At 38.9% G+C, this 58071-nt stretch overlaps 1 protein-coding gene across 1 annotated transcript; it reads left to right on the plus strand.

Annotated features, from left to right (window-relative positions):
• Positions 1–9054: 9054 nt before the first annotated feature.
• Positions 9055–54911, plus strand: ND-B14.7 (NADH dehydrogenase (ubiquinone) B14.7 subunit). Its single transcript, XM_090388701.1, has 4 exons — positions 9055–9276; positions 32676–32771; positions 40486–40605; positions 54588–54911. Exons 1-4 carry the CDS (start codon positions 9180–9182, stop codon positions 54776–54778), a joined length of 504 nt encoding a protein of 167 aa, XP_090244827.1. The 5' UTR covers positions 9055–9179; the 3' UTR covers positions 54779–54911.
• The last annotated feature ends 3160 nt before the right edge of the window (positions 54912–58071 follow it).

Below are 58071 nucleotides of genomic sequence, written 5' to 3' on the forward strand. Positions count from 1 at the left end.
TTCTGTTAGGGCCTTCTTCCACTTTTCTTCTATTCCAAACAGCATGACCTCATCTCTTCCCACTTCAGCTACTCTGGGTATGTTTTCTTCTTGCTCTTCCTCCTCTGGTACTGTATTTTACTGAAAAAATCAAACATTGCCTGCTTGATTTTTTCCAAGATTGCAGGAGCTGTCAGGTCTTCGTGATGACGATCCCTCTCTCTAGTCTGTTATCCGCTGTTAAATTGTGTTAGATGTCTGACGGCAGCAGGGGTTCCCCCCCATCTCCGCGTTGTATACTCTATTTGTGCATCACAGTACTCTGTGGAGTACAGAGATCTAAAAGTGTGTGGAGAGTGGAATGTCGAGTAGTGTTGTTCTTCTGGCCATTTAGCTGTTAGGTCCCTAATGGGACCCACCGTTGCCCACACTTTGTCACGAGCAGGCAGGTCAAGCACCCAGTAGATTTTTAATTACTCTGGCAGACCCTGCCACCTAGTTTCCGAAGATTTCCGTGGCAAAGACCTATAGAAAGAAAAAAAAAGGGGGGGGCTTTGCGGTGAATTTTCAGCCGAATTGGGGTATAGGTTTAAGTGATAGGGGTTAAATTAAGTTACTTTATGGGCATACTCCGTAAGTTAAGTTTGAGTAGGGGGAGACACTGAAGGCAGGGTGGAGCAAATAGAGATAAGGGGACAATAGGGAAGGCATCCCCTTGAAGATCAGTGGGGGCCAGACCCTATCAGGAGAAGAGTGGGGAGGCAAGGGAGTGGAGGAGATGGGAACTAACCACTCCCTCCTGCCAGGGGATGGGGATTTAAAGAAACCAGGTTAGGGCACTCGGTTTAGATCGCAGCCATATGGGGTCAGTGCCACTTGCTCCATTGTTTTCTGTCTTCCTCCAGAGGCTATCTCCGACTTTTCGAAACGAACTCTCTGCCTGAGGCTTGAACGCGAGTGATTTTATCCTGCGCCACACTCGACATAGTATGGTTATATTACTCTTCGACTTCATCCATCCATGGAGGTGGGCCCGTTCAGCTTCGGTTTGCATCCAGTGGTAGCATTAGATCTTGTGAGTGACACAAGATGGGGTAACTATATGCCTCTCGCGACTTCTACCTTGGGGAATTCGACTGAGTCGAATTTCGCGATGTTTTATTATTATTATTATTATTATTATTATTATTATTATTATTATTCTAATTTATTACTATTATCATCATTATTATACTGGTCTACCAGCATGGTTTCCGCCAAAACATGACTCGAACCCGAATCCATCAGGCTGGTAGTCCAGTGTTGTAATCAATGGGTCATCACACTCCTTCAATTGTTATTATTGCTCTTATATTATTTCTCCCTGATTGGCGGTTACACCTCGTGACGGGTATTGCTACCAAGTACACAGGGTGGTTGTTGTTATGTCTGGTGTTACTGTTGGTCGAGGAACTCTCTGATAAGCCTAATGTCCCCAAACCAGTATGGCTTTAGACCGGGAACGTCGACTACAGATGCCCCGAAGATCGTCCTTGCAGGGCAGCTGCCACAGAAAACAAATATTTCCTGGCTATCTCTATCGACTTTGCTGGGGCGTTCGACACCCTTTGGTGGCCGAGCGTCCTGGCCCGGCTCCGGGGTAGTGGGATGCCAGGCAACCTCTATCGAGTAATCCAAAGCTACCTCTCCAGTAGACTCATCATGGTGAATGCTCCATATAAAATACTCACCAGAAAAATCAACAGAGGCTGTCCACAAGGCTCCGTTTTAGGACCTACGTTATTGAACATCGTTTTGGATGAATTCCTAAATACCGATATTGGAGAGGCGTCTTCAGAAGCCTTTGCAGACAACCTCATCCTGATGATAGAGGGAAACAGCAGAATCCAGCTGGAAAGAAAGGCAAATCATGCCCTTAAAATCCTACAAGAGTGGACCAATATCCACTTCCTTAGGATCTCTGCAACCAAAACGGACTCCATTCTCCTCAAGGGTGCCCTAGATTACAGGAGACCCCCCACAGATTAAGATTGATGCTATCACATTACGACTGTCCAAGGAACTTAGATACCTGGGAGTAATACTGGACCCCACTCTCTGCTTCCAGGCACACTTGAAATACATCCGTAAGAAGATACGGGGCTATACAGCCCTTGTTACCAGAGTCGCAAAAAGGGATTGGGGATTGAAAAAGAAGACCCTCAAGCTGTTTTACAAAGCCGCCTTCCTGCCGATAGCTACCTATGCTTCCGGAGCTTGGTACCCCAAAGTCACCATGGCTGTAAATCGCAGAATCCTCGACTCTATCCATAGAGCCATGCTTCTCGCTATAACCCGGGCCTGCAGACCAGTTAGCACCCACGCGCTGCAGGTGTAAGGTGTAAGGTGTAAGGTGTAAGGTATATTGTTGTCATGCGGCCCCAGGGGTTTCCCCCATCTCCGCGTTACTTTCTTTGTGGGTGTACCAGTTTCCTGGGAATGCCAGAGGTTTAAAAGTGTGTGGGTATTGTACCTGTGTAATGTCGTGTACCGTTGTTCATCTGGTCATTTAGCCACTGGACCCCTGCTGGAGCCCAGCGTTGCCCCACCTTCGCCCCGTGGAGGCAGACCAGGAAACACCAGTAGACTAAGATTTACTCTGGCAGGTCCTGCCGCTTAATTTCCTGAGATTTCGGCAGCTAGGACCTAAAAAAAAAAAAAAAAACTTATGTACACATACACATATATGCACATATGCACAACAGTGATACATAATATATACGCATCCATGCAATCGTAATTACTTTGGATGTTTGCATACAGCACGTGTGCATGCATTCATATGGCAGGGGTAGGGCATTGCGTAGGATAATTAGGCCGAGACTGGGCGAAGATTATTTTTCGGCAGCGCTGGCGGGAACCCTACCTTTAGACCTCGAAGTAGCTAAATGTGGAATATTATATGAACTCTCCAAGGGAAGAGCCTGCACCTTCGCCGGCTTCGACGCAGATCCTACCACAAATCGTTTGACTGAGAAAAAGAGACTTGCAAATCATCTCATGCAAACCTGGCAAACCAGATGGGTGAATTCCCCAAAGGGAGAAGTCACCAAACGATTCTTCCCCAACGTTGGAAAACTCTATCCAATGGCTCCAGCATGGTTCACGCCGGACTCCACGCGACCTTCCTGCTAACAGGACATGGTGCCTTTAAGGCTAAACTTACAGCCCTGGGCATTACAGATGACCCTACTTGCTGCTGTGGAGAGCTGGAGAGCTGGCACCACCTCATGCATGAATGCCAGCTTTATGATGACCTCCGCTGCCAACTCATCACTCGGATCACTTTTTTGCCCAGAGATAGAGAACAACACCTCCTGGACGGGAGACAGGAATATATTGCCTTCTCAAAGTTCGCTGAAGCCCTGTACAGAAGAAGACGGGACCTGAATGCACATTAGCCACATAATGGCTAGAAGCCAAAATGTGCATAACACCAAAGATGGACTACTAAGCAACCATGAAGATAGACAAAAAATCTGAATGAAGGACGAATAGCAGCTGTTCTGGCGGCCTGAGCCAAGCACTAGCCTGGCTCTCCTTTAATACCCCTTCCTGGCAGGAGGACGAGATGACCAGTCGCCTCGCCCCCCTGCTACCCCACCTTTCCTTCTGGTGAGGCATGGGCATGCCTCACTGACCACCTGGGGGAATCTCTTCTGTGTCCCCCATACTTCTGCCTTTTCCCCCCAACCTTCTTCCTCCCCCTCCCCCACTCTACCTATACACAACGCAAGGGCCCTACAAACTAAATTTAATCTAGCCGAAAAATAATCTCCGCTCAGTCTCGGCCTAATTATCCTACGCAATGCCCTACTCCTGCCATATGAATGCATGCACACGTGCTGTATGCAAACATCCAAAGTAATTACGATTGCATGGATGCGTATATCTTATGTATCACTGTTGTGTATATGTGCATATATGTGTATGTGTACATAAGTTTTTTTTTTTTTTTTTTAGGTCCTAGCTGCCGAAATCTCAGGAAATTAAGCGGCAGGACCTGCCAGAGTAAATCTTAGTCTACTGGTGTTTCCTGGTCTGCCTCCACGGGGCGAAGGTGGGGCAACGCTGGGCTCCAGCAGGGGTCCAGCGGCTAAATGACCAGATGAACAACGGTACACGACATTACACAGGTACAATACCCACACACTTTTAAACCTCTGGCATTCCCAGGAAACTGGTACACCCACAAAGAAAGCAACGCGGAGATGGGGGAAACCCCTGGGGCCGCATGACAACAATATAACTTACACCTTACACCTGACTACCCTACATGTGTTCAAGATTGCGACTTTCTGGAGTTCCTTGTAGGTGTTCGCTGGGAGACCTATCGCTACTGGGTTCTTATGTAGGGGCTTTGGCTGACACATGGCTTACCTATGGTTGACACAATGATTGGGATGGTCGTTACTTTTTGCATATGCCACATCTCTTTGATCTCCTGTCTTAAGTTCGTGTACTTCCTGATTTTTCCCCATGGGGTTTCTGCAGGTCCCAATGTTGGGTACCGCTATGTCAATCAGATAGGTAGTCTTTTCCTTCTTATCCACAATGGTTATGTCCGGTCCGTTGTGCGGGATTGTCCCATCCGCTATTATGGCACGGTCCCAGTACAGCTTGTGGGTTCGGGTCTCTAGTACTGCCTGGGGTTCGTACTTGTAGTACGGTACACTTTCTTCAATCAAATGGTATTTCCTTGCTAGCTTCTGATGTATTATACTGGCTACCTGGTCGTGTCTCTGAGTGTACTCGGTCTGGGTGATCACCTTGCATTCTGCGGTGATGTGTTGCATCGTTTCTGAGGCCAGGTGGAATCGTGAACATGTGTCATCGGGCACTCCCAGCTCCTTGGTGATGTGTTTTCTATGGTTTCTGGTGTTGATTACCTGGTCTTGGATGGCCAGCATGAATCCTTCAGTCTCGGAGAAGAGCGTCTCGCTTGTGAGCCATTCATTGGAATCAATGGTGTCGATGTGACCTTGATGGAGGTCATTGTAGTATCTGCCATGGAGTGTCTTCTTTGCACATCTTTCTCACTTCATTTCTTTTACTGTCTGGGCGGGAGAGATATCCTCGCTTAGCTTCAGTGGGGTGTACCACTTATCTATTATCCTTATGGCCTGGTGGAGTGGTGCTGTGTTGTTCTCCAAGTAATCTTTCAGGTTAACTATTGCTGTTTTCTGTTGTTCTATCAGGTCTATCCGGCCCCTTCCTCCCTCTTTCCGAGGTATTGTTATTCTCTACTCTGCTCACTTCGGGTGGTGTTGGCATCTGTTGGTCATCATTGTCCTTGTCTTTCACATGATATCTTCTACTTCGGTTTTAGTCCAATCTATGATCCCGAATGTGTATGTTAATACTGGAGCTGCATAGGTGTTTATGGCTTTAACTCTGTTTCCTCCGTTCAATTTTGCTTTCAGCAGGCTTCTGAGTCTCTGATGATATTTTTCAGTCAGGCACTTATTGATTTCCTTGTGCTCTAACTGCTCAGCCTGCATCATCCCTATGTATTTGTAGGTCTCTCCTTCTGTCATAGCTTCGATCTCTTTACCAGTCAGCAGCTGGAAGTTTCGGCGAACTAATTTTCCCTGGTACATTGTGTGGGTCTTACATTTTTATAGATCAAATTCCATCCTGATGTCCTTGCTGAATTCTTCGGTGATCCGGAGTAGTTGCTGGAGTTGCTTCACGGTTGCCGCGTAGAGCTTGATGTCATCCATGTACATCAGGTGGGTGAGGGTGTACAGGTCCTTTCTTCCTTCTTTGAGGTTATGTCCATACTTGCTGCCGTTGTGCATGGTGGATAGCGGGTTGAGTGCTAGACAGAACCATAGTGGGCAGAGCCTCTCCCTGAAAGATTCCTCTTCTAATGGGGATTGGCTTGGTCGTGATGTTCTCGACCATAATGGTGGTACTCCGTTTCGCCATTGTTGATCCTAGGAAGTTTGTTACTATCGGATTGAGTTGGTAGATCTTTAGGGTCTCTATTAGCCAGCAATGTGGAATGGAGTTGAAGGCTTGCAGTAATCGATGTGTACTTGTTGCGTCGCTTCTTGTAGGCTTGCTCTATAACCGTGGCATCTATGGTTAATTGCTCCTTGCATCCTTTGCTCAGCCGCTTGCATACTTTTTTCTGTTTGGCCATTATGTTCTGGCTCTTCAAGTGGCCTGGTTATGCAGCTGATCAGGATTTTGTACGTTGTTGGGAGGCAGGTGATTGGCCTATATTTCGCCGGGTTTCTTGTATCTTCGTCTTTGGGCTTCAGATATGTGATCCCTTGAGTGAGAAACTTCGGGACTTTCTCTGGGTGCCTCAGGTTAGATTAGGTTAGGTTAGTTGCTCCTTGGCTGCAGAGTTTGGTATCGCCCATAGCATTGTCTTCTGTACGTCGTCGGCCTTCAATGACAGGTACAGCTATTCGAAGGACCAGTGGTGGTCGTCCACGAAAAACAACTCCCAATGATGACCGCTATATACTCCTACAGGCCAAGAGCTGGATCCATTGCAAACCAGCTGCACAGGACGCAGGAGGCAATATATCGCGGTTTGTTCTGGCCAGATGATTCCACAAAGGTTGGCTGTTTGCCCGACGGCCAGTACGCTGTGTCCCTTTAACACCTGCCCATCGGAGACACCGTTTACAGTGTCCATCGAACACAAGGACTGAGAGTAGCACAATGGGGTAAGGTACTGTTTACTAATGAGAGTAAATTCAGTCTCAGCAGCGATTCTGGATGTCATCTAATCCGGGGAGAGGTTGGCATACAGTATCACCCCGCAGACATCACTGAAAGGGATCAATATGGCGGTCGAGGTGTTCTTGTCTTGGGGAGGCGTTATCATGGATGGACATACACAACTCCAGATAGTGGAAGGCGGAAAATACTGTAACCGGTGCACGCTACTGTACTGAGATAATCCTTCCCCATGTGTATCTGTTCCGCGGTGCCATTGGCCCCGAGTTCGTATTTATGGATGACAACGCCACACCCCATCGCACTCCAGCTGTTAATATGCTTTTAGAAAGTGAGGACATTGTTCGTATGGATTGGCCTGCCCGTTCCACCCATCGAATACATATGGGACGCTCTGGGGGAGATGGCTAACGGCACGTCCACACCCACCAGAAAATGTTCACCAGCTGAAGATGGTTCTGACAGAGGAATGGACGGTGTTACCGCAAGAACTTATCAACAATATTGTTCTAAGTATGGACAGGAGGTGCAAAGCCTGCATCTACATTAGGGGTGGCCATATCTCCTGCTGAGGACCGCCCTTTCCCTTTGTTCCATTTTTGGCAGTGATGCATCTGTATTATGGCAGCCAGTGCTTTGTTGCCATTTTTGAATAAAGTTCCTCTGTACCATTTTGTTTTGTTGATGTTGCTTCCTTCATCATTTCTGTACCTCACGAGGTTCCTTTGGTATGCTTTTCCCATATCCAGGCCACTCCTATGAGAAGCTACAGGTGAAAACCTGACTGGCCCTTAAGTTTTGCACACCAGTGTATACATTCACACAGTCAATTTACGAACGCCTCAAGATTTTGTTGCCTTTGCCCAAATTAATTTAATCACTGTTATAATCACTCCACTCCAAGGAGACTCTGAAGGATAGCAGAATGGTTATAATCATGGTCCTTCTACATCGGATGAATGAAGTCTTAGTTCGAATCTCGCGTCAAGTAATCGAGTTATTTTTATGGGCCTTTTGTCACAATGTGGTCAGGTTATTCGGTCTGAGGTGAAAGTTGCATTGTCCGGAATATTTCAATTGCCAATTCCTAGCCCATCTGTCTAGAAAAATTAGCATATAGGCGAGAAAATGGCAATTGAAATTTAACAATTAAAAATGAAAGGATACCAATGGATACCAATTGTGTGGTACTTCACTCAGGCTAGGGGATAATGAAAAAGATCTGTGGTAATCGTGTACTCAGACATAAAATTTTCTGTGCAGTACAGCAGCTTGCCAGGAGCTCATGGCGTTCTATCAGTGAAATACGGGTAAGGAGGTGATTATCCCATTGTATAAGTATATAAACCGGTCGTATCTTGAGTACTGCATATAAGTCTGCAGACCTGGTTTTAGAAAAGATATAGAGCTAATGGCCCTCGTGGGTAGGCCCATAAAAATTGCTTAGATCGATGTCGTGAGGAATTTTTATTTGTCTTTTTCACATCGTGTCTGAGTTAGTCGGTCTCTGAAGAGGTAGCATGATGTTTACTCCGGAAACTCGAGTTCTTCGTCCAGAAAACAGAAATTCGACCTCTGAACACATGGAATTTACAAACAATATTTACGGAGCAATATAGACTTAGTCGCTGATGGTCCTAAAACTCTATTACAACAACAACAACAGTACAATAGAGCCGCTGGAACGTGGGCAAAGAAGGACAACAAGATTGGTGAGGAAAACAAAAGCGTAGTCTTGCCAAGAAAGGCTGCAGTCCTGTAAATTGCAACGTCTGAGACTAGGCACAACTCGTAGGAGTTGATCTCATTGAGATGTTTAGGGCTTTGATTGGAGTGAGCAAACTGAATGCTAATGGAATTATTTCACTTGCTCACACTATAAACATGAGGGGGGGGGGCATAAATTCAAATCGAGGAAGAATGTTTGCAGAATAGATGGGCGGAAGTTTGCGTTCAGCCTGCGGGTGGTTGATTGTTCGACCAAACTTCCAACTTTTGTTGCAGAAGTTGATAGTTTGAATAAGTACAGGGAAGAACTAGTCTAATTATTGGATGAGAAGGAAAGATTACGTGGGAAGTTCTTTTTTGTTGATACTGTATTAGCTTGCTATCTTGAAACATTTGCCATTACATTGGAGTTAATACATTGGAGTTTTCATCGAACAAATTGCCAACCCACCGGAGAATACCCTCAGCTATAGACACAATATATTGACACCTCATAGCCTTATATTGCTTTGGTGCTTAGCTCTCACTTAACTCTCGCTCACTTTAACTAACCCCGAAAGTAATAATTTTTTACGTGAAAAATTATATTAAAACTTTAATATATATTTTCTCTTTAGTTTCAGGTGTCGCTCCAGTAGATGTGGAATTGTATCGATGGCTAGGAAAGTTGTTGGGCTCGTGTGAGTCCTTATTACTTCTAGTTTAATGCTTAAATACTTTTGACTTCATTTTTAATGAAAATGTGGGGTTCATATAAATACTATGATACCCCTGATGGGGAAGACTGTTTCAAAAAGTTGTTCTATGCAGTTAAATATAGTACTGCTTACGGTACGTAATGCAACTCTCTCATTATAGTTTATCCTGTGTTGTGTTTATTTATGATCCTTGCTGAATCTATGATGCATTGCCATTGCAGAACGTTGCAAGGAATTAGGCTTGTACAGCATCAGCCAAAAAATTAATAAAATAAATCCAATGCAATGTTGCGTCAGTGTGGTGTGACATAAGGACTGGGAAAGGGAAAATGAGAGTAGGTGTGTGTTGTAGGTTCAGTGACCATATTTTCTTGGAGAAAATAAAGGACAAACCCAAGAAAATGAAGGACAAGCCTGAAAAAATAAAGGGCAAATAAACCTGAAATAGGTTCATTAGGATAATTTTTTTAATAGTTTATTTTTATTACTTTGTTTTGGAAAGGAAAGTTCAAGAGAAAAACTTTACAAAAATACGCTATACTTCAGAACATGGTGCACCTTCAGCCTGCCATGGTCTTGGGGTGTTTATTCCCCTCCCCCTTCCAGCTGTTTTAAAATAGGAAAACGAGTTTCCGATTTTAAAACAGCGGTAAGGGTGGGATAAACACCCTAACTAACACTAACCATAGCATTTTAACCACGTCATTTTCAAAGGGGCACTGTGTTCTGGAGTTTTACCCAAAAATATTTAACAAAATGCATATTCTAATAGAAATATCTAACATCAAATAACATATGTAAATTTATTTAAAAAAGACAACTCAATTTTCATATTTTTTACATGAATGTACTTTTTTTAAAATATCACGCCCATCTTATAAAAAGTCATAAAACTGTGTACAACTCATCAAAATTGCATTTAGTATAAATGCAAGCTTCCACTGTTTCAACTTTTAGTTGTGTTTTTTCGCTGGTCCACATGTTGATAATTACTGAAAATATTTTCTCAGTAACCATTTGATCCCAGGAGACATAGCCAAAATTCTACAATTTTTTAAAAGATATTTGTTTATCAGTAAAATATCTAAATATTATAACCCATTTATGATGGCAGGTCATTTCCTCATTTTGTTGCCACTCATCGAGTTTTTCCTTAGCAACATAATTTTTAACACAACAAACTTCATCGAATAACTTGCCATAGTCAGTATTCAGTTTCCTCTTATTTGAAATAAAAGAAACGCTCTCCTCAACCTTCCACAATGGAATCTCTCGCAAAAGGATCCATTCAAATTCTTCCATTTCCAGGAAGGTGCTGTCCCATTGATTCAGATAGTCAGTGCAGCTTTGGTAAAATGATTGAACTCATCCCTTAAATAATTTTACATCAACGTTGTTTTGATTTTCTTCTAATTCTGAAATGATTTTCTTAATATTAATTGATAAAATTTCTTGATATTCTCTTTCACTCAACATTAATTTCAATTCATTTAAATTGACAAAAGTTTCGCACATAGAAATATCTTGAGATTCAATTTTTAGAATATGTTTATGAAAAGTTGAAGCTTGACTGTGAACGAAAAATAGTCATGATTCAGCTAACAGATTGTTAAAAAAATTTTTGAGAATTATGGGACATCTTTCTTGTTCCAAAAATACAATTTTAGTGGTTTAAACGTTTCAAAATCCTTTCTAAAGCCAGTAGAAGAATCAACCATCTAGTTTTGCTGTAACCTTCTCTGTACTCTGTTGGAACGAGTACAAAGAAGGGCAATGAAATTGGTGAGGGGAACAAAGGGTTGGTGTTACCAAGAAAAACCTTAAGTTCTGAAAATTGCATCTTCTGGAGACTACAATTTCTGGAGGCACCTGCAAGGTGATCTAATTGAGGTGTATAAGGCCTTGAATGGATTGTGCAAGCTCAATGCTAATGCGATTCTTCTTCTTGCTTAGATTATTCACCTGAGGGAGCATAAATTCCAATTGAGGAAAGAATTGTAGAATCGATGTGTGGAAATTTGCCTTAGCCAGTGGGTGGTTGATAGTTGGAACAAACTTCCATCTGTTGTAGTGGAGGTCAGCAACTTAAGTTCAAGGCAGAACTAGACAAACAGTTGGAGTGAATGAATGGGTGAAATGGGAAGGGTGGTTTTTTTTTTTTGTTTGATACTATATAAGCTTGCATTTTTGCAACATATGCCCTAATGCCAATGCTAAAAATAACTATATTAAAATAATTAATATAATTTCAATACAATAAAAATAATAAAAAAAAAATCCTTTATTTGCTCATATCTTCTGATAATTTGCCCAATCCTTGAAGCATAAAAATAAGAATCATCTCCCTGTATTCTGGCAGTCAGATAGGAAGAAATGGGTAGCTTTTGCTTTATTTTTATACTCGTTCCATAAATGGTTTGCCCTGTGAAGTGGAAAATGGTACCGCTTCTTCACCGCTGAAGAAGAAGGCTGGAGCCTTTGAAAGCTATGGTTTTTTATCGCTTTTAACTTAGTATATTTTAATGCATTTTATTGTTCATAATGTAGCAGATTTTATTATTTTATATGTATAGTTTATCGTAAAGTTAAATTTATTGTAAATACAGGTTATTATAATTTATTATAAACACAGTTATTAAAAGTCCAGTTTCCTTTGCGTTTTTATTTCTACGCAAGGTTGGTGCAAAACACTAAAATCCACAGTATGAATATACCCAACCTCAGAGGCCTGTTTGAAGAATTATTTCGATGTTATGGCCGTCCAATTGTGCAGTACGTCAGAGAATTTCAGAGACATAGTGTTAGGGAGGCTAAACATGAACATTTGAAAAAAAAAAAAAAAAAAGAAAAAGACCGCTGAAGAAGAAGGCTGGAGCCTTTGAAAGCTATGGTTTTTTATTGCTTTTAACTTAGTATATTTTAATGCATTTTATTGTTCATAATGTAGCAGATTTTATTATTTTATATGTATAGTTTATCGTAAAGTTAAATTTATTGTAAATACAGGTTATTATAATTTATTATAAACACAGTTATTAAAAGTCCAGTTTCCTTTGCATTTTTATTTCTACGCAAGGTTGGTGCAAAACACTAAAATCCACAGTATGAATATACCCAACCTCAGAGGCCTGTTTGAAGAATAGACTTCTCTATTAGTGAAGTGTTGCTTATTCGTGGTAGTGCAATACATGTAACTCGTTGTGAAGGATGATCACAATATGAGATACAGATGAAGTGATGCCTTTAACACTACTTTCATAATTTTTTCTTTAAGAGCTATCTATGTTCATATGTCCGTTCCGATATTCCCTGTCAGAGACTTGGTAATTTACACTGATATTAAATAGATAATTTCAAGCTCTTATGATATTTAGTGCATTTAGTTTTTGATTATAAAGTGATTGTAGAAATCTATCCCTGCAGAAACTTTGTTACAATCCATTATGACATTCATGACTTCAACCAGTATAATTTAACTGTGAATGGCCCTGTTATAGCATAAGCATTAGTAGAGGCATATGATGCAAGAAAGCAAGCTTATGCAGCATGAGCCAAAAAAAAAAAAAAAAACTCCCATTTCACCCCTCCGTTCGTTTAAAATATCTGTCCAGCTGAGCCTTAAATTTATTTAGGCTATCAACTTCCACAACAAGGAATGGAAGTCTGTTCCACCAACCAACTACCCGCTGGCTAAAGGCAAATTTCCACACATCTATCCTATATCTGTCTTTCCTCAATTTGAATTTATGCCCTCTCAGGTGATTATTCTGAGCAAGAGGAGGTATCCTATTGGTATTGAGCATGCTCAAACCATTCAAGACGTTATACACCTCTATCAGATCACCTCGCCGGTGCCTAGTCTCCAGAAACTGTAATTTGCAAAATTTAAGCCTTTCTTCGTAAGAGCAACATTTTGTTCCATTCACTAATCTTGTTGCCCTTCTCTATACTTGTTCCAGCAGCTCTACATCCTTCTTGAAATGAGGCCTCCAGACCTGTATACAGTACTCAACGTGTGGCCTGACCATTGCCTTATACAAGGGAATAATCACCTCCATATCCCTGCAAGAAAAATTCCTGTATATCATTGACAAGACACCATGAGCTACTCTTGCAGCCGGTCTGCACTGCTCAGAGAACTTCATATCTGCCTGCACAATTACCCCCAGGTCCTTTTCATTCTCTACTACTGTCAGTATAGTACCACACAGTTGATATGTTGCTCTGGGGTTGCTGTTTCCCATGTGTAGTACTTTACATTTGTCAATGTTAAACTTCATTTGCCACCTCTCAGCCCATCTGCTCAACCTTTCCAGATCCTGTTGCAACAGCATGGCATCAGTAGTGTCCTTAACAACAATGCCAACCTTTGTATCATCTGCAAACTTGGACATTAAGCTTGATATACCATCATCAATATCATTTATAAATACAGAAAACAATGGACCCAACACTGAACCCTGAGGGATTCCACTAATAACATTAGTTAACTATGAGCAGTGTCCATTGATTACCACTCTCTGTCTTCTCCCCCTCAACCATCCCTTTATCCATAGCAGCAATTTGCCTCCAATGTCACACTGCTCCAATTTGTGTAGCAGTCTTCCATGTGCAACAGTATCAAAAGCCTTTCTAAGATCCAAATATATAATATCAAAGTTAGTCCCTGCATCCAGTTCTTTTGTGACTGCATCATAGTATCCAATCAAATTGGTCAGGCAAGACTTTCCCTTAACAAAACCATGCTGTGTCTGAGCTGTAACTGACATCTTGTATAGATGCAATGCTTCTTTAACCAGTGCCTCCATTAATTTTCCTGGAACAGAAGTTTAACTCACAGGTCTATAAATACTTGTGTCAGCCTTTGATCCTCCTTTGTGAATTGGGGTCACATTTGCACATCTCCAGTCTAGGGGTACCTCTCCTAAGTCCAAAGAAGCTCTCATAATTATGGCTATGGGTTTGCTTACTTCCTTTGCTGCATCCTTTAATATAACTGGATAGATCCCATCCACCCTGGGTGCCTTTTTTATGTTTATCCTCAACAATCTGTCCTCCACTTTCCTCTCAATTATTACAAAATCATATAGCTCACTGCCTGAGTTAACTTCACCTCTGGCATTCCCCTTCCTGAATAACTCCTCATGTGGGAATTTAGATGCAAAATACTCGTTTAGTTTGTTAGCCACTTGAGCAGGATCATCAACTGTTGAACCATCAATATCCAGTGTACCAATCTGATTCATCCCTTTCCTTCTAGAGTTTACATAGGTAAAGAACTCTTTTTCTGTTTTTCTTTGCATCCTTTGCCAAGGATTTCTCATAATCTGCCTTTGCCTGCCTAATCTCCTTTGTGACTTGGTTACAGATCAACTTATATCTATCATAGGCTTCTGTGTCACGTGTTAATTTAGATGTATCCCTTGCATTTTTCTTCTCTGCCATTTGTCTCATTAGTTCACCTGACATCCATTTAGGCCTAAACCTTGAACAATATTTCTTAGTTGGTATGTAAAGCCTAGTAGCTTCCAAGATAAGTTGTTTGAATGCTTCCCATTTTGAATTTGCTGTTGGTAACATCAATTGGTCCCACTGTATTGAATTTAAATACTGTCTCAGACCATCGTAGTCACCTTTACGAAAGCAAAAACCCTTCCCTTTACCCCTGTTGGTAGTTACCTCTTTGAGTAAATCCCACTTCAGCACACTGTGATCACTGCCACCTAGTTGTTCATTTATCTGCAGATTCTTAATGCGTGAAGAATCACTACTGATAATCAGATCAAGAGTATTACACCCTCTAGTTGCTTCCCAAACATGCTTATGTAGAAAACAATCATCCAATAAATCCACAAAAGCCTTGCTAATGTGTGAGTGACCAACCCACAAATTCCAGTCAATATTTGGGAAATTAAAATCCTCCATTATAAGACTCTCTGATTTACTGGCCCACTCTATTTCCGTGTACAGTTTCTTATTATACTCATCAGAGTCATTAGGCCTATAGCACACTCTTACTCTCAATTTTGATCTTCTAATGCTTATGTCACACCAAACTGACTCGACACTGCACTGTCCAGCGATGTCGACTGGCTTCACCTCCTTGGATTTTGTGTTTCTTAACTAATAGCATAACCCCTCCTCCCTTCCTATCCTTTCTGTGCACATTGTACTCCCCAAATTCCAGTTCTGCATTCCTTATATCTGTGTGACACCACGTTTCTGATATTCCAACAATATCTGCCTTTGATGTTTTGAGCAATACCTGAAATTCATCAAATTTATTTACCAAACTCCTAGCATTAGTGTGCATGCAAGTATACATGCACCTGCCCTTATTCTTAGTTACTCTAACACAACCCATGGGTTTACTTGTACCGCAGTGACTACCTGCAGTCTCTGAAATATCCTGCATCTTGTTTTCCAGGTTACTGCTCATTCCAATAGAAGCAGTGCAAGAATCACTTTCACCTCTGCCAGTGGCTACTGTCAATCTATTGGACCTTGTATCCCCCCAAGCTAGCAGTTTTCAGACCCACTTAACACTTCCTCGATAGCATCAGCAAATATTCTTGCACCCTTTCTATTTAAATGTATCCCATCCCTGTAGAAGCAGTCTCTCCTGTTAACAAGTACGGACCAGGCTGAAAAAAATTCTACCCCTTGAGCCTTGCACAATCTTTCCAGGGCCGAATTGATTGACAAGGCTCTCATCATATACTCCCTCCTATCGTGTCTGGGCAGAATTTCAGACACTTTCAAATTCAACCCTAATTCACGGCTTGTTTTCAACAGTTACCTGTACTTGTTAAGTAATTCCGCCGGTCTCCTACTCTTAATATCATTAGTGCCAATGTGTAAAACTATATCACCTTTTGAAAAAAGTGGTGCCTCCATAGCCAGGTGGGAAGGAGCAGTGCGTAACACACGTTTCTTGATTAGACCGGGGTTCGAGACCGTCACCACCAAATACGGAGGATGCGGAAAGGTCAGGGAATGACCACCGTATATCCTGGAGCAATATGGCCTTAGTTGCTAATGCTCCTAAAAACTAAAAAACAACATCAACAACAACCTTTTGAAAAAAAGGGGAAATTTTTAAAATTTGTTAAAATGATACATCATTAAAAAGAAGTTTTGTTATATAATAAACATATTTACTGACATTAATAACATTTTCATTAAAGTTTGTGTACAACTGACTGGCATTTCCAAAGATTAGTATACAGTGCACTACTTATTGTGATAATGGATAATGTTAAATTAGATATATACTAATACATAGAAAAAACAGCTCTGTGGTTTATTTATGTTATTATTTATTTATTTATTTATTTTTGCCTTATCAAGGTTTACACATGTACAAAATAAATAATTACGAAATGTCCCAATTTGTTCTTGAAATCCAGAATGTTGCATGACTAGTTACTGCTATTGCTCTGTATAGTTCATGTGGTTGTTGATGTCATTATTCCGTGAAAGAAAGTGCTTCATTTGTACTCTTACCTGGCTGTTTTACAATAGTGCATTAACCTTTTCTAATTCTTGATTTTAATATTTTCTTTATTTGTTTTTAATGGTTTATGTGGATTTAGAAACGCTGGTATTTTTATGACTTTCTCAAAGAAATAGGGGTAATTTTGAAGATGGTCCTTGCTCGACCATCTTCAATTTTGTTGAAACTTGGTGTAGATGTTTAAACAGGTTTCCAAAGAAGCTGTGCAAAAATTCAGTTCAAAATATAGTCTGCTTGAGGCACCAGCGCCTTTATTGTGGAGGTCACTTGTGTTATGCAGAGAAAATCACAACAAAATTTCAAAGTTTTAAGTGTTACTTAGCATTAGCAAAGGCACTTGATGCAAGAAAGCCTGCTTATATAGCATCGCCCAAAAAAAAAAAAAAAACTTTGCACAACATTGAGAGGTAGTGTTCTGAAACTTGGTATACCTAATTAACTTTTGGCAGAGAATGCAAAACTTTTGGTGTCCAGGCTCAAAAACCTTCATATTTTTTACAATACTGGCACCAAAAATTTGTTGCAACAAATTTAAGCAAGACTTTTGAAAGTCATATCTTTGAAATAAAAACATTTGGTACCTTCTTCTTTGGGCATTCCATTTAACATCTGCATGAATTCAGCCTAACTAAATATGAGCTTTTATACTTGTTTGCTGGCTGAGATATTTTTCTTCAAATATAGACTCAAAATTTTACCTATCTTTAGGGGCAAATAACTTCCTAGTTCATTTCACAAATATATGTGGTCTCAATTCTAATCTCAACGATGTCCATTTCCACTTGCAGTCTGCCAAATCCCATGTACTTTTTCTGACAGAATCTCAGTTATTGATTGATTCAACTACTGATCTCAGTTGCCCAAATTATTCGCTGTATGATTCCTTTCGCCTAAAAGATGGTACTTGTGCATATGTCTGTTGATATTCCCTGTCAGAGACTTGGTAATTTTGAATCTCCTCTCTTTGATCTTCTCTGGCTAAAATCTCTCCATCTCATTATGTCAAATTCATCTGTTGTCTCTACCGTTCTCTCAACTCCTATAATAACTTGGAGCTCTTTGACTTCCTCTCTTTGCAACTTGACTTTCTCCAGTCCAACTTTCCTAACAGTGAGGTAATTTTCCTTGGTGATTTTAATGTTGACAACTCCAGCTGGCTTCCGTTTTCTAGTTGCACTGACCCAGCTGGTTGAGATGCTGAGGTATTTTGCAATTACTAATGACCTTGCACAGACTGTTCATTTACCTACAAGAATACCAGACAGTCCTAATCATACAGCCAATACGCTTGATCTTTTTCTCACAAACAATCCTTCTAAGTACACGGTCAAAGTGAGAGGTCCTTTGGCACTTCAGATCACAACTTGGTGATTGTCTCTTCTCCAATGGAACCTTTATCTCATGGCTATTCCGAACCTCGTGTTGTTTTGTTTGGCATTACAAGAATGCAAAATGGGGTGACCTGTGAGACTTCTTTTCTTCTTTTCCTTGGTCGGATTACTGTTTCAAAACTTCTGATGTCAACGTTTGCTCAGATCATGTCAGTGAAATTATTCTTGTAGGAATGGAATCCTTTATTCCACACTCCACTTTAAAATCTCGTCCTTTATCTGAACCTTGGTATTCCAATGAATGTGCTATGGCTGTTCAAGAGGAGGACATTGCATATCGTAATTGGCTTGTTTCCAATTCTTCAGTTTCATTTTCTGCCTACACCAAAGCTTGCAACAATTGTAAAGCAGTTATTAATCAGTCCAAACTAGATTTTGAACAGGCTAAGAGTAGAAAACTTGCTTCTTGCCCTAATGGTAACCAAGCATTCTGCTCTCTTGCCAAAGCAATTGGCCGGAACTTTTGCCCATCTCTGCTCCCACCTCTGTCAAAACCAGATGGTTCTGTTGTCACTTCAGCCAAGGATAAAGCTGACCTGCTGGCATCCCATTTTTCTTCCAACTCATGTCTTAATGATCTTGGTAAAACACTTCCCACCATTCCCAACACACTCCATTTAATGCCTCCTGTAACCTTCCGTCAAAAGAATCTTAGAAGGATTTTGACGAATCTTGATGCTAAGAAAGCTCCATGTTCTGATGGTATTTCTCCACTTGTTCTCAAAACCTGTACTCCTGAACTTACTCCTGTTCTTTGCTGCCTTTTTTCACCTTCTTATTCCAAAGGTGTTTTTTCTTTTGCTTGGAAATTTGCTCATATCAAGCCAGTTCCTAAAAAGGGTGACAAATCCCTCCCATCCAGTTATCGTCCCATTGCAATTACTTCTACTCTTTTTAAAGTAATGGAGAAATCATTTAACCGCCAACTCTTAAACTACCTAGAAAGCTTCTGTCTGATCAACGATCACCAGTATGAATTCCGTCAGTGTCGATCTACTGGTGATATTCTGGCTTATGTTACCCATTCATGGGCAAATTCAATGGAAAAGTTCGGTGAAACACAAGCAGTTGCTCTTGACATCTCAAAGGCTTTCGATCATGTTTGGCATAAAGGTCTTCTAAACAAGCTTCCATTTTATGGTTTGCCAACTGTTTTTTATAATTGGTTATCCAGTTTTCTCTCTGATTGTTCACTGAGGGTGATGGTTCTCTGTCTTCTAACTTCTCCACTAATGCTCGTGTTCCCTAAGGTTCAGTTCTTTCCCTCACTATTTTCTTCTTGTATATTAATGACCTTCTTCCATTGACTGGAAATCCTATCAATAGTTTTGCCGATGATTGCACATTGCATTCCACTTTCCATTTTGAGAAACCTTGCCTTGCTCAATCAGCTTCAACTTCCCAAATATCCACTACCAATTCCTTAAATACCGATCTCCAGGTAATTCTCCAGTGGGGCCAAGATAACTTAGTTGATTTCAATCCTTCTAAAACTCAGTCTTATCTTATATCTCGCAAAAAGGTTCTTCTGCTCCTATGCTTATCTTTGGTGACACTCCGATTTCTAGGCAAAATGATATATCTCTTTTGGAGATTACCCTGATTTGTAATCTCTCTTGGCACAAGCACATTACAAATATTGTTTCATCTGCATCTAAAAAACTTGGTTTTCTCTTTCGCTTTCAGCGTTACTTTTCTTCCAAACAGCTGTTCACTCTGTAAAAATCTCAAATCCACCCTACCATGGAATATTGTTCCCACATCTGGGGCGGTGCCCCCAAAATCTCTCAGGCTTCTAGATTTCAGAGTCTCTCCACCCTATGTCTTATAGACGTACTGTTTCTGCTGCATGCCTTTTCTACAGATACTTCCCTGGGCACTGCTCTTCTGAATTGGCTTCTATAATTCCCCCTCTCTCTCTCTTTCAAAACAGTCCGAACACATGCTGCCAACATCCATTTACTGTCCAACTTCAGACTCACAAAACCAACTTTTCATCTTCCTCATTTATTCATTCAACTGCTGTTTTCTGGAACAACCTTCCGTCATACGTATTTCCTGAAAATTGCAGTCTACAGAAGTTCGAGTCATGTCAACAAATATCTTCTTTCGTCTTCTCAACCTCTAACCCAAGCATGTTCTAATTACTATAGGTGAGGGGTGGCCAACGAGTCGATCACGGCTTTAATTTTGGTCAGTCACAACTAATTTTAAATATACAGTCATCCCTCGATTTGCGGGTCTGGTATGCTACCAAACTTTTATATTGCGCAGAGGGTTTTGCTACCTGCTTTTTTTTTTTTTTTTTTAATTATTATTTTTTTCTAACAAATCTTCAAAAATAAGAATGAAGTTCAGATTTTGAAAAAAATTATTATTATTTTTTTTTCTTGCATTATTGAAGATTTCATTGAAGGAGAAACACATTTCACCATAATAACGTAAAATGCCACAGAATTCCAGCTGTCGGTATTATTGAAAATGCAATAAAAGATTTAGTTTACTACCCGTTTATACCTGCGTGTTATTTATTTTTTTTATTATTTTTTTACGAAGCTTCAAAAATAGGAATGAAGATCAGATTTTGAAAATTTATTTTTGTTTTTTTTTGGATGATTGAAGATTTCATTGAAGGAGAAACACATTTTACCATAATAACATAAAATACCACAGAATTCCAGCTGTATTATTGGAAATGCAATAAAAGATTGAGTTTACTATCCGTTTATAATTAGATCGCACTAACAGAAAAGTGCAAATTGTTTTTATTATTTGATGGTCTGACCTCCAGAAATAGCTTTAGAGAAATATCACAAAGGCATTCAAAACTGATTCTTATAGGGATATAACCAAACAGAGCAATAAACAGTGGTGTGTTTGTCTGGTTATTTTGGAAACAACTTTCTCATTCGGGAATCCTCTTCATCAATTATCCTACGTTAGCTGTTCAGAGAGAATATTTTTCCGGTTCGTGCAACTTAGTGTTTTAATCGGTAAGCATTGCTTTTGCTGATTTAATAACTGGACAGTACTTATATGTTAATTTAATACCTTTTGATTTAAAATGAATACTACGAAAAAGAGTAAAACGTATCATTTTCATCAAGAGTGGAAACTGGAATACTTTTTTTTTTGTAATGGTGAAAGAAAAATGTTGCTGTTTGATTCGCAAATGCTTCTGTGGCTATACCCAAAAAAGGACAATTAGAAAGGCACTTCAGCGCACTCCATGGTAAATACCAATTGGATTTTCCGCCGAATAGTGACCTAACGAAACAGGCCTACGCGCTCTAGATTCATTAGGAAATTTATTATAGTTACACACAGAGCGTACAAATAAAGAAGAAATATATAAGCTTTCGGCTATATGGTAGCCTTCATCAGAATTAAAAATACATGAATGGCAGTTGGAATGGAGATGTGCACTGCCAGGTGCGTGAGACGCGAGGTTTAATTGTTTGTTGACGTTTGTGGCTGTGACGCATGATGACGTGGCCAGCGTTTGTCCAATGATAGAACTACTGACTCTGTGATCGGGTTGACTTGGCAACCACTGTTCCTGTTCAAGGATTTATCCGAAGACTTTATATTTAACGATTCCAACCAGGTACGCTTTAGGTAATGGTGGGATCTGTCTACCACCACGACATCGCGGTGTGGGTCGATGTCGTGGTGGGTTGTCCAGACATGCTCGGCGATAGCTGAGTGTTCTACATCCGCTAAACGGATCGCTCTTTTGTGCTCCGAGAGACGTTTCTCGAGTCGACGTCCAGTCTCTCCAAAGTAGCAGCTAGTGCAGTCACGGCAAGAGATGCGGTAGACCAAACTGCTCTGCAGAAGGGTGGGGACAGGTGTTTTCACGTTGGAAATGAAAGAACGCAGTTTCTTGCCTGGGAGTTGGATGCACTTTATCCCGTGTGTTCTTAGGATTCTACCGATCTGTTGTGACAGGTTGGGGTAGTATGGGATAAATGCCCTCGTGGATGGCTCGTCACTGTTGGTGTTGTAGCTGGTCGTCACGATGTCACGTGTCTGTAGATCACACCTGTCGAGGATGTCAATGGGGTAGCCACACCTCGTAAGGTCTACTTTGACCCTGGTGATCTCTTTGCGTCTTTCATCAGCGGAGCTGGAGTGTGTCCAGGCGCGAGTAAGCAAGGTTCGGGCAGTGGAGAGGAGGTGGCCTCGCGCGTGTGCTGACCGGAAGTTGGTAAACTGGCCAGCACACATGGGCTTTCGATAAACTGTAGTCCTCAGGTATGTGTCTTCACGTCGGACAAGTGTATCTAGGTATGGTAAAGAGTTGTTCGACTCCAGCTCAATCGTGAATTTTATGAAGGGCAATAGTGAGTTGAGGTATGATAGAAGTCGCTGACCTGAGTCTCTAGGGATGACCACGAACACATCGTCAACATAGCGACACCAAAAGGCGATGTGATCTGGTGCGTGTGTAAACGCACGTCCCTCTAACTCCTCCATCACGATGTTTGCTGTGACTGAGCTGACAGGGGAACCCATGGCCGTGCCATGTATCTGCTGGTAGACTGAGTCATTAAATATGATCGCACCCCCTGTTAAGCACAGTCTGAGGGCGGCGGAAATGTCATCGGGTGTGAGACCAGTTCTTTCGTTGAGGGTTCTATCATTGTCCAAGAGTTGTTTTGCACAAGAAATGGCAAGTTCCACAGGGATGGAGGTAAAGAGTGATATGACGTCGAACGATGCCATAACTTGATCCTGCGAGATGGATACAGTGCGAATCCTTTTTATGAATTCAACACTGCTGGAGACGGTGTGGGTGGTCTTGCCAACTAGAGGAGAAAGAAGTCTCGAGACAAATTTAGACAGCTCGTAAGTCGGTGATCCACAGCAGGATACAATTGGTCTCAGTGGTGTGCCTTCTTTGTGCACCACTTTCGGTAGGCCGTAAAACCGTGGGATCTGACATCCGGAGGCACGGAGGTGATTACGGGTTGACTGTGTGATCTTCCCTTGTTTCAGCCAATTGTTGATGAGGATATTCACCTCTGATTCCCATCGTTCTAAAACTCTGTTGGGGTTGATGGTTAGGGGTTTGTATACGGTAGTATCTCGTAAAAGTAGTAGCGCTTTCGCCATGTAATCAGTGTGGTCCATTACAACCGTACGGCGGCCTTTGTCTGCCGGTAGAATGACGATGGACGAATCCTGTTTCAATGCCTTGAGGGCAGAAAACTGTGTACAGTTGAGGTTTGAAGAGACGGGGCGAGCACGGTGTAGAACTGCTGCAGTCTTCAAGCGGATTGTGTTGGCTACATCTTCTGGGAGGCGTGATAAGCTGGCTTCCACACCTAAGGCGATGTCGGTGATCGGCGGGTGCTTAGGAAGAACGGAAAATGTCATGCCAAGAGTCAATAAGTTTATTTGGTCTGCAGATAACTGTTTGCTGCTTAGGTTCAATACGAAGTCCGTGGAATTTGTGAGAGGGGTATTACGTTGGCTGCGAAATTGACGGGATTCATTAATCAAATTATTGAACTTACGTTTCTGTCGGGCACAATAAAGATCTGATTCTCTGACGGCCTGGTGACATAAAGTGTTGACCACATCGGTGTAAACGGGATCGGGAATCAGAGTCTTAAGGTCGGCTAGTAGGGTTGCCTTGCTCGCTGAAGCACGTTGTATGTCATGATGGAGGCAGCCGATCCATATGCGCAGAGTTTTGAGGCCGAAGTTCCGACAGGCACGTCTCATGCACTCATTAGAAAACGGTTGTTTGTAGCGAAACCCTTTCGGTATAATCTCGTTAGCTTTGCACCTATGCGCAAACCTCAGGTGTTGTCTGCTACGGGCTATAAAGATAAAATCTTTCTGTAGTCTCACGACCATGTCGTATGCTGGTTGGCCAAGAATAGTACGAACATAACGAAACAGGCCTACGCGCTCTGGATTCATTAGGAAATTTATTATAGTTACACACAGAGCGTACAAATAAAGAAGAAATATATAAGCTTTCGGCTATATGGTAGCCTTCATCAGAATTAAAAATACATGAATGGCAGTTGGAATGGAGATGTGCACTGCCAGGTGCGTGAGACGCGAGGTTTAATTGTTTGTTGACGTTTGTGGCTGTGACGCATGATGACGTGGCCAGCGTTTGTCAAATGATAGAACTACTGACTCTGTGATCGGGTTGACTTGGCAACCACTGTTCCTGTTCAAGGATTTATCCGAAGACTTTAAACTTCTTTTAAAACTTCTTTCTCGTAAAAGTAGTAGCGCTTTCGCCATGTAATCACACCCGATGACATTTCCGCCGCCCTCAGACTGTGCTTAACAGGGGGTGCGATCATATTTAATGACTCAGTCTACCAGCAGATACATGGCACGGCCATGGGTTCCCCTGTCAGCTCAGTCACAGCAAACATCGTGATGGAGGAGTTAGAGGGACGTGCGTTTACACACGCACCAGATCACATCGCCTTTTGGTGTCGCTATGTTGACGATGTGTTCGTGGTCATCCCTAGAGACTCAGGTCAGCGACTTCTATCATACCTCAACTCACTATCGCCCTTCATAAAATTCACGATTGAGCTGGAGTCGAACAACTCTTTACCATACCTAGATACACTTGTCCGACGTGAAGACACATACCTGAGGACTACAGTTTATCGAAAGCCCATGTGTGCTGGCCAGTTTACCAACTTCCGGTCAGCACACGCGCGAGGCCACCTCCTCTCCACTGCCCGAACCTTGCTTACTCGCGCCTGGACACACTCCAGCTCCGCTGATGAAAGACGCAAAGAGATCACCAGGGTCAAAGTAGACCTTACGAGGTGTGGCTACCCCATTGACGTCCTCGACAGGTGTGATCTACAGACACGTGACATCGTGACGACCAGCTACAACACCAACAGTGACGAGCCATCCACGAGGGCATTTATCCCATACTACCCCAACCTGTCACAACAGATCGGTAGAATCCTAAGAACACACGGGATAAAGTGCATCCAACTCCCAGGCAAGAAACTGCGTTCTTTCATTTCCAACGTGAAAACACCTGTCCCCACCCTTCTGCAGAGCGGTTTGGTCTACCGCATCTCTTGCCGTGACTGCACTAGCTGCTACTTTGGAGAGACTGGACGTCGACTCGAGAAACGTCTCTCGGAGCACAAAAGAGCGAACCGTTTAGCGGATGTAGAACACTCAGCTATCGCCGAGCATGTCTGGACAACCCACCACGACATCGACCCACACCGCGATGTCGTGGTGGTAGACAGATCCCACCATTACCTAAAGCGTACCTGGTTGGAATCGTTAAATATAAAGTCTTCGGATAAATCCTTGAACAGGAACAGTGGTTGCCAAGTCAACCCGATCACAGAGTCAGTAGTTCTATCATTGGACAAACGCTGGCCACGTCATCATGCGTCACAGCCACAAACGTCAACAAACAATTAAACCTCGCGTCTCACGCACCTGGCAGTGCACATCTCCATTCCAACTGCCATTCATGTATTTTTAATTCTGATGAAGGCTACCATATAGCCGAAAGCTTATATATTTCTTCTTTATTTGTACGCTCTGTGTGTAACTATAATAAATTTCCGAATAGTGACCTTAAAAAAAATAAATTAGAAGAACTTAAATCCAGATTATTCATGAAACAAAATTTCTTCATGACACCTAATTTACAATATAAAGCAGTAACTGTAGCATCATTTAGAGTGAGTCATCTTCTTGCAGAAAAATGCAAAACATTTTCTGATGGTCAATTCATCAAAGACACATTTTTAGAAATAACAGATTCTCTTTTTGAAAATTTTAAGAACAAAAATGAAATTAAAAGTGCCCTTCAAGATCTGCAATTATCTCGAAATACTGTGATGCGACTCAGCGAAAAAATGAGTAAAAATGTGAGCGAACAATTGTGTGCTCATATTGCTAATTGTCTCCTTTTCTTTACAACTGGATGAATTTACAGATGTCAGTGATACAGCTTAATTGCTCGTTTTTGTTGGTATGTTTTTCGATGATTCTGCCACTAGAGAAGAACTGCTGGATATGGTTTCGTTAAAAGAAAGAACTAGAAGGCTTGATATCTTTAACTCATTGAAACATTTTATTGAAAAAATTAAATTAAATTACTACTATTTAAGCTCGTATCAGTAACAACAGATGGAGCTAAAGCTATGACGGGGCACCTTAACAATTCATCGCATTGTGCCAATAGGATGATGAATTCTCAGATTTTTTGAGTTACCACTGTATCATCCACCAACAAGTGTTGGCCAGCAAAAGATTAAATACTAAGTGTTATGGACATCGCTTTTGAAATCGTGAATTCCATCAGAGAACAGTCTCTTCAAAGGAGACTTTTCGAAATACAACTCGATGAAAAAGAACCAGATCCGATGTTACACACAAATGTGAGGTGGCTGAGTCGGAGTAAGTTTCTACAGAGATTTCGAAATTTGCTGAATGAAATTAAAAAATTTGTTGATCAAGGGGAGATGATTATCAGCACCTACAAGATATGGAGTGGTGTGATCTGGCTTTTTTGGCAGATTTTACCAGTAATTAAGTGATCTGAACTTGTAATTACAAGGAAAAAATAAAAATGTGGGTGACATGATTAGTAGAATTTCTGCATATAATTATCAATTTTTGGCAATGGCTAAGGATCTCAAAGAAAAAAAATTCGACCATTTTGCAAATATGCAAGATCATTTGCAAAAATATCCTATTTTTGAATTTAATAGTGAGAAATATGTTTCTGAAATTGAGAAAGTTGTGGATGATTTGGAAATCAGATTCGGTGATTTTAAAACAATTGAAGACATTATTCAATGTATTTCTTATCCATTTAATGTCGACTTAGATATGAAACAAATCGCAGAAAAAATCGTTGCGATTTTTCATATGGAGAAAATATTACTTGAAAATGAAATTATTACATTGCGAAACGATATCTTCCTAAAAGCCAGATCATCAGAAAAAGACATTTGGAAATATGTTTGCCAAGAAAAGTACCCAAATGTAAAAAAATGCAGCGAACTTTTAAATTCCTGTTTTGGTTCCACATATCTGTGTGAATTGGCCTTTTCGTATTTGAAACAAACAAAGATGAAGAATCGTATTACGGACTTGCATACAGAAGATTCTTGACGGTTGGCCTTACCACAGTATATCCACGATTTTGAAAGCTTGGCAGATGACATGAAGATACAAACTTTGCATAAATTAAAATTTTAAATACGTATGAATTTAAAATAAGAATTCTGAATTGTATCGAATTTTAAAATTTATAAACAATGTTTTTCAATATATGTTGATTAACTTTTTTTAACCTTGTGCAATGAAATTTTAGAGATGGTAGATTGCATCACAAATTAAGTTGGCCACCCTTGCTATAGGTTCTCATACCTCTCGTGTTTGGAGTTTTCATAAAAAAAAAAAAAAAAAATTCAGTTGTCTCTTTTTTGCCACCATTGGAAAGAGCAGGTTTTAAGCATCATGGTTTTTCAGTTTTGTGTCTTGCTACTTAAGGCCTAAAAAATGGCCTTGAACATTTTATTTTCCACATAATACAGTCCATTCCTTTATTTGGGACACATCGGGACTAGTGCATTTTGGCCCGATTAAGCGGCTGCCACAATTATCTGAAGTTTCACGTCAATATTTAAAAATACAAGTACCCCCCCTTTACAATTGGTTCACTGTACAATCAAATCACGTTAGGACGAACTCAACATAGAAAAGTACTGTTCACTATACGATGTGCAGTAAGCGCCGGTTATTGCGATCACGTTTGTGAATTGACTTAATTCTATTAAACAGCGATTATAATTAGCGAAAATAGGAGGAATATTATCCACAGGCTATAAAAGTAAAAATATATTAAGCACAAATTTACCCTTTATTACCTTACCAATTAAAAAATTAAATGATATGTGAAAATCGGAAGAATATACGTGATAATCGGAATAATTAATACATACTGTAATATGTACATACAAACTAGTGTACATTTCTGTTCACTGACATTTGTGGGTGGGGGTTAAAATTTAAAACAGTAAAAAAATAAGCAATCAATAACAAAGAACACGCAAACAAAAATTGCAAGTAACACAATACACGGAACACGTAAGAACGGAGTAACGAGTTACAAAGCTTTAAAAATAGGAATGAAGAGAACATATGAAAATTAATTTTTTTATGATTGAAGATTTCATGGAAGTGTAAACACATTTCACCATAATAACCCACAGAATTCCAGCTGTCGGTATTATCGCAAAATAGTAATCTCCAGTGCTGCGGTCTCCTGCCCCGATTAAATGGCATGCTGTTCCAATTAAGCGAAGTAAACCCTGGCTATTTATTGCATTTACAAGAGTGAAATTTTCTGCAATTACTCTACCGTTTGGTTTAAGGAGAAAGGATATATTGCCAATGCACAAAAAGATCTGTATTTTTTACAATGGAGGTGCAAATGGCAAGAAAAGAAATTGTATGGGTTTCTTTAGTGCAAGTTCCCAAGCCTGAAAAGTGGTCTTTATTCAGGATTCCAAGCATAAAGATGATGTTCTATTGGTATCTAAGCTTGAAAGAAATTAATTGCAACAAAATTTATTTAAAACACAATACAATTTGAAACAAACAAGTGAGTGTTAAGATATTGAATCACTGCTTTGTAATGGACTGGAATTTTTCATTGATGGTTGATATTACTACTTCAGGCAAGCTATATTGTTGTCCCATTGTTGTTGTTTTTGGAGCTGGAAGATTGGCAATAATTTGCTGTTCAGGAATCCAGCAGACACGTTGTCTAGCAGGTCAGTGTAACGAGTGAGCTGCTCCATGAGGATGCTTGAAATTTACCAATACATCATGTTCTTCAAATGAAATTTCACAAATACAGTCGATTCCGGTTATTTGGGACACATCGGGACTAGTGCATTTTGGCCCGATTAAGCGGCTGCCCCAATTATGCGAAGTTTCACGTAAATAGTTAAAAATACAGTGGATCCCCTCTTTACAATTGGTTCACTGTACAATCAGATCACATTACGATGGACTGACCATAGTAAATTACCGTTCACTATACGATGTGTAGTAAGCGCCAGTCATTGTGATCACGTTTGTGAATTGAATTTTAATTCTATTAAACAGCGATTCTAATTAGTGAAAAATTGGATGAATATTATCCACAGGCTATAAAAGTAAAGATATATTAAGCACAATTTACCCTTTATTACCTTACCAGTCAAAAAATTAAATGATACATGATAATCGGAATAATTAATACATACTGTAATATGTACATACTAACTAGTTGACATTTCTGTTCACTGACATTTGTGGATGGGGGTTAAAATTTAAAACAGTAAAAAGATAAGCAATCAATAACAAAGAACATGGCATAAACAAATTGCAAGTAATACGATATGCGCAAGTAAGAATGGAGTAACAAGTTACGAAGCTTTAAAAATAGCAATGAAGAGAAGATTCTGAAAATTAAATTTTTTATATAATTGAAGATTCCATGGAAGTGTAAACACATTTCACCATAATAACCCACAGAATTCCAGCTGTCGGTATTATCGCAAATTCAATAAGATTGAGTTTACTATCTGTTTATGATAGATAGATTGCACTAACAAAAAAGCCCAATCAGCAGGTGACTGCTAATTGTTTTATGGTTGTGAACTCCAGAAATCCAAACGAACCATGAGGTACGGTCAGAGACAATCGTAGGGTAATCTCCAGTGCCACGGTCTCCTGCCCCGATTAAATGGCATGTTGTTTAACCCAATTAAGCGAAGTAAGCCCTGGCTATTTTCTCGATTGAGTTCTGTTTTTTAAAATTTGTCCAAAATAAATTGCTGCCCCGATTAACCGGTGGTCCAAATAACCAGAATCCACTGTATTTCCATTCTACCAATTATTGTCATAAATACAGGCAATGTATTTGGCCAGGTTGTAAATTAACAATTGGCAAATATTGAATATTGGTTTCACTAGTCTGATCTACATGAGCTACAAATGATGATTGTTTTTTTTTTTACTTACTTTAGTTGCTCTTTTGCTTTACTTGCTCAGAAAGCTTTTTTCCTTGCTTTTTTCCACATATGGTCATGATTCCTTCTTCTGCTCTAAGTTTTATAGCTTTCTGGACCATTCTTTCTGAGACTCTAAATTCTTCCATTGTTTTCTTTATGGACCAACTAACTGGAGCTAGTGTTAATATTTGAAGTTTTTCTGAATGACTTGATACCATCAACTTTTCTTTCAATTCTTTCAGCAACTCATTGTAATCTAAGTAATTTCCACACTGATGACTTGCACTTGGCTCCATATTGTCATTTGGATCCAAGCCACCAATAGATACAATTTTACTGGCAATTACATCTTGTACTTGACTTGCTTTCCTTTTGGCATAGCCTTGGGAGTCTCTCTTAGCCATTTGCTGAAATTTCAGAGAAATACCAATAGCCATCAAACTTGTGTTCAAGCTTTCAGTCACATCATTTTTTTCATCATGGTGTGATCCAAATGAAGTTTATGTTCCTGTTGCTGCTTTTTGGCTGTTAGACTCTTCGGCATGATGGATACAGACTCTGGCCTGGTTTTATGTCTACCTTTGTTATGTCTTTCAGGTAGTCTGCCATTGACAAAGCAATTGTTTGTAAACTTTTTTCACACCATATGATTTTTCTTCTGGAAAGGATCGCAACATGAATGCCTAAAAAATTCAAATTTTGTCAAAAGCAAAGCTTCATGATGTAGACAAATTGTGTCTTCTTCACCTAGTTTTAATCCACAACATCGACCCACCAGCTGTTGTTCTTCAAATTCAAATTCTTTAAATAATTTTAACCCAGTTTTGCATGTATAGGATAGTACATGACATTTGGAATTATCCATATGACTGATGGTGCATGAGTCAAGCTTATCTCCAGCAAAATCTTCTGATTCCATGGCTTTCATGCTGACTAATAATTGGACGTTTCTGCAAGCAATGAAAACTTAATTAACTTTATAACAGTCAAACAATAAAAAATAGAGGAACAGAAACAAACTGTTCATCATGTAGGTAAAACGTATTAATAACAGCATGGTTATTAATATCATATATCAGCTATCTATACTTTTTTTTGTATGATTCTAGAATGTTCATCAGTTTTTTTGGAATTCAAGAATATTCTGTCGTTGTTGTTATTTGGTTTTTAGGAGCATTAGCAACTAAGGCCATATTGCTCCGGGGATATGCGGTGGTCATTCCCTGACCTTTCCGCATCCTCTGTATTTGGTGGTCACAGGCTTGAACCCCGGTCTAATCAAGAAGCGTGTGCTACGCACTGTTGCTCCTGCCCACCTGGCTACTGAGGTGCCCAAGAATATTCTAGAATATTATATAATTCTTGGTTATTCTTCTAGAATATTCCAGAATTCTAGAAGATACTCTATTTCTAGATTATTCTAAACATTAGGCAAGATTAAGGAAATGTTCTGCAACAAAAAGATCTCACAAAATAACAATATGGCACATAAAACTACTTGATGTTTAGGCTTAATTTTAAGGCCTTAAGTGCAAAGACACAAAAAACAGATAAACCATGATCCTTGTAGCTGAAACTCTGCTCTTTCCAGTGGTGGCAAAAATGAGAGCATTGAAGGTCTCCCACATTAAGATATTTGCCCCTTAAGATTAGGTAAAATTTGACTTTCAAATTTTGAGTCAATCTTTGAAGGAAAATATCTTAGCCGAAAAACAAGTATAAGAGCTGATATTTAGTTAGGCTGAATTCCTGCAGTTGGTAAGTGGAATGTCCAAAGAAGAAGATACCAAAGGTTTTTATTTCAAAGTTATGACTTTCAAAAGTCATGCTTAAATTTGTTGCAACAAATTTTTGGTGCCAGTTTTAGACCGCATTGTAAAAAATGTGAAGGTTTTTGAAGCCTGAACACCAAAAGTTTTGCATCCTCTGCCAAAAGTTAACTAGATATACCAAGTTGCAGAGCACCACCTCTCACCGTTGTGCAACAGTAACACTTCAAACTTTGAAGGTTTTTTTGTGATTTATTCTGCATAACACAAGTGACCTCCACAAAAAAGGTGCTGGTGCTTCAGGAATACTGTGTTTTGAACTAAAATTTTGCACAGCTTCATTTGAAACCTGTTTAAACATGCACACCATGTTTCAACAAAATTGAAGATAGTCGAGCAAGGACCACTAGGCCACTTGACATGGAATGACCCATAGTGGACAGCCAAATTAGAGTATTTGTTTTGCTTGATTTTCATGTTTTCTTTCTGTCCACTTCCACTTTTTTATGTACATGTTTCTGCTCTATATGAATAAACAGTGCTGAATAGCTGCATTCTTTTTTCTTTGATTATTGTTATCAATTGAGCTGAGTCTCAAACTAATCACAATAAGCAGCATCCAGCAGTAGCGTATTTAAGAATCTTTAAGTATTATATTAAGATTTTAACCAATGTTACTATTTTCAAGTTTATAAGTGTAGATTTATTTTCAAGATATGCAAGCTTTCATGAATGATTGCTTATTTTTTAAGTTTTTAGTTTGTGAATATCCATGCTTAATATACAGTTTGAAAATATTGCACATGCTGTTGCAGGAATTGGTGTTGGAGCCACTGATATCATTGCGTATAGCCATTCTCAGACCTTAATACATGGTCTTTCAAGAATTGCCCTCTGGACTACACCCTTTGGTAAGTAACATTTTTAAAAATATTACACCTAGAGAGTTTTAGAAATTTTTCCTGTTTGACATGAATAGCATTTCAAATTAAAACCTTGTCATTTTAATCTTAATTTGAACAATGTGATGGTGAAACTAGGGATACATGTTTAAACTAAGAGGCTAATTAAACTTAAAACTTAATTAGCTATTGGTTAATTAGCTATTGAAACAACCATACCTAATCTTTTGGAAATAGACCATGTAAATTTAAAATAAAAGATGTTAGGAGTTTAGTAAACAAATTTGATGAATTTGAGGTGTCGGTCAAACATCAAAGGAAGATATTGTTCGGATATCAGAGATGTGGTATCACACATATATGGAATGCAGAATTGGAATTTGAGGAGTACAATCTGTACAGGAAGGGAGGAGGAGTTATGCTGTTAGTTAAGAAACATAAAATCTAAGGGAATGCATCCAGTTAGCATGGGTGCACAGTGCAATGTTGGGTCCATTTGTTGTAACATAAGCATTGGGAAAGCAAAATTGAGAGTAGGAATCTGTTATAGGCCTAATGATTCTGATGAGTATAATGAACAACTGTACAGAGAAATAGTGGGCCAGTAAATTAGATTGTCTTATAATAGGGAATTTTAACTTCCCAGATATTGACTGGAACTTGTGGGTTGGTCACATGCACACTAGCAAGGCTTTTGTGGATTTATTGGATGACTTTTTCTACAGCAGCATGTTTGAGAAGCAACCAGAGGGAGTAATATTCTTGAATAGATTATCAGTAGTGATTCTTTATGCATTAAGAATCTGCAGAAACCACTAGCTGGCAGTGATCACAGTGTGTTGATGTGGGATTTACTCAAACATGTATCTACCGTCAGGGGTGAAGAGAAGGGTTTTTGCTTTCGTAAAGGTGACTCCGGTGGTCTGAGACAGTTTTTAAATTCTCTACAGTGGGAACAACTGATGATGTTACCAACAGCAAATTCTAAATGGGAAGCATTCCCATTTAGAAGTAATCTTGGAAGCTACTAGGATTTTCATATCAAGGCCTAAATTTAGGCCCAAATGGATGTCTGATGAACTTATGAGACTTGTGGTAGAAAAAAAAAATGCATGGAATGCATATAAATTATCAAGTGAGACAAAATCCTATGATAGATATACGCTGATCTATAATCAAGTCAAAAGGAGTATAGGCAGGCGAAGGCAGATTACGAGAAATCTTTGGCAAAGGATGCGAAGAAAAACAGCAAAGAATTCTTTACTTATGTAAACTCTAAAAGGAAGGGGATGAATCAGATTGGTCTCCTTGATATTGATGGTTCGACTGTTGAGGATCCTACTCAGGTAGCTGAAAAACTGAATGTGTATTTTGCATCTACATTCATGCATGAGGAGTTAATCAGGGAGGGGAATGCCAGAAGTTTATCAATCACTGGCAGGGAGCTAAATGATTTTGTAATAACTGAGAGCAAAGTGGATGAGAAAGTTAAACATAAAGGCTCCTGGGGTGGATGAGAACTATCCAGTTATATTAATGGAGGCAGTAAAGGAAATAAACAAACCCTTAGCCATAATTAGGAGAGCTTCCTTGGACTCGGGGAAGATCCACATGGACTGGAGATCTGCAAATGTGGCCCCAATTCACAAAGGGGGGGGATCGAAGGGTGACACGAGTAATTACAGACCTCTTAGTTTAACTTCTTTTCCAGGGAAATTAATTTGGAGGCACTTGTTAAAGAAACACTGAAGGATCATCTAGACAAGACTGCAGTTATAGTTCAGACACAGCATGGGTTTGTTAAGGGGATGTCTTATCTGACCAATTTGATTGGATACTATGATGTGGTCACAAAGGAACTGGATGCAAAAAATACTTTTGATTATCATATACTTGGATTTTAGGAAAGCTTTTGGTACTGTTGCACATGGAAGACTACTGTACAAATTAGAGCAGTATGATATTAAGAACAAATTGCTGCTATAGATAAAGGGATAGTTGAGTGGAAGAAGACAGAGAATGGTAATCAATGGACACTGCTCTTCCTGGATTAATGTTATTAGTGGTGTCCCCCAGGGTTCAGTGTTGGGTAAATCATTGTTTTCTGTTTTTATTAATGATATTGATGAAGGTATATCAGGCTTAATGTCCAAGTTTGCAGACAATACGAAGGTTGGCAAGATTGTTAATGACAGTACACTACTGCAACAGGATCTAGAAAAATTGAGCAGATGGGCTGAGAGTGTTAACTGAATTTTAACATTGATAAATGCAAAGAAAGTGCAGACATTTTGCAAGAGTAGCTCATGGTGTCTTGTCAATGATATACAGTAATTTTTCTAGCAGGAATAAGGAGGTGATTATCCCCTTGTATAAGGCAATGGTCAGGCCACGCCTTTAGTACTGTATAAATGTTTGGAAGCCTCATTTTAGGAAGGATGTAGGGCTGCTGGAATGAGTACAGAGAAGGGCAACGGGATTGGTGAATGGAACAAAGGGTTGCTCTTACAAAGACAGGCTTAAGTTCTGCAAATTGCAGTGTCTGAAGACTAGGCACCTGCAAGCTGATCTGATTGAGGTGTATAAGTCCTTGAATGGTATGAACAAGCTCAATGCTGATGGCATTCTTCCTATTACCAAGATTAGTTGCCTGAGGGGACATAAATTCAAATTGAGGTAAGACAGTTGTAGAATAGATGTGCAGAAATTTGCCTTTAGCCAGCAGGTAATTAATTGCTGGAACAAACTTCCATCTGTCATTTTAAAGTTGACAGCTTAAATAAATTCAAAGCTGAACTAGACAAACATTTAGAATGAATGGATGGGTGAAATGGGAAGGGTGTTTTTTTTTTTTACTTTTTTGCTGATGATGTATAAGCTTGCTTTCCTGCATCATATGCCTCTACTAATGCTAAGCTAATGTTTAGACAAATATGTATCTCTTGTTTGTTTCACTATCAGAGAAATATAAGAAATAAAATAAAAATGGTCAGTGATATATACAGTGTGATTATAATCAATGTGCCTAAAGTGCATCGTTTCGGCTGGCGTAGATGGAAAGCTGTTAAATGGCAACAAGATTAAATATGGAATCGACACTATTGAATGCATATTGAAATGGAAAGCGCAAAAAAAGTTCCCAAACTACTATCAAGGGCAGTTGCCACTGTGTGCAACTGTTAGAGTATTATTTGGAAGAACTTTGCTTTAATACTAGGCATGAAAATTGAGATATTCAGTTTGGTGATCATTTGTAAACTATATTCTGGAAGTGCAGTGTATAGTAGATACAAATATATAAATATACAGATATTGCATGGTTAGCTGTTAACTGAATCATGTCACATGAAATATTAGCAAAGTGCTTTGCAGTTTTTTCCTTCAAATCAGTGAGAGATTGAATATGTGCTTGAGATATCCTCTTAACCATAAGGTCCGGGAATCAAAGTGGTTAAACATTGTGAAGTGGCAAGCTTATGACTTAAGTTACGTATGGTATAAAAATCAAATCCAATCTAATCCAAACTTAGTGATGGGAAATGATGTAGTCATCATTGAGTGTGTTATGAAGAAGAGTTAGTTGGTTTGGTTTTTTTTTTTTTTTTTGGTTTTTTTAGGAGCATTAGCAATTAAGGCCATATTGCTCCGGGGATATGCGGTGGTCATTTCCTGACCTTTCCGCATCCTCCATGTTTGGTTGTCATGGGCTCGAACCCCGGTCTGGCTACGGAGGTGCCATGAAGAAGAGTGACTTCCTACAAAACATCATTGAGGTGGTCAGATGTTCCTCGATTGACGAGGTTTATAGACTAAGTTGCCAATATGCCATAAAAATCAAATCCCATCCAATCAAAATTGATGGGAAATGATGCGGTCATCATTGAATGTGTAACAAAGCAGCCGAGTCACTGGCTGACCAATATGTGGAGTAGATCTATCCTGCATAAAAAGTTGTTCTAAATATCTCCAACCCCGAAGATCAGGAATTATATAATGATGGAGAAGGTTGCAGTAATGCTCGGCTGTCAGGATACATGTCTCTGTACCATAAGTTCAAATAATGTGGACAGCGAAGAGGCACTTTGTTAACAATATTTGGAGGTGATGAACCCCAAACCTACAAATATGGTTATTCATAACTGCTACGTAACTGGAAATAAGCCTCATTGGTCCACAAAATGTTCCCTGGTCATGTGTCATCAGTATCCAGAAACCATAAAGCAAAGTCATCATATGTTGATGTGGTTCTGTTCGTGTTAGCTGTTGCACCACATGGACCTTGTATGGATACGTGTGCTTCATGGATCAAAGAACTTTATGGGTGGTTGACCATGGAATGTTCAACTGTTATGATAACAGATAAATGTTGACTTTGTGCTGAGCCATTGGCCATAGCAACAGTGATTTCTTGAACAATAGTCACTGTGACTGAGAGATATGCTCTCTGTTGTGAGTTACAGATAGGTCACCTGTTTCTCTGAATTTTCTCATCATTCTGCAGAGCCCGTTTGTCCAAATTGGGAGAGAATTGTTTTCCCAAATTTCTCTGTATAGAAGTGATCCTCCCCTCTTAAATGTCAATATTCTTAAGGTACCATCATGAAGTTGCTATTGTTCTGTAAAACTGCTGTGCAAACATGGCTTGGTCCTTCTTTTGGAGGAGTCCCATTTTAAGATCTGTTGATTGAATTCACCATCCCTCTCTTTAAATCCTCTAAAAGAAGCATCATCAGCAGTGATCATGTAATGAGGTTAGATTTGCATTCTAGTGCACAGCACCCATTTCTCCTTGATAATTGTTTTTGTAAGTAATATTTATTATTTATTTTATTTTACTATTTTATTTTTTTGCAATTTTTATTTCCTTGGATAGTGTCCATTACAAATTTTAACTTTCTATCATGAATGGTTTTCCACTTACAACTAGTTGAAGTGACACTCTTTAATTAAACCACCTTGTACAATGGATGTAGTTAATACAGATTGAAAGTGATCTTTTGCTTGACCCCACAACGATTCGTGATTAGTAATGCCTTTCAAGCAGCTACACAAAGGCGAGGTCCTTTCCCCCACACTGTTATAGTTACCAAGATATTCTGTTTTATAGTATATGCAATTAATGTGGTGGACTATATAAAATGACTGTATAAAATGCTACTGCAACAAGATCTAGCATTCTTATACAGATTTGAAAAATGCACATACAGTCGGACCTGTATATAATGAAATCAATCATACCCTTGAAAAAATTCGTTAAACAGAAATTTCATTATAAAGAAATATGACCTTTTCAGCAATGAAAAACAGTGTAAATTCAGAAATATAGTAAAAGATGGGAAATAAATCAGAAATAAGTGGGTATGAATAAATTTTATAACATTTTAAAACAATTTATTAATACATACATATTAAGAAATGACCTCCTACGTAGTGTGTACAATGTATTAGTACACTTTTAAGAATTATCTCGTAAAATATTTGATTATATTTTGTTGTACACTGGATTCTACTGTACACCGTTCATAAAAATGTTCGCATTTGTTTAAACACTCAAATATATTTTCTGTTGCATTTTCTTCCCATTGAAGGCCTCAATGCAAAGTTTCAAATGCTGCCAACATTTCTTGTTTGAAAGGTTTAATATTGCCCTCATTTTCATCCAACTCATCATCAATATTGTCATTCATTCTTTAAATATGTTCCAAAACGTTGGATTCACTTGGATATTCAGATATTATGACATCATTATGAACTCCTAAAAACTCGTCAAGAACAATTTCTCCACTGATGAAACCTCACTTGGAACTCTTCCCAAGATTGCTCACTGTCTTGTAATAGTAGTTCTTCCCTCTTATTGCTGTTCATTAGCATTTTAGCAAAATCTGTTTTTGCAAAACAATTCTTAATTGTTGTTTCCTTCACATCTTGAATTGACACTTTTGCCGACTCTGATATGCACATCTGCAAATCTATTACAGAATCTATAGGTTGGTTAGTTTCTATTCTCTGTATAAGTTTTTCAGTATGCACCTTTGGTAGTGCATTTTCAAATCCATGGCCCATTGGCTGCAGTTTAGATGAAGTATTTGGAGGGAAGAAAACAAGCTTCACTCTTGTAAATTTTGAAATTACCGAGTGAAGGTGGGCAGGGCAGTTGTCAACAATCAATGCAATTTTTCTGTTTTCTTTCGTCATCTTTCTATCGAAATTTAAAATCCACTGCTCAAAAATTTCACTTGTCATCCAAGATTTTTTGTTGTAGTTGTAGTCCAACTCTAATGACTTTACTCTTTTGAAACATTGGGGTTATTTACTTTTGCCTATTACCAAAAGCTTCAGTTTTTTTTACTAGCCATATTTGCACCAACCAAGAGTATAATTTTCTCCTTACTATTTTTACCACTGAAACGTTTATAACCTTTAAAAGTCAGTGTCTTGTTTGGCAAACATTTAAAAAATAGACGTGTTTCATTAATGTTGAATGTCTTTGGACTTAGTCTTCCATAATTTTTTCGAAACTGTTTCTTTCCAATGGGTATAGTCTTTTTTGATTGCAACTCCACTTTCATCAGAAATAACTTTTTCAAGTAAGCCATGGCACTTTTTAAATTTGTCAATGGCTTGAAATGTTTTATGCCCCAGAAAAGATGCATACTCCATAGCCTTTTCTTTTATTAATGTCCCTGTTATCGGCACGTTTTTGTCTCAAATCAATTTCATCCACTTAAAAACTGCTTCATCTACATCTTCACAAAGGCACAATTTTGTCCGACTGGTCCCATTTCCTCAAGCAATTTGAAAATTGAAACTGTTTTTCAGAATGATTAACACAGTACCAACAGGAATACCAAATTTTTAAGCAAGTTCTTTTTTTTTTTTTAATGCCCTGATCTACACTATTAAGCACTTTCACTTTTTCACACTACACTCAAAGATTTCCTCTTAGACACTGTAAGGTTACCTGCACAGCAGCTAAAACAAAACTGATTTAGGGTCCACTTTTACCTACCATGTAAAGAGAGAGAGAGAGAGAGAGAGAGGAAAGGCAAAATTTAGTGAAAGTGTGGATGACTCATTTCTTCGAAATAACAGATGAATTTCTGGGATAAAGGAAAATCACTCTCTCCTAATTCTCTAATAGGATGCTTAACAGTAGAAAACAGGTTGACCAGAGTCAATGTCTGCATCAGGAATATGCCCGAATCTTTGCCAATGGCTGTGGACAAATAGATAACAGTTGACTAACACAACTTCTCAGTACAGTAGTGTATAGATTGTATAGGTTTTACTACTTCTTTTTACCCACTGCTGGGCAAAGGCCACTCCCAAAACCTTCCATCTTTTTCTTTCCCACGCCGTGGTAGGCCAGTTTCCTCCTGAAGGGTTTTATGGCCTCCACTAAATTGGAGAATGTTTTAGCTCTTAATTCGTGTGCTTTCTACAGCATCAGCTTTATTGCCTAAAGGCCAGATGTGTGAACAATGTGTATCCAGGTCTCTCGAAATCAGTTCATTATATGGAAATTTCTTTGTCATACAGAAATAAAGTTTTCTGTATAATGTAATGACCAAGGGGAAATCAAATTTTCAATGTAATGACCAAGGGGAAATCAAAAAGGTTTGCTACAGAGAAAAATTCGATATATGGAAGTTCGTTAAAAAGAGGTCCGACTGTATTTATCATGCATAGTTCACTTTTTTTAACCAATCTATTTTATTTGCAGTTGGCTCAGCAGCAGCCTTTACTTGTATTACCTGTGTATCTACTGGTTTTAGAGGTAAAGATGATCATCTGAATCCAGTCCTTGGTGCATTTGCTGCTGCATCTATATGGGGAACAAGGTGTAAGTAGTGATATATTTTAATTGATGTAATATTTGCATATTCAAGGTAGATGTTATCAATGTTATTTCTAGTTGGCAAATTTATTTTTAGTATAAGTTGAATTTACTACATCCACTTTTGTAACATCCAAAGGCATGTAGTGAGACGGTTGTGGTCTGGTCAGTGTTAGCAAAGTACAGAATGAGTGGTTTCTTATTTGAATTTATACCATATTATATCTTGGCATTGGAATCAGAACCATACAAATATTTTATAACTAGTGTACTGTACCCTTGAATGTATTCTGATGTCTATATGATAGCGTTGGAGAAGGGCTGATCAGCCAAGTGAAAGTAACAGTTCAAAAGTCTGAGAAAGTGCCACAGATATGGTAGGCATTATAGGTTGCATTTGTTTAAAAGGTTCAAAAGCTTATGACTTTTGAACTTTCCAAATTATACAAGTTAATGAATGATCCTCGCTCTAGCAGCAATAGCATTTTAGCATTAGCAAAGGCACATGATGCAAGAAAGCAAGGCAAACTTCTGCACATTTATCCTACAACTGTCTTTCCTCAATTTGAATTTATGCCCTCTCAGGCATTCTGAATAAGAGGAAGAATCCCATCAGCATTGAGCATACTCAAACCATTCAAGGCTTCATACACCTCAATCAGATCACTTTGCAGGGCCTAGTCTCCAGACACTGTAATTTGCAAAACTTAAGCCTTTCTTCATAAGAGTGACCCTTGTTCCATTCACTAATCTTGTTGCCTTTTTTTGTACTCATTCCAACAGCTCTACATCCTTCTTAAAATGAGGCCTCCAGACCTGTGTACAGTACTCAAGGTGTGGCCTGACCATTGCCTTATACAAGGGGATAATCACCTCCTTATCCCTGCTAGAAAAATTCCTGTACATTAAGACCGCCATATCTGTGGGTGATGTGTTCCAAGACCTGCCATGGATGACTGAAACTGCAGATATAAGTGAACACCTGCTGATGCCATATATAACATGATTTTCTTGTACATACATACGTATAATAAAGTTTAATTGATAAATTAAACATACAGTAAGACATTACCAACATTAAATACGGTAATAATAAAGTATAGCAGACTGTCGATTTACCGGGACACTTCAAGACTCCAAATTTAAAAAAAAAAAAAAAAAAAAAAACCCAAATCAACCAGAAGTCATAAAATTCAAGTAATAACTAGAATAGCTATAAACAGATATTTTGCAAGTTGTAATTAAGCAACAAGAACCAGCATTTATAAGTCGTCATTGGGAGATTAGTGTACCTATTATCTTGCAACCCCCACTGTCTTCACACCTAGTGCTCAAAACAAAAAAAAGAGACCAAATGTTTAGTTTGTTTTAGTGTGTTGCATCGATTGTTGTGTTCCGTTGCACTGCAAAAGGACAAATTTTGTTTCATTATTTATGTCAAGGATGTCGGAATTTTTTTTTTTTATATAGTAACTATTTTTTTTTGTTCAGAAATCGCAAAAATGATGGGCAAACACAAGAGTTGTGCTTTCAAATTAAACAACAACTTGAGATTATTCAAAAGTTTGAAGACGGTACATCCATTAAATCTCTAAAGAACCATTATAATGTTGGTGACCAAACCATACGCGACGAAGGGAAGCTATTCAATTTAAAATTGACATTGTAAAAAATAAAGGGAAGCATCATATTGGACACGCGAGTATTACGTGTTAAGTTTTTTCATGTTTTTTTCCATGGTTAACTGTGGGTAACTGAATCAGCGGATACGGGGACACAACTGTATATCATTGACAAGACACCATGAGCTACTCTTGCAGACTGTCTGCACTGCTCAGAAAACTTCATATCTGCCTACACAATTACCTCCAGGTCCTTTTCACTCTCTACCACTCTCAGTGTAGTACCACACAGTCGATACGTTACTCTGGGGTTACTGCTTCCCATATGCAGTACTTTACGTTTGTCAATGTTAAACTTCAGTTGCCACCTCTCGTCCCACCTGCTCAACTTTTCTAGCTCCTGTTGCAGCAGTATATTGTCATTATACTGCCCTGCCGACCTTCGTATCGTCTGCAAACTTGGACATTAAACCTGATATACCATCATCAATATAATATCATTAATAAATACAGAAAACAACAATGGACCCAACACTGAACCCTGGGGGGACTCTACTAATAACATTAGGCCACAAAGAGCAGTGTCCATTGATTACCACTCTGTCTTCTCCTACTCAACCATCCCTTTATCCATAGCAGCAGTTTGCCTCCAATGCCACACTTCTCCAATTTGTGCAGCAGTCTGCCTTGTGCAACAGTATCAAAAGCCTTTCTAACATCCAAATATATGATATCAAAATTATTCTTTGCATCCAGTTCCTTTGTGACCACAGCATAGTATCCACTCAAATTGGCCAGACAAGACTTCCCCCTTGACAAACCCATGCTGTGTCAGCTATAACTGAAGTCTAGTACTACAAGTAATACAAGCTACTATTCATTTTAGGTTTGGGAAACTACTTATCAGAGCGTAAAACCTCAATAGTAAAGTATAGAGAAAAGGATGTTCTTGTTTATACTCTGGCATGATCACCAGGTCAGTGGAGTTTACAATAATTCATCAATACAAATGTTAATTGTATTTAGCAGTCACAGCTTGGATCCCGGTCCACTCAAAGAGTGCATGCTATGGCACTCTCACTCCTTACCACTCAGATGTTGGTGTCTAGCTCTGTTTCTTCATGGTTTGGTCTTAGCCTCTAGAATCCTTCCATCCATGTCTTAATGCTGAGCCACAAAGCCAGGCTTTGTAGGCACATAGGATGAGGATACTGTCATTGAAGAATTGGCTTAACTGGTGCCAAGTTCTGAATTAGCATTTTTTAGCATTAGCATTAGTAGAGGCATTTGATGCAAGAAAGCAAGCTTATGCAGCATCAGCCAAAAAAAAAAAAAAAAAAACCACTTCACCCCTCTGTTCGTTCAAAATACCTGTCCAGCTGAGCCTTAAACTTATTTAGGCTATCAACCTCCACCACAAGGGATGGAAGTCTGTTCCACCAACCAACCACCCGCTGGCTAAAGGCAAATTTCCGCACGTCTATCCTACATCTGTCTTTCCTCAATTTGAATTTATGCCTTCTCAGGTGACTTTTCTGAGCTAGAGGAAGAATGCATTGAGCATGCTTAAACCATTCAAGGCTTTATACACCTCTATCAGATCACCTCGCTGGTGCCTAGTCTCCAGACACTGTAATTTGCAAAACTTAAGCCTTTCTTCGTAAGAGCACCCCTTTGTTCCATTCACTAATCTTGTTGCCCTTCTCTGTACTCGTTCCAGCAGCTCTACATCCTTCTTGAAATGAGGCCTCCAGGCCTGTATACAGTACTCTAGGTGTGGCCTGACCATTGCCTTATACAATGGAATAATCACCTCCTTATCCCTGTTGGAAAAATTCCTGTTTATCCTTTACAATACTCCATGAGCTACTCTTGCAGCCCATCTGCACTGCTCAGAGAACTTCATATCTGCCTGCACAACCACCCCCAAGTCCCTTTCATTCTCTACCACTGTCAGTGTAGTACCACAGAGTTGATACGTTGCTCTGGGGTTGCTGTTTCCCATGTGTAGTACTTTACATTTGTCAATGTTAAACTTCATTTGCCACCTCTCAGCCCATCTGCTCAACCTTTCCAGATCCTGTTGCAGCAGCATAGTGTCAGTAGTGTCCTTGACAACCCTGCCAACCTTTGTATCGTCTGCAAACTTGGACATTAAGCTTGATATACCATCATCCATATCATTTATAAATACAGAAAACAATAATGGACCCAACACTGAGCCCTGAGGGACTCCACTAATAACATTAGTCCACGATGAGCAGTGTCCATTGATTACCACTCTCTTTCTTCTCCCCCTCAACCACCCCTTTATCCATAGCAGCAATTTGCCTCCAATGTCACACTGCTCCAATTTGTGTAGCAGTCTTCCATGTGCAACAGTATCAAAAGCCTTTCTAAGATCCAAGTATATAATATCAAAGCTATTCCCTGCATCCAGTTCTTTTGTGACTGCATCATAGTATCCAATCAAATTGGTCAGGCAAGACTTCCCCTTAACAAAACCATGCTGTGTCCGAGCTATAACTGAAGTCTTGTCTAAATGATCCTGCAGTGCTTCTTTAACCAGAAGTGCTTCTTTATTCCATAGATAGGCTATGAATTAAATCTCATAGCCTATCTATGGAATGAATTGAATTGCTGGATTAGGAATCATTTGAGTGAAATCATAAAAAGAGCCAAAGTTTTAGAACAGCAACAGATTAGTAAGTGAATAATTCCAGATTTGTGAGCATGACTTTTTTTCTAGGGAAAATATAAGGGAGTCAGTGGTTAAAGAAGTAATTCAGAATAATCTTGACAGGAATGTCACTATATGGAAATCACAGCATGAATTTGTTAAAAGGAGATTCTCTCTGACTAATATGATTAGTTACTATGACATAGTAGCAAAGGGTGCAAAAAATAATTTTGACATGCTTAGATTTCAGCAAATTTTTTGACACTGTTCCACATAAAAGGCTGATATACAAATTGGAGCAGTGTGACATTAGAGGCAGGTTATTGCTATGGATAAAGGAATGGTTGAGTGGCAGAAGACAGAGTGATTATTAATGGGCACTGCTCTTGGATTATATTAGTGAACTTTTTCGGGTTCCAGTGCATGGCCCTTTATTATTTTCAATATTTATTAAAGATATTGAAGAAATCATATTAAGTTTAATATCTAAGTTTACTGATGGTGCAAAGGGTGGCAGAAATCAAGTTATACTACTGCAACAAGATCTAGAAAAATTTGGATTAGGGGCTCAGAAGTGCCAAAATTTAATACAGTCCATTCCGGTTATTTGGGACACATCCGGACTAGTGCATTTTGGCCCGATTAAACGGATACCCCAATTATCCGAAGCTTCACGTAAATAGTTAAGAATACAAAGTACCCCCCCACCCCTTTTTTTTTTACAATTGGTTCACTGTACAATCAAATCACGTTACGAGGAACTCAACATAGTAAAGTACCGTTCACTATACGATGTACATTAAGCGCCGGTCATTGTGATCACGTTTGTGAATTGAATTTTAATTCTATTAAACAGCGATTCTAATTAGCGAAAATAGGAGGAATATTATCCACAGGCTATAAAAGCAAAGATATAAAGCAGAAATTTACCCTTTATTACCTTGCCAATTAAAAAATACGTGTAAATCGGAAGAATATATGTGATAATTGGAATAATTAATACGTACTGTAATATGTACATATGAACTAGTTGACATTTCTGTTCACTGACAGTAGCGTTAGTAAAGGCATATGATGCAAGAAAGCAGGCTTATGCAGCATCAGCCAAAAAAAAAAAAAAAAAAAACTTCCACTTCACCCCTCTCTTTGTTCAAAATACCTGTCCAGCTGAGCCTTAAATTTATTTAGGCTATAAATTTCCACAACAAGGGATGGAAGTCTGTTCCACTAACCATCCACCAGCTGACTAAAGGCAAATTTCTGCACATCTGTCCTACATCTCTCTTTCCTCAATTTGAATTTATGCCCTTTCAGGTGATTATTCTGAGCAAGAGGCAGAATCCCATCAGCATTGGGCATGCTTAAACCATCCAAGGCTTTATACACCTATCAGATCACCTCGCCGGTGCGCATTATAGCCTTAGTAGCTGATGCGCCAATAAAACCAAAACAAAAAAAAACCTCGCCGGTGCCTAGTCTCCAGACACCGTAATTTGCAAAATTTAAGACTTTCTTTGTAAGAGCAACTCTTTGTTCCATTCACTAATCTTGTTGCCCTTCTCTGTACTTGTTCCAGCAGCTCTACATCCTTCTTGAAATGAGGCCTCCAGACCTGTATACAGTACTCAACGTGTGGCCTGACCATTGCCTTATACAAGGGAATAATCACCTCCTTATCCCTGCTAGAAAAATTCCTGTATATCATTGACAAGATGCCATGAGCTACTCTTGCAGCCTGTCTGCACTGCTCAGAGAACTTCATATCTGCCTGCACATTTACCCCCAGGTCCTTTTCATTCTCTACCACTGTCAGTGTAGTACCACAGAGTTGGTACGTTGCTCTGGGGATGCTGTTTCCCATATGTAGTACTTTACATTTGTCAATGTTAAACTTCATTTGCCACCTCTCAGCCCATCTGCTCAACCTGCCAGATCCTGTTGCAGCAGCATAGCGTCAGTAGTGTCCTTAACGACCCTGCCAACCTTTGTATCATCTGCAAACTTGGACATTAAACTTGATATACCATCATCAATATTATTTATAAATACAGAAAACAATAATGGATCCAACACTGAACCCTGTTTGTTATTTGGTTTTTAGGAGCATTTGCAACTAAGGCCATATTGCTCCGGTATATGCGATGGTCATTCCCTGACCTTTCTGCATCCTCCGTATTTGGTGGTGACGGGCTAATCAAGATCTAATCATGTGCTATGCACTGCTGCTCCTTCCCACCTGGCTACGGAGGCGCTACTGAACCCTAAGGGACTCCACTAATAACATTAGTCCACTATGAGCAGTGTCCATTGATTACCACTCTGTCTTCTCCCACTCAACCACCCCTTTATCCATAACAGCAATTTGCCTCCAATGCTACACTGCTCCAATTTGTGCAGCAGTCTTCCATGTGCAACAGTATCAAAAGCCTTTCTAAGATCCAAGTATATAATATCTAAGTTATTCCCTGCATCCAGTTCTTTTGTGACTGCATCATAGTATCCAATCAAATTGGTCAGGCAAGACTTGCTCTTAACAAAACCATGCTGTGTCCGAGCTATAACTGAAGTCTTGTCTAGATGATCCTGCAGTGCTTCTTTAACCAGTGCCTCCATTAATTTTCCTGGAACAGAAGTTAAGCTCACAGGTCTATAATTACTTGTGTCAGCCTTTGATCCGCCTTTGTGAATTGGGGTCACATTTGCACATTTCCATTCTATGGGTACCTCCCCTGAGTCCAAGAAAGCTCTAATAATTATGGCTAAGGGTTTGCTTACTTCCTTTGCTGCCTCCTTTAATATAACTGGATAGATCCCATCCACCCCGGGTGCCTTTCTTGTGTTTATCTTCAACAGTTTCTCCTCCACTTTACTCCCAGTTATTTCAAGATTCTGTAGCTTACTGCTAGAGTTGAATACACCTCTGGCATTCCCCTTGCTGAATAACTCCTCATTTGTGAATGTCGATGCAAAATATTCATTTAGTTTGTTAGCTACCTGAGCAGGATCATCAACAGTTGACCCATCAATATCAAGTGGACCAATCTGATTCATTCCCTTCCTTCTAGAGTTTACATAAGTAAAGAACTCTTTGCTGTTTTTCTTTGCATCCCTTGCCAAGGATTTCTCGTAATCTGCCTTCGCCTGCCTAACCTCCTTTGTAACTTGGTTGCATATCAACTTGTATCTATCATAGGCTTCTGTGTCATGTGTTAATTTGTATGTATCCCATGCATTTTTCTTCTCTGCCATATGCCTCATTAGTTCATCTGACAACCATTTTGGCCTAAACCTTGAACAATATTTCTTAGTTGGTATGTAAAGCCTAGTAGCTTCCAAGATAAGTTGTTTGAATGCTTCCCATTTTGAATTTGCTGTTGGTAACATCATCAGTTGGTCCCACTGTATAGAATTTAAATACTGTCTCAGTCCATCGTAGTCGCCTTTACGGAAGCAATAACCCTTTCCTTTACTCCTAATGGTAGTTACCTCTTTGAGTAAATCCCACTTCAGCACACTGTGATCACTGCCACCTAGTGGTTCATTTATCTGCAGATTCTTAATGCACGAAGAATCACTGCTGATAATCAAATCAAGAGTATTACTCCCTCTAGTTGCCTCCCGAACATGCTGATGTAGAAAACAATCATCCAATAAATCCACAAAAGCCCTGCTAGTGAGTGAGTAACCAGCCCCCAAATTCCAGTCAATATCTGGGAAATTAAAATCTCCCATTATAAGACTCTCTGATTTACTGGCCCACTCTATTTCCCTGTACAGTTCCTTATTATACTCATCAGAGTCATTAGGCCTATAGCACACTCCTACTCTCAATTTTGATCTCCCAATGCTTATGTCACACCAAACTGACTCAACACTGCACTGTCCGGCGATGTCGACTGGCTTCACTTCCTTGGTTTTTATGTGTTTCTTAACTAATAGCATAACCCCTCTCCCCTTCCTATCCTGTCTATCCTTTCTGTAGACGTTGTACTCCCCAAATTGCAGTTCTGCATCCCTTATATCTGTGTGACACCACGTCTCTGATATCCCAACAATATCTGCCTTTGATGTTTTGAGCAATACCTCAAATTCATCAAATTTATTTACTAAACTCCTAGCATTGGTGTACACACAAGTATACATGCACCTGTTTCTATTCTTAGCTACCCTAACACAACCCATGTGTTTACTTGTACCGCAATGGCTCGCAGCAGGCTCTGAAATACCATGCATCTTGTTTTTCAGGCTTCTGCTCATTCTAATAGAAGCAGTGCTTCTATTAGAATGAGCTTTGTTATTGATTGATGGTAGCAGACTGCTATAAGCATGGAAACAGCTTACTGCGTAGTGATAAGGATGAGATGTGTCTAAATATGTTTTCATTTGTCACAGTGCACTGGGTTGTCTCATCCTTGAACAAGAAAAATAAACTGAATACTTTCTGAACAGACCTCATATTTCATTATTTAACCTTGTGTACACTTGTCTAAAATTGGATCAGCAGTAAGAATTAAAATAAACTATGCATGCAAAAGCATCAGTTAGTATAAATTGTTGTTAACCCTTTACTGTACACATTGGTGGTATATGTTGACCAAAGTGACTTAAATTTGAAAATAAAAATATCTATTAGTGACGTCACATTGAAAATAAAAATATCTATCAGTGACGTCACATTCACATTGATTCTCATCAATCTGAATTTTAGTATTCCTTCATTATTTGTTTGACCTTCAATCTTAATCATTAATCCTTTTGTTATAGAAAAAGTTTTACCATAAAAAAATAATAAAATGAAAGTTTTTTTAGACTTTGTGAGTTAATTCTTGCATATAATTATCAACTAAGAATTTAAAATTAAGGGCATCTTTAGGTAGTAGTAGTAGTGGCATGTGATGCAAGAAAGCAAGTGTATGAGCTTATGCAGCATCAGCCAAAAAAAAAAAAAAAAAAAAAATCACACCATTCCCTCCAAATGCCTGTCCAGTTCCTCCTTAAATTTATTCAACTTATCAACTTCCACAACGACAGATGGAAGTCTGTTCCACCAACCAACTACCCACTGGCTAAAGGCAAATTTCCACACATCTATTCTACATCTGTCCTTTCTTAATTTGAATTTATGCCCTCTTAGGTTCGTAATCTGAACAAGTGGAAGGATCCCATCAGAATTCAGCATGCTCAACCCATTCAAGGCCTTATACACCTCAATCAGATCACCGTGCAGGTGCCTAGTCTCCAGCCACTGCAATTTGCAGAACTTAAGCCTCTCTTGGTAAGAGGATCCCTTCATTCCCCTCACCAATCTTGTTATCCTTCTCTGTACACCCTCAAGCAAAACTACATCCTTCCTAAAATGAGACTTCCAGACCTGTACACAGTACTCAAGGCGTGGCCTGACCATTGCCTTATACAGAGGGACAATCACCTCCTTTTCCCTGCTATCAAAATTCCTATATATCATCGACAAAACCCAATGACCTGTCCTGGCAGCCTGTCTGCATTGCTCAGAAAACTTCATATCTGACTGCACAATTACTCCCAGGTCTTTCATTTTCTACCACCTTAAGTGTAGTACCACACAGTTGGTACATTTCTCTGGGGTTACTTCTACCCATATGAAGTACTTTGCATTTATCAAGGTTAAACTTCAGTTGCCACTTCTTAGCCCATCTGCCCAAATTATCTAGCTCCTGTTGGAGTAGCACACTGCCATTACTGTCATTCACAACCCTGCCAACCCTTGTATCATATGCAAACTTCGACATTAAGCCTGATATACCTTCATCAATATCATTGATAAATATACAAAACAACAGTGGACCTAACACCGAACCCTGTGGGACTCCACTAATAACATTAGTCCAAGAAGAGCAGCACCCATTGATTACCACCCTCTGTCTTCTCCCACTGAACCATCCTTTTATCCATTGTAGCAACTTACCCTTAATACCATTCTGCTCCAATTTGTACAATAGTCTTCCGTGCGCAACAGTGTCAAAAGCTTTCCTGAAATCCAAATATATGATATCAAAATTATTTTTTGCATCCAGTTCCTTTGTAACCACATCATAATATCCTATCAAATTTGTTAGACAAGACTTTCCCTTAACAAACCCATGCTGTGTCTGAATTATTGCTGCAGTCTTGTATAGATGATCCTGCAATGCATCTTTAACCAATGACTCCATTATTTTACCCAGAACAGAAGTTAAACTACCTGGTCTGTAATTACTCATGTCACCCTTCGATCCCCCTTTGTGAATTGAGGATACATTTGTACATCTCCAGTCCGTGGGGACCTCCCCTGAGTCCAAGAATGCTCTCATAATTATGGCTAATGGCATAACTTTTCACAGTGCGTAGCACCCGCTTCTTGATTAGACCGGTGTTCGAGCATATTAGGCTCTCATAATTATGTCACACCAAACAGACTCAACATTGCATTGTCCACCCACATCAATTGGATGCACTTCCTTAGATTTTGTTTCTTAACTAAGAGCATAACTGCTCCTCCCTTCCTTAGTTGCTTTGCTGCCTCCTTTAATATAACTGGATAGATCCCATCCACCCTAGGTGCCTTTATTATGTTTAACTTCAACAATTTCTCCTCCACTTTACAAAATTACAAAATCATTACGCACCCTGCTACAATTTGATAACCTTCTGCCATTTTCAAACCTTAATAACTCCTAATGTGTGAATGTAGATGCAAAATACTCATTCAGTTTGTTTGCTATCTGAGCAGGATCATCAACAGTCGAATGTGTGAAGGTCAATGCAGAATATTCATTTAGTTTGTTAGCTACCTGAGCAGGATCATCAACAGTTGAACCATCAATATTAAGTGGACCAATCTGATTCATCCCCTTCCTTCTAGAGTTTACATAAGTAAAGAACTCTTTGCTGGTTTTCTTTGCATTCTTTGCCAAAGATTTCTCATAATCTGCCTTCTCCTGCCTAACCTCCTTTGTAACTTGGTTACAGACCAGCTTATATCTATCATAGGCTTCTGTGCCACCTGTTAATTTATATGTATCCCATGCATTTTTCTTCTTTGCCATATGTCTCATTAGTTCATCTGACATCCATTTAGGCCTAAACCTTGAACAGTATTTCTTTGTTGGTATGAAAAGCCTAGTAGCTTCCAAGATTAATTCTTTGAATGCTTCCCATTTTGAATTTGCTGTTGGTAACATCATCAGTTGGTTCCACTGTATAGAATTTAAATACTGTCTCAGACCACCATAGTCACCTTTACGAAAGCAAAAACTCTTCCCCTTACCCTTGTTGGTGGTTACTTCTTTGAGTAAATCCCACTTCAGCACACTGTGATCACTGCCATCCTTTATCCACTGCCATCCACTGTGATTCTTTATCTGCTGATTCTTGATGCATGAAGAATCACTACTGATAATCAGATCAAGAGTATTACTCCCTCTAGCCGAACATGCTACTATAGAAAACAATCATCCAATAAATCCACAAAAGCCTTGCTAGTGTGTGAGTGACCAACCTACAAATTCCAGTCAATATTTGGGAAATTAAAATACCCCATTATAAGACACTCTAATTTACTGACCCACTCTATTTCTCTGCACAATTGCTCATTATACTCATCAGATTCATTAGGCCTATAACACACACCTACTCTCATTTTTCCTTTCTCAGTGCTTATGTCACACCAAACAGACTCAACATTGCATTGTCCACCCACATCAATTGGATGCACTTCCTTAGATTTTGTGTTTCTTAACTAAGAGCATAACCCCTCCTCCATTCCTGTCCTGTCTATCTTTTCTGTACACATTGTACTCCCCCAAATTCCAGTTCTGTACTGCTTATGTCAGTGTGACACCATGTCGCTGATACCCCAACAATATGTGCCTTTGATGTGTTGACTAGCACTTCAAGCTCATCGAATTTATTAACTATACTCCTAGCATTGGCGTACATGCAAGTATACATGCACCTGTTTCTACTCTTAGTTACTCTTAACACAGTCCATGTATTTACTTGTTCCACTATGACTCCCAGCAGTCCTGGAAATTCCCACTTCCTTGCTTTCCAGGCTGCTGCTCAATTGCATTTCAATAGAAGTAGTGCAAGAATCACTTTTACCTCTGCCAGCGGCTGCTGTTAATCTATTAGTCTGTGTATCCTCCCAAGCTAGCAGTTTTCCGACCCACCTAACTCTGCCTCGATAGCATCAGCAAATATTCTTGCACCCTTTCTATTTAAGTGTATCCCATCCCTGTAGAAGCAGTCTCTCCTGTTAACAAGCACAGAAAAATTGAGAAAAATTCTACCCCTTGGGCCTTGCACAATCTCTCCAGAGCCGAATTAGCATTAGCATTAGTAGAGGCATTTGATGCAAGAAAGCAAGCTTATGCAGCATCAGCAAAAAAAAAAAAAAAAAAAAAAACCCACTTCCACTTCACCCCTCTGTTCGTTCAAAATACCTGTCCAGCTGAGCCTTAAACTTATTTAGGCTATCAACCTCCACTACAAGGGATGGAAGTCTGTTCCACCAACCAACCACCCGCTGACTAAAGGCAAATTTCTGCACGTCTATCCTACATTTGTCTTTCCTCAATTTGAATTTATGCCCTCTCAGGTGATTATTCTGAACTAGAGGAAGAATCCCATCAGCATTGCGCATGCTCAAACCATTCAAGGCTTTATAACCTCTATCAGATCACCTCGCTGGTGCCTAGTCTCCAGACACTGTAATTTGTAAAACTTAAGCCTTTCTTCGTAAGAGCACCCCTTTGTTCCATTCACTAATCTTGTTGCCCTTCTCCGTACTCGTTCCAGCACCTCTACATCCTTCTTGAAATGAGGCCTCCAGACCTGTGTACAGTACTCTAGGTGTGGCCTGACCATTGCCTTATACAAGGGAATGATCACCTCCTTATCCCTGCTGGAAAAATTCCTGTATATCACTGACAATACTTCATGAGCTACTCTTGCAGCCCGTCTGCACTGCTCAGAGAACTTCATCGATAAGGCTCTCATCATATATTATCAATATATTGATATATTGATCTATTGATATATTGATATATATTGATATATTGATCGATATCAACATTGATCGATAAGGCTCTCATATATTATGTTCTCTATTATGTATTATGAATGTCTATTATGTTCTCAAGTATTGTCCTTTTGGAACAATACTTGAGAACATAATAGCATATCCTGGTTCAAGTGGAATTATTATTATAATTTTTTTTAATAATGAAATGTATTTTCATTTAGTGTCACGATACATGTTAGGGGATAGTGTATGTATACACCTGATCCAATCATCGCATGACAAACGACTGACTTGAAAATTATTACTATATGTCATTATCAAATACTGCTAATGAATCCTTGTACAAAGTTAGGTCCAAAGCTGATGATCCATTGTTCATTCTTCTAAATGGTGACACATTCCTCTAAGATATATCCTTATGTCCTGATTAAAAATAAGTTGTCTTTCATATGCATGGGATGGACTTGATTCCATGTGGTGAAGAAAAATTGTCTGTGTGGCTCCTTGTTACTGCCATTGTATTAACAATCTATTATTTTTAATTGAATAATTAAATAAATATTTAATTGTTTTTCATTTGTTCTTTATATAATTTATATTATGTAATTTAATTAAAATTTTTAACATGTTTAACTTTTCATAGTTAAAAGTGCTGGAATCGGACTCTTTTTGTGTGTACCGTTTGGAATTTTAGCATATTTGAAGAAGGATTCTATTTTAAATGGTTGGGAATTTTTCCCTGATCCAAAAGACCATCGTCGTGCTAGAATGCATGAATATAAAGAATTCTGGGGACCTCAGCTGTTTCCTGAAGTTGGCCGCCCAAAAGAATAGTATAAAGTTGATATCTTAGCAGAACCAAAATACGAATAAATAACAAAAATATAGATATGTAGATACTAGTGTCATATTACTACTCGATTGTTGTTAGTAATATATCAGTATAATAAACATGCCATGAATATGATTTTTTGTTTTTCTTTAAGAATCATTAAATATAATTATTTAAGAATTATTAAATCACACAAATATCAGCTTGTTTACACAAGACTGTCAACACATAATTACTACCAACTTAGTACTATCTATGTTTGAAAGATTAATTGATTCTAATGTGCAGCTCTAATATTATTTGGAATGTGTGGGAATATCTGGAATATAAAGGAAGCTTTCCCTCATGAGTTAGTATACTCCTGGGCTTTGAGGATGCTAAGCAAGGTGGTTTTGGGCCCTGTGCTCCAGTTGACAAAAAAAACTTCAACGTGGAATTTGCTGGAGAGAAATCCAATTGTGAAATGTGCACAAAATAGTAAGAGAGAGTTGAAGAGAAATAGAAGTAACTATATTTCGTTGCTGGCTGGCAGAGCAATGTAATATGTAAAGAGAAGTCATTGTTATCATACATGTTCCATATATTGTTTACTAATGCTTACATTACTCTCGCAAATTTTCTGAACTTTTCCTGTCACTCTAACTGGGAGAAGAAGCTTTTTAAAACTAAACTTAAACACTTGCATGCAGTCAGTGGTGCTTCAAAAACAGGTTAACAGCTTGACTATTTTTTAAATTGAAAATGACATTGCCACTGAATTGAACTGTGGAAATTTTAGCCAATAAAAGTCACAAGATTTATAAGTTATTAACTTCTTAAAACCTTTTTCTGCAGATAATTTTTTGAAATTAATCATTCATTATTCTGCTATGGTCCTTGGCTATCCCTAAATATTCCATGTTTTTGCTCAGTTTAAATCAAATTTTTGCCAAAAAAAAGTGAACAAAATAGCCCTCCATTGGAAGCAATAGTGCAGGGTGATTAACTGAGTTTGACAAACTACAGTACCCATCAGTTGACCCTGCTTTCAACTTGGAATCTGTCAATTTGTTGCATGATAGGTGTATGCAACAGTTTGGTGAATGGTATTTCCTTGTATGTGATAATTTTGTGAAAGATGGTGGCTACGACAATTTGGTGAGTACGACTCCGTGAATTCTTTGGGAAAACTTGGTGTATGGCAAAGCAAGACAGAAAATGTAACCTTTTAACATGCAATGGTGAATCCAGTGATTACGATACACTCTTGATATTTTATATTTTTGATGGAGCATAGTATTCACCTTTATTTTTAATGCACATTCTACTCCTTTTTAGGAGATCTTATTAAAAAGTGCCACAGACAAGTTGAAGGTTGGGATACAAGAGAACCTTGTTTGCATTTTCACTTCTGTAAATTACATTTTTTAGGAAATATACATGGGGTGGTGAGGAGTTGTTCCAGAGACCGAAAGTAGGGATCACTAATGGATGCTGGCTGGGTAATGTGCATCTTCTTGAAGTGGCTAATACCATTGGTGGATTAAGAGTAGGCAGCTAAGCTTCCCTGGAGACTGTGTAGGGGTCAGAATTGGAGTCCAAGTCCTCTACACAAAAAAAAAAAAGGAACCTACCTTCATTAACTTTCCTTTCCTGTGGTTTCTGGGTAAATGAGTTTCTTCTGGTTTCACAACCCTCAACCAGTCCATGACAATAAAACAGCGTATGGCTTTAAAAACTTTCACAGTGATAATCTTCACATATGTTCCTTTCACCTGATTTCTGCACCCATAATTTTCTTTTAGCTTTTAACCAGGGGTGTGTTATCCAATAGGCAAAAAAGACATCTTCCTAGAGACCCCAATCAGAGGGGTCCCAAAATCACTGTTTGAAAATCTCGTCGCTGTTTTTTACTAATATTTTAAAGTGATTTTTATCGGAAACTGACTTTCTACCTGAAGTCAATGAACTTGAAGATTAATTTGAAAATTGTTTTCTTCAAAAATGGTTTTGCTGATTTTGATGAAATTTTATATTTAATTCTTCCTTAAATAGTTGAGTTAATTGGAAAAGTAAAGACTGCCTCGTATGGACTTATGCCTTAGGGTGTCCCTGCATAGAATGCAGGTGACTGCTTATCTGGAACTAGCAGTGAAATTCAGCTAAAGCACAGGCTATGATAATAATTGAAAGTGGATGAGAAAAGTATTTTTGCGAACAAATTTAAATTTATTAATATTATTACTATATTTAATACCACTCATATACCGCATGGAATTAATAATATACTTTATTAAGCCTAAAGGTGAGGTTTCAGGCATCTTGTCGAATGGTCTGATGATGGGTATCGGCAAGATGCCTGAAACGTCACGTTAATGTATAGTGGTTTATGCGATTGTTTAATAAACTATATTATTAATTTCACGTGGTATATAAGTGGTATTAAATATAGTAATAATCTTAATAAATTTAAACTCATTCACCTGCAAAAAACGTTCACCTGCAAAAATATTTTCCCTTCCACTTTCAGTTATTTCATTGCACATTCAAACGAACATTTTATTGAAATATCCTGCGATGGGCATTAGTTAACCACCCACTCCCCCTCTTTCCTCCATAATTATTTATCCCTTGATAAGTTTTCACCTTAAAATTACTGGACACCTGCTGAATTGCAGGTCGGGTTGATTGGCAATTTAGTGGTAAATTTTAGTTTACCTGAGAGCTAAAGAGATTAATGTCCCACAATTCGGTGGCACATGTCAACTGTTTTCTTGGTGTTTATACCGAGAAGTTGCACTGGTTAGCTGTTTCTGTGTGTTCACAGCCTGTGAGAAGCTTTAGCTGCATGTCGCTGCTAGTTCCAAGTAAGTGGTCATCTGTGTTCTTTGTGTGAATACCCTAAGTAGCAAGGAGAAGGTAGCCACAATCTTATCAACTAGTCTTGAATGAATGTTCAAGCAGAACAGAGTGCAGTGGAATAATTCAGCAGTTTTTGATTTTAATGCATAATTAACTTAAAAAACGTAGTGTATGAACAATAAATATTAAGTGATAGAAGAACACAGAGCTGAAATTTTTCAATAAGATTTTAACTTAAAATCGTTGGTATTTTATTTTGTTTTAGAGCATTCATTTTTGTTTTGTTTTATATTAACAAATACAGTGGATACCCAATATATAGTGATAAACTCATGGCTTTCGTTTGTATTTATATTCACCTTCTTTAAGGTAGGCCTGTTCCGTGAATTAAACAATCAACATGTGCATATAAAGGGTAATTATTTGTCTGAAATTAAATCTTATTTATCGAGTT

This window comes from Mastigoproctus giganteus, chromosome 14, assembly GCF_048544385.1.
Source record: "Mastigoproctus giganteus isolate SK-2022 chromosome 14, ASM4854438v1, whole genome shotgun sequence".
NCBI lineage: Eukaryota > Metazoa > Arthropoda > Arachnida > Uropygi > Thelyphonidae > Mastigoproctus > Mastigoproctus giganteus.

Bases quoted from the DNA above. Each gene is read 5' to 3' on its own strand.
- ND-B14.7 (XM_090388701.1), top strand. From the start codon at position 9,180: ATGAAAATGTGGGGTTCATATAAATACTATGATACCCCTGATGGGGAA. The intron at 9,277-32,675 runs GTACGTAATGCA...ATGCTGTTGCAG, and splicing joins TAAATATAGTACTGCTTACG to GAATTGGTGTTGGAGCCACT. The intron at 40,606-54,587 runs GTAAGTAGTGAT...AACTTTTCATAG, and splicing joins ATCTATATGGGGAACAAGGT to TTAAAAGTGCTGGAATCGGA.